Source organism: Caretta caretta, chromosome 3 (assembly GCF_965140235.1).
Source record: "Caretta caretta isolate rCarCar2 chromosome 3, rCarCar1.hap1, whole genome shotgun sequence".
Taxonomy (NCBI): domain Eukaryota; kingdom Metazoa; phylum Chordata; order Testudines; family Cheloniidae; genus Caretta; species Caretta caretta.
Window position 1 is genome coordinate 63,862,976 of NC_134208.1, and position 72,089 is coordinate 63,935,064.

Here is a 72,089-nt window from a genome sequence, read left to right on the forward strand (position 1 = left end):
CCCTGTCTTCCTGCTCCATAGCCCGCAGGTTCTCTGGTTCTCCGGGTGTAGTCAGCAGGCCAAGCTCCTTCCCCTCGTTGGCCTCTATGGACAGTCTGGTATTCACCTGGGTCTTGGTGGGCCGGACCTGGCCTCTGTGGCCTGGGGCTCTGACAGCTGCCAGGCAGGAGCTTGCAATGCATGTTCTCTCTTCTCCCTGGTCAGGGCAGACTGAGCTGAGCTGCTCCCTTTTATATGTAGTTCCAGTTAGAGCATGCCCAGCAGGGGCAAGGGGGTGTGTCTTCCTCAACCCACAGTATGGGGTTAACTCCTTCCCTTTTAGTTTTCTTCTGGTAACAGAGTTACTTTTAAAGCACTTTATTTGTAAGTAACCAAAATAATGACACAGTCATGTTATTTTGGTTACTTACAAATAAAGGATCATTATTTTGGTTACTTACAAATAAAGGACTTTCTTTTGCAACCTTTACTTGTGCAGATAGTCTCATTCACTTCAAGGAACATGACATGATAGGGACAAACTAACGTGGCTCCTTTTGAAAGAAAATAAGCTCTTCAGTCTGTTAAAATTCTTTTAGAATGTCATCAATGTATGCTGGCAAATAATGTTTCTGCTTACACAAGCTTTTGAATGCAGTACTGAGCAGTCGTTATACTAAACAATAATATTTTCCTCAGCTTGCCTTAGTGGACTTTTTTCCTATTACTATTATGTTGGAGACTCTGTGATGTAACTTCAGCTTTGTGGTGGAAAGTATGAACCAGAGCTTCTTAATTAAATATTATAGAAATGTTATAGAAGCACCATGCCAAAAAGTGTGTCTCTGTAACATGGTAAACTTCACTGCTTTCATATTTTTTGTGTTACTTTTGATTTGATTAGTGGTTTAGAGATTTTTTTTAAAAGTGCAGGCACATGTTCATTTCTTTCTGAAACATAATAAAATCTTTAAAAGTCATCTGTTCATTTCTATGGAAAATTGTGAGATCTCTTTGCTATACACAAAGCTGGGAAAATAAGAGGCTACTGCTACTTACTCAACTATTGTTTTTATCTGAGTGGCAATGCGATGAGCAACAATAACTGCCTACAAACATCCTTCGCTCTTTCTATACAATGCAGTAGGCAATATTTAATAGCAACAAAATGCACCAGCATCACAATGCTCATACCACAAAAATAAATTTTCAACTCTCTAGGAAACAAATTCTGAGGTAAAGTACAATACAAGCCAGACAGATAATTCTCTTCTCAATTAATATTCATCTTTTTGGTTTACTGAAAATACAATGGAACACTAAAACATTTCACGTTTTGGGGAGAGAGACAGGGACGGGAGAATAGCTAACTATAAGTGGAGACCATGGTAGACTATGGCACAGTAATACTGCAAAAAATTCTTATACACAAACTCTTCCCAGAAAACACCCCTGGTTGTGAATCAAAGCTGCTTCTGAGCAGCCATTGCTTGAACCAGTACTTTCTGACTCCTCATTCATTTCTTTACTTCCAGAAGAACTTAAAGGAAGTTTCCAAGCTATTGATGTATATTTGTGAATATAAAATTCCCCTTTAAAGTGTCAGTACACTAAAGTAACTGGTAATGCAGCCTTCTTCTGCATCAGAAATCAATCAGCTGGGATACAGCAGGCAAGTTACTTATCCTAATTCAGTTTAAGGTGAAATTTTAACTTTTTTTAGTTCAGAATAGTGAAGTGAGATGCTATCCCGACCTGAGTGAGAAGCCACTTAAGTACACAAACATAAACTGAAAAAAAAATCTGTTAAACAGAATAAAACTAAAAGTTATTACCTCAGACATTACTTCACCCACCTTGTATCCCTGTTAAACAGAAAGCTTTGCTCAGCTCTCTAGCACTCTTCATGTTTATGCCACTCTGTTGCTGTATGATTGAAATATGACCATTTATATCAACGATATTGCCATGGTTAGACAATTGCAACAAATCTTGTACAAAGTATATAATTTAAAGTGACAATGGAAATTAAGGATTTGCTAAATAAAATTATCCTGTTTAAATACACGTATTATCTCTGTGTCGGAAGTTATGAATGTTGGCTCTATATCTGTATCCCAAAACCCACCAAATAAAATCTACATTGAAGCTACTATTTTAATGACATTCTGAAAGAATTTCAACAGATTAAATGGCACTTTTAAAATAATTGGAAAGGGAAGATTCACATAGAAACCCTGCACTAGCTCCCAGCTTACAATTTTGGGTACAGAAAAAGCTGTTTTAGGTTATTTTATGTACTTCCATGATGCCTAAAAATCACTCAACAATGACTATGAAGCTGGTGTTCAGTGACTGCTGCTTAACATGCTGTCCATTATTGTTTCATTGTTACCTTCTGCTCCCCCATCTCTGTTATGTCCTCCTGCTGTCTTTAGTCTTATACTTGGATTGTAAGTAGACAGTCTTCAGGGCAGGTACTAGCTCTTTGTTTTTCGTTTGTATGGCCCCTAGTACAATGGAGCTGGGGCCTCTCCAGATGACCACAATACAAATATATAATGATAATAATGACTGTGTATGTAATGTGCTCTATTTGATTTGCTGGCTCTCTTTCATCTTACTTAATTGGAAGTTCCTTGAGGCAGGGATTGTCTGTTTTTCCTACAATGCTGGGAATGTTGTCAGCATTCAACATACAATGGGGCCAAGATTTTGCTTCCTAAGACTGCACATGGAAGGGAGCCTTCATATGCAGAACTTGCAGCTCCCTTAGGGCACTAGAATTTAGCTGCCATGCACGATTTTTACTACCACCACCCCACACCTGCAGCAATCTCTGTATATGATCTGCAGTGTATTCTGGGGAAGGACGTGGAGACTTGGCATCAGAGGGAGGATTTTGAGGGACTGGATGATTATAGTGGGAGGCACATTTCATGCCCCCATATAATTTCCCCTGTGAAAAACAGTTAAGAATAAAGTGGTACAGTCAGGGTGTCTTGGGCAATCATGTTTGTTGCCGGCACAGAGTGCCCAAGGCAAGCAACAGCTGGGTTCGTTGCCCGGTGTGCGTCGTGCCACAACGGGGTGGAGAAGCAGAGAGATTTATTTGGAGCTCCAAATAGGATGCAGGGAGACTGAGCTGTCTCAAATCCTGCAGCAGTGCAGCAGATTCCAGTATACATTTTATTTGCCTATTATTTGCCTTTGCCTATTTCACTACACAAGCTTATGCAACCAATTACCTGTTGCCCCGTACAATACCGTAGCCAATCAGCTAAAGCAGCCAGTTGTGTTTTTCCTCAGTAGCCTTGACCGAGCCTTGCCTTATTTGGTCCTATTTGTTCCTGGTTTTTGCTAAACATTTCTGCCTTATCTATCTGTTTCCCAGGACAAAGCTGGCCTTGGCTGGCGAGCCATGTGCAAACCTGTCTGTTTGTGTGCTAGCTTCCTCAGAGTTATGCAGGATCACAGAGGGTTCAAGAAGCAAAGGGGCCTTGGTTTATCCGGGCCTAGAGCAGGAGGGCTTCCTCGACACTCGTGGTCTTCCACCCTCCCGAGTTACCTAGTATAGTGCCCAGTGTCACCAACATGTTCAAATTGGGAATGTCTCTGGTACTGTTGCTCCAATGCTGGATGTGGGGATATGGGGAGGTAATAGTTACTGTATCGTGTGGATTATTTGCATTATAGTCTATTACTTAGGCAAAGATAAAAGTTGTTTAGGCTGCCTTAATGCTGCATTTTCAAAATGCCTGAGGGAGTTTTAAAATTTAACCTTGAATTTCCTGACTTTCTAAAAATCTACTGTACATCATTATTTTACAAGTTTTCCCTTAGGTTGTTACAATGTGCTCACAACCTTTACTCCAGCTTAAAAACTTATTTGTCTGGGAATTTATATCCAATTTTTTTACCACTAGTCTCTATTACATACATTGAAGCTTTCAGGCAAATGGTAAAATTGCATGTTAACCATGGCGAGGTAATTTGAAATAGGACATTACAGAGTTCAGACTGGAGCGTTTATGACAATATCCAAGCTTGTCCCTAACTTATTCAAAATTGGTGTTAATTGAGCTGCGTCAAACCTCTGCTCACACCCCACGTGGCAAGCTAAGTGCCACTGCCTTGTATAGTAAATCTGAATCTGTTCATTGGGTTCCTAGTGAAGAAGACACCTAAATTACACTGGCAATTGTGCCATTCCAGCAGTGAGACTGTCCTATTGTATTTGTAAGCAAAGCAGCTAGTGGTGCTGCTTAGATACCCAGTATAATTCATACCTATCATGGCTTCACTTTTGGTGCAACATTGTAGCATACAGTAAACTATAAAATCAAATAAGTCAGCACTTTACAATTAATAGGGGGACAACATGGACAAGGCTGGGAGAGGAAGCGTGAAAGCAGAGAGGGAAAGAAGGCGAAGGAAGAGTCAAGGGGGAGGAGGAAGGGAAAGGAAATCTGGATTGGCCATTAGGACCTTGGGTGTTCCCGAGTCAGATGTTTCTAAAAATGGAACCCAGATCTCTTCAAATCTGTGTAGTTTATCCTTGTGGCAGAAAGTGACCCTTTCTTTGACTGCTAAGTCAGAGACCTCAGAATAGCTTTATTCTGTGCAATTAATTTGGTAATGAATCCTGTTCACATACCACCAGAGGCATGTTGTGCAGACACTAAGAATTAGCTTTTTCAACTCTGTAAAATCATTTGCCTGTTGATTATAGTAGGAAGAGAGCCTGAGACATAAGCCCTTCTACTAGAGACCTGGTATGTGGCAGGACCTGCTCATAGAATCCATCAAGAACAGGAATAATATTGTAGAAATACATCTTTATACCCTGATACACATTCCTAAGAAGTGTATCTCAGAGGGGGGAATGAAAAGTCATTCACTGAGCTGTGTCCATTGTCTCGGGCATACATGTCTTAGTATCCTTGTAGAGTCTGTCAGGTGCTATTACTGTGCTTTGTCAACAATAAACCTGGCCTGGTGCTTTCATACCTTAATGGATCTTGTGGTCATTGGGTGATTCACTCAAGGTCTGCTGTGCCAGCTGTCTTTTGTGCAGAGCTGGGGCAGCACATAGGAAAAACTCACACACACAGCCGAACATCTAGCCACATTGATCATAGCTGCTCTCAGGAACCCTGAATTCTGTGCTAAAGAGAGACCAAACCCGACTTTTAAAGGCTCTTTTTATCCCCCAGAGATGATGGATTGATTAAGCCCTAGAAGTATTTGTTTCTGAAGACATTAAAAAACTATACAATACCAGAGCCTGCAGTCCCCTTACACACACAGCCCTCATTGGCTTCAGTGTCAGGACTGGGCCCTAGAGAAGAAAGAGTGAACAGTAAAATGTTTCAAAAAATGATTCCACAAGAATAGAGGAAACATTTTTCCCCTTTAGATTGAATCATGTGTTTTAAGCATGAACAAACATGTTAAGCTAAGTTTTGTATTTCTTCATTGGGTACAACTACAAACATGAGCATGATAAAGAAGCAAGATTCCCAGATAGATTTTTCTATACCAAAAAGAAGAAGTAAAAGCAACTGCAGGGTAAGCTTCATGATATTGTCCTGCAGCTTTCAGAGTAGCATCCATGTTAGTCTGTATCTGCAAAAAGAAAAGGAGGACTTGTGGCACCTTAGAGACTAACAAATTTATTTGAGCATAAGCTTTTGTGAGCTACAGCTCACTTCATCGGATGCATGCAGTGGAAAATACAGTGGGGAGATTTTATATACACAGAGAACATGAAACAATGGGTGTTACCATACACACTGTAATGAGAGTGATCAGGTAAGGTGAGCTATTACCAACAGGAGAGGAAAAACAAACAAAAACAAAACAAAAAAAAACTTTTTTAGTGATAATCAAGGTGGGCCATTTCCAGCAGTTGACAAGAACGTGTGAGGAATGGGTGGGGCGGGGGCGGGAGGGGAGGGGGAATAAACGTGGGGAAATAGTTTTGCTTTTTTGTAATGACACATCCACTCCCAGTCTTTATTCAAGCCTAACTTAATGGTGTCCAGTTTGGATATTAATTCCAATTCAGCAGTCTCTCGTGGGAGTCTGTTTTTTTGTTGAAGAATTGCCACTTTTAGGTCTGTAATCGAATGACCAAAGAGATTGAAGTGTTCTCTGACTGGTTTTTGAATGTTATAATTCTTGATGTCTGATTTGTGTCCATTTATTCTTTTACGTAGAGACTGTGCAGTTTGGCCAATGTACATGGCAGAGGGGCATTGCTGGCACATGCTGGCGTATATCATTGGTAGATGTGCAGGTGAACGAGCCTCTGATAGTGTGGCTGATGTGATTAGGCCCTATGATGGTGTCCCCCTGAATAGATATGTGGACACAGTTGGCAACGGGCTTTGTTGCAAGGATAGGTTCCTGGGTTAGTGGTTCTGTTGTGTGGTGGGTGGTTGCTGGTGAGTATTTGCTTCAGGTTGGGGGGCTGTCTGTAAGCAAGGACTGGCCTGCCTCCCAAGATCTGTGAGAGTGGTGGGTCATCCTTCAGGATAGGTTGTAGATCCTTGATGATGCGTTGGAGAGGTTTTAGTTGGGGGCTGAAGGTGATGGCTAGTGGTGTTCTGTTATTTTCTTTGTTGGACCTGTCCTGCAGCTGTATCTCATCACTGCTGACCAATGTTGTCTCATTGTTTCCTTGTGCTTCCCCATCTGTATCAGAGCTGGATGAAATGATCTGCACTAAACTTTTTTAGGTGAAAAATGCAGATTTGGAGACATTGGAACATTGTGAATTTGTGTAAATTTTGCCAAATTATAGTTGTTGGTAAAAAAAACCACCTAATTTTTTTTTAAAAAGTCAGGAAAAAATAAATATTTTGTTTTCATATTTTCAAAATAAAGTGTTTTGACATTTGATTAGAAATGACTTATTTCAAAATGTCCTTCAAGTATTGGCAAACCTTCTGTCTCATATTGGCAGTAGCAAGTAGGGCTGGGTTCAGGCCTCAGGGCATATTAAAAAAATAAAATATATTTAAAAATGGTCAACATCATAATGACATATTTTGATGTTGTCAAAACAAAATATTTTGTTCATTTTGAATGGATTTTTCTTCAACTTTTCAATTCTCCAAAAACTTTTAGAGTAATTTTTGGTTTGATCCAAAACAATTTTTTAAAGTTCTTTGGAATTGCCAGTGAACTGAAAATTCTGTTATTCACCTGACTGTAGTCTGGATCCTTAGATTCAGGCTGAACTTATTTTGTAAGTTCTTTAGGGTTGGGGCCATCTTTTTATTCTGTGTTTGTACAGCACCTAGCACAAGGAGGTCCTGATCATGGTTCCACAATGCAAATAATATTTATAATAACAATATTCAGAAAGCTGAATATTTGCAAAGAATAAACTATTTGACCATTGGGTATTTGTAAGCTTGCACTTCAGAACTAGAGTTAAAAATTAGAGGGAATTTACAAATATCACAGAGAATTCCAGTTAGTCAATCAGTGGCTAGATTTAAGCAATCTGCATTCAAGTCCCACCCAACAATTAATTTTACGTAGTGTCCATCAGTAGTAAGAAACAATAATAAGAATAATGAACATGACAATAATAATCAGGGATCCTAGATTTCCATAACAAAATACATCAAAATTCTGATAAACAAAACCCCATAAAAATCTGTGTTTTTCGGCACTTAAAATGAAACGCTGATCTTTGGTTTCTCTAGCCACTATATATAGATAGGTATCAGCTGAACACAATGTTTTATTGATATATTTATTTTAATCAAGTTCAAAGCTTACCAGTGCAATCAATCATTACAATAAAAGTAAATTAATAGAATGATCCAGTCAAAGTGCATTGTTTCTTTACTGTTGTCAATGACCCTGCTGCTTTAGCCTCTTGTTTTCATTTCTTTTCATTCAGTTTATGTTTAGAGCTTTCCATGTGTTCTACATTTATCTGCCTTCAAACATAATCTACAGCCTTGCTGCATACAGTACTGAAGAGCAGATTATCATCAACGTGAAATTTATCCTTGTAAACTCAGTGACACAGGCTTTAAAAATCACCCCTAAAGTTTTCAGCATCTTTTCATAACTTTAATTACTCACATCTGGAGGCTGAGGTGAAATTTGAGATGCATTAAAACATGAACCCTCTATATGCTGTTGAGTAACCTCTATATGCTGGAAGCAGTTTATTGGCTTATGTTTAGCTATGTAAATTTAATGTGCATTCAAAAAACCAACCACAAGAGTGGGGAGGTTATGCGCATTGAATAAGGGACACTGGTACTTTCAGTAAAATTTAGTAAATAATTAATGTTTTTATTTTTTCACACGGTAACCATGCCTCTGTGGGTCACAACTGGGAATACCAAATTCAGGACAAACTGCTGAGAAATAGGGTAGATACACCCCAAAACTGGAGGTTATTCTGCCATGAGATATACCAAACCAACAGCAAAAAAAAAACTTCTGTTTCACCACACTGGATAACAAGAAGTCATAAAAGCAGTTTCCTTAGGCATTCCAGTCCTTGTATCACCACAAAAAACACTAGAGGTAAAGATTAGTGGTTCTTTAAAACCAGTTTAATCAAACAAAGGATCTTCTGATCCCAAAGGACCAGCCACACACCCAGGTCAATATACAACTCAGATCTTACCCAAAAATCATGCTGTTGTGAATCCTTTAATATCTAAAAATCTAAAGGTTTATTTATAAAAAGAAAGGTAAAAGTTAAAATTGGTTAAAGGAATCAAATACATACAATAATTGCAAAGTTCTTGGTTCAGGCTTGTAGCAGTGATGGCTTACAATTGCTGATGGCTTACAACTGCTGCCTTAAGTCAAGTGTCTGGTTGCTTCCAAATCATTAGAAGGTCGTCAGTCCCTTGGTTAGAATGCTCCCATTAGTATAATTCCATACTCCAGAGGTTTGAGCATGAAAGAGGCAAAATGAAGGCATTTCCAGGGCCTTTTATAGCTTCTGCCATGTGGAGGGAAACCCATTGTTTCAAACAAAGCCCTCAGCACAGCTAGTGGAAAAGCACAGGTGACAAGATAGTGTTTGGAGTCACATGGGCAAGTCACATGTCCATGCATGATTCCGCTTAGACACAGTAGAAGCTATTACCTATACCTCAAACAGCACATTGACAGGAAAGTCCATTCAGTGTAGTTGGGCGTCTTCCATTGTGAGCTAAATGTTCCTTGATGAGTCACTTAATTTGACTAGTCCCTCCAAGATGTGCTGGCTAACTACCTTGTGGGTGTTACCACAGGAGCAAACATTTTGAAATACAGGTATAGAACCAACAGTCATAACTTCAAATAACAAAATGGTACAGGCATACAAATAGCATAATCATAATCAGCAAATCATACCCTTTCTATTGACACCTTACCTGACACACTTTGTACAAGATTCGTTGCAATTATATAACAGTGGTAGCAACAATGATTTGCATGATCATAGTTTAATCAGATAACATCACACACATTGTAAAAACTACAGATTCTCTGTAAAAACGCAAATTCTATATTTTTCCCACAGCAAATGAATTTTCAGATCCCTGATAATAATGTCAAGTGTTAAGATTTTTGAAGGTCATGCTTCTCTAGGCTTCTCAGCATATCCCTTTCTTAGCTGTATGTATTTTTCAGATTGAAAACTCTTCAAAGAAGGGTCTTCTTTCTGTCTTTCTTTCTCTTGTATTGCTTCATGCACATAGTTGGCACTCAAATAATTTGACCTGCACAATAGATATGCTAAAGAATTCTTCACGTGGGCCCCAATTAGCAGTGTATTTAAGCACATACTTAATTTAAGCATGTAAATATTCCCATTAACTTCAAAATTGGGCACATACCTTAGTATCTAGCTGAATTGGGGCCTTGGTTCGCATGATGAAGATGCTTGGGAGGAATTTGCTATCAGACAAAAATGTGCTGACAGACAAAATTGTCATTGTACGCACACTGTTGTCACTTTTCGACATTGAAATATGTATTTAAATAAGTCCCCTAAAGAATTAAATAGTCTTTTAGTTTTGACACATGAAGTGTTTGTTTGGGGAAGAGGCGAAAATGCAGGCATATTTATCTTCCTAGGTATATCTGTGAATCTAAGGATTTTATATAGCCACCGAAAGTGGTTCACAATATTATGATTATTTATACTGAGTTACTATCCAAAAGACACTTTCTAAACATATATGACGACAATTCCTGCTCTGAAGAGCTTGCAGCAGTGCAGCCTGAAAGAATACTCCCGTCCAAAATATTACATAAACAAAAAGAGAACAAAGAAGGGGGGAAAGTATTACAATATATAAAAACATAGTGGTCAGGCTACCTGCATTTATATAGGCATTCAATTTGGCCATCCAGCAATGTAAAATGGCTTGTGGATAGTACAAGTGATAGAGGACTGGATGGGTCAGTACTGGGACATAGAGACCTACACCTGTTGGTTGCTGGTTTTTAGGCTGTCAATATAGCACATGTCTAGAAAAATAAAATTCATTTTTTAAAACATAACATTACAACATAAGCATATTTTAAGTATACAAATAAAGTTTCTTGTTTGACAGAGATTGTTCTCTCTTTTACTAGACCTACTGAGGATCATCTCAGTCTTCATCAGAGTAATTTAGATTAACTCTCGACTGTTAGAGCACTACTTTCCCAGGAGAAATGTGTGTATCTAAACACAGCTGATTGTGTTTCAAATCAATGGATATTTTTTCCTGCAAAAAAACTCAACCTCCACTTATCTCTGAGCCAAAATTTTCTCCTGGGGTCTAGTGCTTGCTACTGCTGGCCCTGAGCTCTGCCAATAGAGCCAAAGATTATTTTGCAGCAGAAAGTAAATTAAATCTAAATTTTAAAATAAGTAAAGTTATTGATGTTTGCCTGCTGCAGTAAACACAGCACATTTGTTTCAAATAAGGAAGAAAATGTGGAAACTTCAATATGCTGCACATACGATGACATTTATATAGAATAATCATCTTTGACTCAGAGAAAGGAAGCAGAACTGTACAAACAAGAGAGTGTTTGATACTTAAAACCAACCCTGACGTCTACACAGCAAATACACCTGGAAATGCTGTTGATCTAGAGTACTGCAGGTAAATTTCTCTTAAGTTCCGAATGGGAGATCTTGATTCGAATATTCTGCCCTCCCTACATGAGCAGAATTCCTCAATCCAGCGATCTATACAGATTTTGAAAGGGCAGCATATTGAAGTCAAGATTTTCCAAGCATAGATGAAAGGAGAATTTCCCTCAAGTTGAAAAAAATAGCATGTCAATAATAATAATAATAAAATAATAATATTAAGAAAGAAAAATGATTCCTGATAGATATCTTAAATTAAGCAATACAAACTGGAAATAAAAAGTCCCCTCCCCCCCACAGTGTGTGTACTGTATTATAGGCAACATACATATTAATATGTATTGTTCTTTGCCTTACATTTTGTCAAATGTTAACATTTTGGGCTGAAATTTCCTATCCTTGGAGTCCTCAGTATGACTTTTTCCTCAAAATCTTCGGTTCAAGATAGCCAGACAATTACCAAAGTTAGCAAAAAACCAGGCAGTTGTATCAGCGTAAAGAAAATGTTTCCCCACCATTTTTTTTTTTTGGAACAGTTGGATAATTTGATACTAGCTATGAGCCAGGGAGAAACAAGAGACATCAGAAAGTGAAGTTGTTTCCTTATCGTTCTTGTCTATGATTGAACAAAAATGAAAATTGTTCAACTCCAAGCAGTTTAGTTTGCAAAATTTGTTTCCCTGTGAGGACAAAAAACCATAAGCAAATTGTATATTTTCTTCACTTACTAATGAATCAAAGTTAAAGAAAAAAAAGACAAACCCAGGTTTTGATTGCAAGTCAAACTTTCCCCACGGCTCTCATGAATATCAGATAAAAGATGTTTGGAGTAAATATATTTAAAGTAGGCTTTCAAAAGATTATTTGATTTGGCATGTGTTTGTTGTGATTTATATATGAGACTATTGTGATATGGCTTCTGGAGCTCGGTTTTATGTTAAGGAAATGATTAACAGACAATTTTACGTATTTTTTAAATTACCTCTACAATGCTTGATGTAAGATTTTTAAAAATATACTGCATAAAACTATTATGCACACTTAAAAACAGTCTTCATTTTGATTTTTTTCAATCACATAACAACCTAGCCACTACATGGTTGTACTTAAACTGTTTTGTCATTATCTTCTTATCCTATATACACCATGTAATCTTCAAAGACCTGAATTAGCATGGTTTTGCAGATCAGTGTAATAGAATTTCCATGAACTTGCATTGCTATTACTCTACTGCTGTCTTGTAATTTTAATATGGTTCAGCATCCATTGCATTACATTGTTATATTGTCAACATTTTGAAAATGCAGAATGATCTTCAAGGACACTCACTCAGTGATATTGTTTTAATCTTCCCTGATTGTATGGATTTTTTTTGCCATCGTATTAACGCGACTTATGAAAAGTAACTTCTGACCATGCTCAGACTTTTTTTTCAAAATGCTAAAAAATAAGAAAGACTATTTGAAGAGTTTCAGGTGCAGTATCACTAAAGAAGTAGGTTGGGCACTTTGACATCGAAACAGAACACTAATACAAAATCTCTGAGAGTGTCATTTCAAATGTACTGTGCAGCCCCGAAAGCAGAATTTTTGAAAATGATGTTAAGTGTTGAGGAGAGATGACTGGCCAGCAGTGTGACATTATTCCAGTAATAAACTGTTGCAGTTGTAGGACTGATGCAAAAAGTAATATTCCCTCTTTCTCCATAAACTTTCTGCAAATTGCCACCTAAGTCTAGAGTTACTGATACTTCTTCGCCCTATTGGTTTTGGGGAAATGGACCACAGAGAGATGTTAGGTTTCAGAGTAGCAGCCGTGTTAGTCTGTATTTGCAAAAAGAAAAGGAGGACCTGTGGCACCTTAGAGACTAACACATTTATTTGAGCATAAGCTTTTGTGAGCTACAGCTCACTTCATCAGATGCATGCAGTGGAAAATTATTAAGTTTTCCTCCAAATATTTTTACATTTCTTTTCAAAGCTGAATACTACTGTGACAACTAGAAGCAATGAAATTTATGTCTCTGCCTGTGTTTGTACATCCTGTGGGAGGCAAAATACCACAATTCAGTCATAATTTTTTCTGCTGCTAGTGAAAGAGCCAGGTCATGGTTTCCCCACTCATAAAAATAGTATTAATATTGTCTATATTCTCACTTTCAATGTCATTTCCGTGAGGACAACTTCAGGAGAAATTAATGAAACAATCCCAGCCAACTTTTAAATCCATTTATTTTTTATTAAAATAGCTGTTATGTAAACATGTTAAAAGTGAATACCCATTCAGACAAAATACATGCTACTGCTGATGCTGATCTTTAACTGTAACAACTATAAGTACTGTGCACTAGAGAAATATTTGGCAAGGTTCTGGTAATTCACAGTGCAAAGAATAAAAATAATTCAATTAAAGCATTGCAAAACAAATTAGAAGGCCAATCAAAATACTTCAGTGATGGCGGGAAGGTTGAATTACAGATGCTGCTGCAGTTTATGGTAGGGGCAGAATGATGAGTTCCTCAATGAAAAGAGAGATAAATAAAATCATAAATGAGCATCCATTTTTAGAGAAAAACGTGAAAGGGGATGCTGAATTCAGCTTACTTGACACAGTTGGGAAAAAAACACCCAGTCCATACAGCATGAAAGAGGCTGGTCCTCTGATGAAGACTAGATTACACAGGTCTTTCTGTGAATTTGAGGGAAGGTTTTGCAAAAACTTAATGGAAGTACTTTATATACAGGGGTCCCTTGTCACCAGGACACCATAGCACAGAATATGAAGAGACTGGGTGGATCAAATTCTGCTCTGAGTCATAGTGGTGTAAATCTTGCTTAACTCCACACATGTCAATGGGGTTACACCAATTTTATACTGGTATAAATAAGAGCACAATATGGGTACGTATCTTGACTAATATTTTGTAGATCAACAAGACAATTTGTGCATTAAATGCATGTGTGAATGTATGTGACTATGGGAAAAAAACCCTAGTCTTTAGTGACTTCTCAAGGGACTGACAGATTGGCTTCTTAATGCCATCTAACAAAAGTTACAAAATGATAATTTTCTTTACTAAAGACCAAAAAACAAAAAAACAAACCCCAAACCAAAAAAACCCATTATGTACATGCATACTCTATGAATATTTACAATAAGTTTTTTTTAAAGTTCTTTTTTGTCATAATGTTCCAATTGGCTCCACCTTTCCCCTCAATTACCATTAAAATATATTTCTATATAGGTATTTGTAGGATATCTCAAAATGGTATTTCCACAGTTCTTAGTGGCAGAGTTTCCAAAAGGGAGACAGAGATGATGAGGGGGAAGGAGGATTTTTGCTGCTGTTCTTAACATTTATTTTATAGTTAGCTGACTGTAGCCCCAATTCTTCAACATCTTGCACGTGGATAGATTGTTGTGCCTAGGTAATTGTCATTGACAGAGATGCTCCATACATGTATTACAGTCTGACTGCATGCAAGAAATCACAGGTTCAGATCCTGATTAGGTATAGTTTCCATATTTACCCTTTCTTCTGTATATCATCTCTTCACATGATGTGTGTGTTAATGCTTTGGCCCATTCTTTAATTCTCATTCTATGTGTTGATATTTTTGTAGCTATTTGGATACGTTATCTATTGTATTTAGTCCTGTTGTCCCCTGTCAGCAGTATTTCTCTCTGAAGTATTTCCATGTTTATTACGGTTTTCATTTTCTCAGTTGTTATTTGTTTTGTTTTGTTTTTTAAAGGCTCTGAAAGTAATCCTGAAACAGGAAACTATTTGTAACACATACCACCAAAAAAACAATACTTCAGAGATAAAAGTTCAGATTGTATCCAAAACTGCATAGGAATTCCCAATGACTAATCTATCATCTGTCAAGAAGGGACTAACTTTTTTGGTTTGATTTTGGATATTATTTACTGTGAATCTTAGTCTTGTTGCTAGCGGTGACATATATGATACCACGATGCATTACAAATGAGTAGGTAGACAGACAGCAACTCATTGGCATATGTTTCTTAGTTGCTCCTTTCTAGTGCAGTCTATTAAAATCAGAAAATAAAACAATAAAACTGAAGAGGCAACTGTGTTGCAACAGGGAAATTTCAGTACTCTTTAAACAGTGACTGATTTATCTATCTTCGGGTTATGCTGCACTTATTATACCACTGACAAACAGGAAACACTACATACTAACCACTCTGTAGTCAGATTTTGTGGGCATTATACAACCTCTTTTGTATAAGGGGCTAGGTCTAAAACGATAGATTAGATACAGATGTACACACAGGTGTTTTGGGGAACTTAGTCATGATTTATAACTGTCCTTGGAAAATATTTACACATACAAACCCTTCTATTACCGCATGACTGGGCCCTGGTTTTGTTCTTTGCTACTTCCGCACTAAACCGGACCATTAATATAAACATAAATCAAGAGAAGGAGTAGTCCACACCTACATGGAACGATCAATAACAGATGGAGAGTATAATAGAGAAGAACATTTGAAGTAAATAAAGCTGCCAATTCTGGAGGAGAACACACAGTCTGGCTCCTGGGGAAGGTATGAGAGCATTATAACATGGTTTTGATTCTATGGATACATTTCTAATCATAACTACGTATAAAGCTTTCATGATCTTTTAGGACTCAGTCCTGCAAGGTGCCATGCGTCTGCAGCCCACATGGAATTCAGGGTCTCAGTTTCTTACAGAGTTAGGCCATGTATGTACATGCCTGGTAACAATGATTATCTGAGAAGCCACCCCCCCCCCCCAAAAAAAAATCTATTCAGCCATTCTAACAAAGTCACAATCTGCTGGTTTTAAATGAACAAGATGGATCTGGTGAATTATACAACACATATAAAGTTATGAGATTTCTGGGAATTTTTCAAATAAACTCAGTTGTGATGTTGCTCTGAGAGTGACCAGTTTCTCTACTTTTATTCACATGGGCCCAAATCTTGCAACCTTTAGCGAGGCAAGACAACCATGAAGTCAGTGGGAGTTTTGCCTGAGTAAGCACTTCAATGATTGGCTCTAGTTTTTTTATAATATTAAAATTTAAAAAATAATATGCCTGGCTTTTAGTGGTCCTGTAACTTATTTTCACTTTGTGCCTGAGCAAAATTGTGCACACAATCACCTCTGCACGTCATTTTCTTTATTAATAATTATTATTATGGTGACCTATAGTGCCAGTCATGGAAAGGGTTTCCATTGTGCTCGTCTCTGCACACAATTCGAATGAACAGAATTCCTTTCTAAAAAAGCTTAGTGTTCACATATACCAAAAGACAAAAGCTGGGGAAGGATAAGGTAATGTTGACAGATTATGCTTGGTATAATAAGCAGCAGTGCCAGCAAACCAACTGTTGAGCCATTGTGGCGTGTTTTTTAAACGTGATCACACAAATGTTAGTGTTCAAAAAGTTTATGCACAGCTTATTTTGCACAAATTTCAAATTTTTTTATTTTGTCGTTCTGCAACTTTTCTAAAATTGAGGAAGTTTTGGAACGTTATACACTAGAAAAAAAAAGGAAATGAGAAAGTAAAAAGGGAAAAGTATTTCTTTCTATTGCATTCATTGGCTAAAAAAGGTGAAGATGAAAAACAAAAATCTGAAAGTTCAGAATTTCAACGTTTTGAGTATGTTTTGGTTTTCAAAAATTGAAGCAAACCAGAAAGGTTCCAGTTTATTTCACAATTTCCCATAGAAAAAAATAATTGAAGATGACATTTTTCTCAGGACAAATTTCATGTTTGACAAAACTTAATTTTTCAGTGAGAAAATATTTCAGTCAAAAAATTTCAGCTAGTCCCACCCAGTCAGAGTGACAGTTTTACTTCTTAAGTTAACCATCTATGTGAAAAGAATGAGGTGTACTTGTGGCACCATAGAGACTAACATATTTATTTGAGCATAAGCTTTTGTGGGCTAAAACCCACTTCATCGAATGCATGCAGTGGAAAATACAGTAGAAAGATATTTTATTATATGTATATACACACACACAGAGAACATGAAAAACATGGGTGTTGCCATATCCACTATAATGAGAGTGATCAGTTAAGGTGAGCTATTATCAGCAGGAGAAAAAAAAACCCTTTTGTAGCGATAATCAGGATGGCCCATTTCCAAAAGTTGACAAGAAGGTGTGAGGAACAGTAGGGGGGAAAATTAGCATGGGGAAATAGTTTTTACTTTGTGTAATGACCCATCCACTCCCAGTCATTATTCAAGCCTAAGTTAATTGTATCCAGTTTGCAAATTAATTCCAATTCAGCAGTCTTTCGTTGGAGTCTGTTTTTGAAATAATCGAGTGACCAAAGAGATTGAAGTGTTCTCTGACTGTTTTTTTTTAATGTTATAATTCTTGATGTCTGATTTTTGTCCATTTATTCTTTTATGTAGAGACTGTGCAGTTTGGCCAATGTACATGGCAGAGGGGCGTTGCTGGCACATGATGGCATATATCACGTTGGTGGATGTGCAGGTGAACGAGCCTCTGATAGTGTGGCTGATGTGATTAGGCCCTATGATGGTGTCCCCCTGAATAGATATGTGGACACAGTTGGCAACGGGCTTTGTTGCAAGGATAGGTTCCTGGGTTAGTGTTTTTGTTGTGTGGTGTGTGGTTGCTGGTGAGTATTTACTTCAGGTTCGGGGGCTGTCTGTAAGCAAGAACTGGCCTGTCTCCCAAGATCTGTGAGAGTGAGGGATCGTCCAGTCAGAGAACACGTCAATCTCCCTGGTCACTCGATTACAGACCTAAAAGTTGCAATACTACAACAAAAAAACTTCAAAAGCAGACTCCAGTCTGCTTTACTGCAGGGAGTGGACTAGATGAGCTCTCGAGGTCCATACACAGTAATTGAAAGATTGCAGTCCAATGACACAGAGATAAATTGGAAAGTAAGGAAATTCTGAACTGGAAAAGTACTAAAAAGAGCTGTGTAAATTGGCTTTTGCTAAGTATTTTTTTTTAAATGTATTGTTTATTATGATCGTGCCTAAGGTCCAACCAAGAATAGGGATCTCATCGTACTAGGCACTGTACAAACACAAAGTAGTAAACAGTCCCTGCCTCAAAGAATTTACAATTTAAATAGGCAAAGAAAGACAGTGTTGGGAAAGGGGATATGAGACACAAGTGGAATGATCAATATGATTTTGGGGAGGGACACTAAGGGGGTTTGCCAGGAGGGATATACTAAATGGAAAGAAGACCGAGAAGGGAGGGCGGTGAGGGAACATGGCAAGGGAGGAAAAAGAAGGGTATAAAGGGCAGGTGGAGTGAGTCTGAAATGAAGAGATGGAGGGAATGAATGTGTGAGAGAGGGTTGGAGCAAACAGCCAATCAGAACAAGGCAGAAAATGGTCACCCCTGCACAAATCTGGGTCCAGGGTAGTCCTGGGGAGAAAGGGGTGGTCCTGTCTGGGCCCCATCTTTCTCCTGCCCCAGTGCTGCAGTATCACACAGTCACATGTAGCAGTGATTTGGTTCAGATTTTAAAGAATCAAGGGATTAATTGGTAGATTTTTACATAAACTGGGTGCAGTTGTAAATAACTATACAAGGTGCAATGCAATGGAGAATCAGACCAATTGTCTATCGCAGGCCTGTTAGAAGGATATTAAGCAAAGTACCATTCAGCTCCTTGCTATTTTTGTAATTCAGTTAAATGCAGACTTTCAAAGCTGAGTTATACACCTTCCAAAAGAGGCATTAATAACGGCAATACTGACAAGCAGCCTTAAGTATAGCCATAGGAATAACACTATAATTCATTATTACAGATGACTGAAGACTGAATGCTCTTTGTATTGGATTTGACACAAACACTACAAATCTTGCCAGCCCAAGATTGTGATTTGTTTGTAACATTTTAATTTTGTATTTATATAGTAAGGTTTAAGAACTATTGAGATCAGCGTCTTTTGAAACAATTGTGTTTCATACAGAGGCATCTGCAGAAATTATAAAATTTAATTTCCACCCATGGAAAGTTAATTCTTTGTCTTTTGAGTCATGAGTTAAAGTGCATGAACTGTAGTATCAATGGCTGCTCTTTTGACACTGACTGCATTACAAAAAATGTTTCAGGTGCTCTGAAAAGTTGATAAACATAATAACTCAACAATGAGAGTAACGTAGCAATCCTTTCACACTGCAAAACTCTTGGGATCATTTTAATCATCATATTTAAAGTGTTAGTTTAATCTAATGGATACATCCTGGTGGCAGCAGGGCAAAAAAGCCAGACCCAAAGATCTGGCCCTACATCAGAGACTGCTGGCAAATATTCCTCCTCATGCTCTGGTAACATTTCCAAGGGCACTGAAGTTCCTAAGTCACTTAAGTGTCATTTTCAAATTGCACTTAGGAGCAAGATTCTCTACCGCTTTGCATTCCCTGCCAGTGGAATATAAAACACTATCCAATCAGCATGCTAGTGTTTAACATCTACTTTGAACGGGTGTAAATGGCTGCCAATGAGTCTAAATCTGATCTAAATTATTTTGGTGTAAATCAAGAGTAGCTCCTGAGAAGTTAGTTGATGGAGTCACACCAGTGTAAAATTGGTTTGAGATCAGAATCAGGACCTTTTAGCTCAGAAACGTCAGTGGAATTACGCTTGATTTTACACCAGTGTCACTTGGATCAGTCAGGTCTTGTGTATGCAAGTAGACTAGCCATTATCCAGTCAGTGGTACACACAACACATACCTTACACACAACCTCGAACATTACAATCTGTGGTTTGCATCTCTTGAAAGGAGCATTTGCCAGGATGCTGCAGTTATCCAGTAATTCAATGTTTACTATCTGTGATAACGGTTTCCCATATAAAGTTAAAGCCATCTAAGGGATGCCTTTTGACTAATAGTGCAGCACAATAGAGGGTTTTATGCATATTATAGAGAGGAAATGAATAGTTAATGGTAAAGCGATGCAGAGCCTTTCACTTCTAGCTCACTAATGCATCTACATCTATCTTTAACCGACAATTTCAGATCAGCAACCTGTCATCATATGGTTAAAGTCTAGGTTCTAGTGGACAGGTGTCTGGCTCATAAAAAGAAAAGGAGTACTTGTGGCACCTTAGAGACTAACAAATTTATTTGAGCATAAGCTTTCGTGAGATACAGCTCACTTCATCGGATGCCACAAGTACTTTTCTTTTTGTGGATACAGACTAACACGGCTGCTACTCTGAAACCTGGCTCATAAAAATTACTGATATAAATATCCATTCTTGCTGTAACCCCAGTAGAAAAGCTAACTGGCCTGATCTTATGGGTGCTGAACACCTCACAGATTCAGGTGAAAAATAGGCAGGGAAAATAGACAGATCTTTTCACTTGTAACGGCGATCCCTTTCCTCAGGGTTGGGGCACACTCAGAGGTTGGGCTGATGGAAGCTTACATTCCTGGCACCAATGTTTTAACTGGTTGTGGGTAAACTGAAGACTTCAGTCACCCCTGCCAAACTGGTAGAATTCTAAGGATCAACTGATTAAAAGAAATTTTAAATTTTAAAATTAAAAGAAATTTCATCCAACTGATTAAAATAAATATGCAAATTACTCAATCTGTTAAATACAGTACCTGTGAAACAAGTTTTATTTGCACTTGAAAAGACTCTAACCCCCTAGTTCTTAGTGGGGGTAACACAGCTGGGAAACATTTAGAGTTAGAGATTAGACAATAAAAATAAAAGGGCTTTAACGTTTTTTGGCAGTCAGACATTGGAAAAAATACTCATTAGGCCTACAGATAGAAATATAAAAAATACTGAAATGTATAATCTATCAGAGTTCAAGGCTTCCCTTGAGAAAATTGTTAGAAATCTGGATCAGATACTCCAGAGAAAAGACTTCAAATAAGGACAATTAATATCTGTAGAGAAGATTCATAAGGTGTCTGTGAGTTCAGCCTAAGGTAAAATGCCTAGTGAAGTTATATTTCCTGTGGAATTGTATTCAGTGTTCCAGGATAATATTTCACCATTTGTGTTGCAATCTATACTGTATGTGGAAATAAGAGTTTTTTCCCCACCTGCAGTTTAAAAAACATAGACATTACTTTTTTTTAAAGCATGAATCATCTTTATATTTAATTAGTTGCCAAACCAAAATGCTATTAAGAATTTTAGCCTTTAATGCAATAGGTATCTCTGATAATTCCCCTTACACAAATAAATGCAGTTAGAATGCTGCAGAACAGCCAGTTTTCATTCTGTAAGGGTTTTTGAGAAAGTTAGGGATTTTGCACAAACATATCCTATTCTATATTCTCTTTCCTAAAGTAAATACACATATAAATAGTAAAATAAAGTTAATGAGAAAACAGCTGCTGAAAATCTAAAGAAAACAAGAGCTGGGAAATTTGTGTTGTTGAATCAGAAAGAAATTCAAACTCGCCAGCTCAAGATTTACAAAGCTGCTGACAGAAATAGCAATGGGCAGAGCAAAATCAACATGAAGAAGACAGAATGGTATTGGTAACAGGATTCCTATCCTTTCACCTGTGGATCAGCAGTTCAAATCGAGTCCAGATAGGAGATGACCAAAGATAGGTGGCAATCAAGGGCTGATGACTAATGTAAAATAAATCGGTAATCTCACTCTAGCTCCTAGTTGAGAGATTTTCGCCACTACTATTGGTCCCTTTGCAACAGTCTCAAAGAAGGCATAAAATAAAAGGAAATTGAACTACTAATCCCTAGAGGTAGGGATTCCAGGTGAGAATTGAGGCACATTATCTAGGTGATATGGGAAAGTTTACCATGCCATTGGCCATACCGCATCTTTTCTGTGGATAACTAGAGAGTTAGGGAGTGTGGAGTGTGCACTGCATGTTTCCTTTTCCTTGGAGGTGATGGTAGTCACTACAAGTGCACAACATATGTCTGGGGCTCCATGCAATTTCAAGAGGTACCACCAACTGAGGGGACGAGCTAAGGATAAGATGATCTAGGATAAACAAGCTCCCCTGGAAAACCTGCATAGCTCCTCGAGGACATTTTAGGGGAGATAATGCTAATGAGAAGAAGATTAATTTCCAACTTGAGTCTTCTGCCTGGCTTGTGTTGGGAGGTAGTGTGCAACCAAGGATGAGAACAACCCACAGACCCTTCAGCTCCAGACAGTGAGAATCTGACATCCACTCTCCCTGTGCCAGGCAGGGGAGAATGAGTCAGGTTTTCTGCGCCATACAGCATTCCACACCAGCAAAATACTTTGTAACTTGGTGTTTTCCCCACAGAAAAGGAATGATTTGGTTCACAGAGATTGAAAAGAAAAGATTTATATTCCTGTTGCCTCCAGACAAAAAATGTTTCAGAGACACAGAGATAAGAGGGCAGCGAGGGGATGGTGACCTGAGGGATAAGATATTTTTCAAAGAAACCCAAAGCATAAACATTAAAAAAGAAGTTTGCTTTATTTAAGAAAGGGGAACATCCAAATTGTATTTTTAAATATGACTTCTCTATCAGTTCAACTAATTCCCCATTAGATCATGAGCCTGATTTACCAGGAAACTTCTGAGAAATAAATAGCGAAAGTACTTGATAAGCTGATTTCCCTCCAAGCTCAGCAAGCTAAAACAGTAAGTAATCAGTAAGCACTTTATGCACACCAACGGGATCTAGTTTCATTGAGACTAATGAGTTACTTCTTTGTCACTATGCAGAGCAGACCCCCAAAAGTTTTATACTGCACATTCATAGATTCTAAGGTCAGAAGGGACCACTGTGATCTTTAGCCTGACCTCCTCTATAGCACAGGCCATAAAACTTCCCCAAAATAATTCCTAGAGCATATATTTCAATGTTATAAAATCATGACTGGTTTGGAGAAAGTAAATAAGGAAGTGTTATTTACTCCTACTCACAAGAACTAGGGGTCACCAAATTAAATTAATAGGCAGCAGGTTTAAAACAAACAAAAGGAAGTATTTCTTCACACAACACACAGTCAACTTTTTGAACTCCTTGCCAAAGGATGTTGTAAAGGCCAAGACTATAACAGGGTTAAAAAAGAACTAGATAAACTCATGGAGGCTAGGTCCATCAATAGCTATTAGCCAGGATGGGCAGGGATGGTGTTCTAGCTTTGGTTTTACCTGAAGCTGGGAATGAGCAACTGGGGATGGATCAATGGATGATTACCTGTTTTGTTCATTCCCTCTGAAGCACCTACCATTGGCCACTGTTGGAAGACAGGATACTAGCCTAGATGGACCTTTGGTCTGACCCAGTTTGGCCATTTTTATGTTCTTAAAAACATCCAATCTGGATTTAAAAATTGTCAGGGATGGAGAATCTATCACGACCCTTGGTAAGTTGTTCCAATGGTTAATTACCTTCACCATTAAAAATTTACACCTTATTCTCATCTGAATTTGATTAGCTTCCACTTCCAGCCATTGGATCATGTTATGCCTTTCACTGCTTACACATCTTGTTCTCTGATTTACACTTAACATATATCTCAGCCAAATTGCAAATTGGTGCTTTGGACATCCAGACAAAATGATTTGAAGTCTACATTAATGTCTCTTACTCCATGGGCCAAAGCTCGATGGGTGGGCACTTTGTGGGGGCCTATTTCTGGTCACTCCTCTAAGCAGATTTCCTCTGGATGGTGTCCACTAATTCCTTAGACACCTTTGAGGAACAGTGGTTGCTATTGGGGGGTTCTTTGCTTAGTATTTCCTTCTGGTTCCTTGATTTTCAACCGTTGTCCTTCACTCCTGTCCCTGTTTTCTCATTTGTTGTCCCTTGTTCGCTTTCCATCTGAGTTCAGTGGCACTTCCCCCATGGTTCAGGATGTGGGTCTTTAGATTTGTGTAGGACTAGGCCTGCTCAGCCCAATACCTGCAATTGGTATCTCATGGAGCAATTTTCTTCCCATTACTAACAATTCAATGTGTTCATTAAGTCAATAACAAATGCAAAGCTCTAATTAGATCATTATCTGAAATGCTAACATAAAATATATGAAAGAGATTGGTATGAAGCAAAACCTATAATCCAAACTGTATTTGAATTAACCCCAGTTCAGCAAGATACTTAAGCAGGTACCTAACTGTAAGGTCATGCATGGTCATAAAGAAGTTATTAGGGGCTACACATGTTCTTAAAGTTATACACTTGCCTAAGCACCTTGCAGAATTGGGGCCTTTGGAAGTTAATACCATTGGTCTCACTACACCCAGAAGTAGAACTTACTTTTTTGCTACTGTGAAGTTAACAGATTGCTTGCCTTTTTTGCCACCATGTGTGTCTGTGACAGGGGCACTCACCTGTCATAAGAGCCTCCTGTTAGCTGGGTGTGGGGCTGCAATTTTCTTTTTCTCCTGCCACCCCATGTAGGTTGATGATTTCATCAGGTAGGTCTTCAGTGGCTCAGCCCTCCGGCTAAGTCACACGTTCAACAATGGATGAATGAACACCTTCCGGGTAACAAAGGTCCAACCATGCCTATTGCTGTGCCCTTGTTAGTGTCTTTAGCCCTGTCTCTGAGATCAGTTCTCAGCCCCTTCTGGGCTAGCTTTAAGTCCATCCCTGCTGTTTTTATTATACAGCACTGCCCAGGGGCTTTCTCCCTTGAGACTTTTTGTCTTCACCTGTTCTCGCTGCCCCAGCTCTGCAGCCAGGTCACTCCTTAAGTTCAGTCCCCTTCCAGGGTAGCTAAATTCAAGAAATGGTTGGTCCTCTCCAGCATCTTCAGCCCATTCTCTGGGCTTTTAGTAGAGTCTTATCCCCTTCTCGGGGCTTTGGACACTTCCCCAGTGACCAGTGAGGGGACGCACTACTCTGTGTCCCAGCTCAGGGACCCTATAAACAGCAGCCACGTACTTCTTTCTTCCTGGTTGCTGCTGCTGCATTGCCTGTGCTACTTTCCATTTGTCTCATCACCTTCCCCCATTACCTCAGGGTTACAGTTTTTGGGTTCTTTGTCTGAGCAAGGCCTCCCTGTCTCGAGAGTTTCACTGTCTTCCAACCCCAACCCCAACCCCAACCCCAACCTCCTGCCCCAGCCAGGTGAAAGTAAGTGAGGGTGGGGGAGAGCAAACAACAGAGGGAGAGGGGATGGAGTGAGTGCAGCAGGGCCTCAGAGAAGAGGTGGGGAATGGGGTGTGACAAGATTTGGGTTTGTGAGATTAGACAATTGGCAACCCTATAGGGCATTCAGCTGAAAGGTGGCCTGTTCATCAGTTCAAATACTTTGTCTCCCTCAGGCAAAGGGGGACTTGAATGGGGGCTTCCCATATCCCAGGTGAGTACCCTACCAGCTGAACCAAAAGTTATGAGGGAGGTTGCCCCCTGAACATCTTCTGCAAGCTTGCCTGCCTTATCCAATAGGTGAGGTCTGAGAACGCTTAGCAGATTGGGCCCTCCAGGTGAGTTACGCAGAGGATCACAGAGTCACACTGGGGCTTATGTATCTAGACTCCAGGCACGAGGCTCCCGTGCACAGGCAGAAACACAGGTGCCTAGGGACCTTTTACTGCAAACATTTAGATGCTGAACAAGTTTAGGTGCCTACAGCTTTCTGGTGCAACCGAGTGGGACTTTTGTGAATTCCAGTGAAGCCTCATTGTGGGATTTAGGCACCTAAAGTGGCATTTAGGCACTGAAGTCCTTTTGTGAATCTAGCCTTCACTCTATTTATGTTGTACAAATGCCCATTGATAATTGTAGTATTTATTGTAGAGTATTAAGGATAATATGGACCAAAACTGAATTCACAATGTGTGAAATTCTCATACGCACGGAGCCTCATTCACCTTTCACTTATACTGGTGTAAACCGTGACGAACTCCATTGAAGTTAATAGAGTCCCACTGGTGCTTCCAGGGTAGAGAAGAGAATGAAGCCCGGTGTAAAACAGGAAATAAAGACAATGAATTTGTCCCTTAGCCTAGGGTTATTTATTCTCCAAAATAGTCTCTTGATGGAGTCTTACCTAAAACTCGATGGAAATTCAACTAAATTATGTCCACTGGGTCACTTTTATTTAATATTTTATTAACATGCTGAAAAATAGAAAGAGATGAAGAGAAAATCTCCAATAAAAACTGGTGTGATGGCAGCAGTTAAAAGCCATAAGAATTTTGGGTTAGCTTCACTGAGGGAGGAATGGTAGCAGGGGATGTTTTATGGGACTGAAGGGACTGAGCAAGTAGTAAGAGTGCCAAATCTCACTGAAAACCCTTCAACACTGCATATTTATCTTGGAAAAAAAGAGTGACTGTAAAGACCTTAGTCATATAGTACTAGGTATAATACTTCCTTAACACAGCTCAGAATACTTACAGTATGTCCAAAAACAGAGGATATTTTTCAGAGTGGAGGAACTTGGGGCATAGTACATTTTCTGAGATGTGTGATATTGAGAGCCCAACTAAATTTGGGCTTCTTTTGCATTCCCATAGCTAGCCTTTCATGCCTGGATCTCAAAGCATAATACAAACATGAAGTAATCTTTTCAACTACTCTATGAAGATCAGTATTATTATACATATAGGAAAATACAGACCCAGAGAGGGAAGAGATCCAACGTCATACACCAAATCATTGGCAGAGTGGTAAATAGAAGACCAAATCTGATACTCTAAGCACAAGACACCTTCCGTACCTGTTTGCTGCTGGTAGTTTCAGCAGTATCAGTAAAGTATTTCAGATCAAACATTATTATGAAGTGGTTTGTTTAAAACAAAAATACAAATAGTGATTGAGGGCTCAAGGATGTCCACTCCAGCACAGGTGCAATATAGCAAGGATTTAGAGGAGGAAATCCTGTTGGCAGCCCTGTACACCCACGAAGGAAGCAGCCACCAGTCCTGCATTGCCCAAGGCACATAGATAGTGTTGATGATCAGTCCCAGAAATGGCATATCAAAGAAAGGGGATAAATGAAGGGGATAAATAACTGATTTCCATGATTGTTGCTTTAGGGGAGTGCATCAACACCTTCTAAAAGGTGTAGCAAGGGATCACTGCTCACTGTGCTTTCCCAATGTTGAGCAGCAATGGCCCAGATCCTCAAAAATATGTAGGCTCTTAACTTCCATTTAAATCAATGAGCATTAGGGGCCTAAATACCTTTGAGGACCTGGGCACCATTGCCCAGCAGTGCATCTCTTCCTGCTACCCATCAGGGGAAGCAATTTGGTGGAGCTGAGGGGTGAGGGGTGAAGACCAACCCCCTCCTCTGAGGTTTTTGCATTTGCTTAAAGTTCCATAGGCTGCAGAGCTGAGGGGCCATGGCCCAACCACTTTTAAGCAGTGGTGCTGTAAAAACTCAGTACAGCTGCCACCCGAGGAGCCTGGAACATTGCTCTGGCAGTGTGGTCACAACACCACTGAAATTTGAACTGGCCACCGCTCCCTATAGATGGAGGGGTGGCCAGGCCAAATTTCAGTGAGTCGTGCTGTGACCTGGGGTATAGGGAGTCTGTTGCTGTATAACGGAGCACAGGGACTCTGCTGTGAACTTGACTTCTGGCAGCAGCGCTCATGCACTGTGTAGGTAAGCACCTCCTGAAGTGTTACAATTGAAATGATTTACATGAAATATTTCTGCGTTTAAAGGTAAGTAGAAAATGAAATTAGAAAAAGTAGCTCTTTTTGTTTTTGTTGTAATTGTTTAAATACATACGTTTGTTTTAACACTTCATTGAATTTACAGATAAATCAGAAAGACAAAAAAGAGAAAAATTTGACAACACAATCAGGCATTAACACGCTGGGACCATATAGTCTGACAGTCTTTACTTATTCCAGTGTTCCCACTGAAATTAGAGGAACTACTAGTACGAGTAAGGCTTGGGAGGTTTAGGCTATATCGGGGTGGCCAACCTGAGCCTGAGAAGGAGCCAGAATTTACCAATGTACATTGCCAAAAAGCCACAGTAATACATCAGCAGCCCCCCATCAGCTCCGCTCCTTCCCCCGCTTCCAGCACCTCCCCCTCCCTCCCTGCACCTCCCGATCAGCTGTTTTGTGGCGTGCAGGAGGCTCTGGGGGCAGGGGGGAGGAGGAGCAATGGCATAGCAGGCTCAAGGGAGGGGATGGGAAGGGGTGGAGTGGGGGCAGGGCCCATGGCAGAGGCAGGGGTTGAGCAGTGAGCACCCCCGGCACATTGGAAAGTTGGCACCTGTAGCTCCAACCCCAGAGTCAGTGTCTATATAAGGAGTCACATTTTAACCTCTGAAGAGCCACATGTGGCTCCGGAGCCACAGGTTGGCCACCCCGGGCTATATAAAACCTATAAAACCATTTAGAACAGGCTGTGGGGTAACCAAATGATGAAGATGTCAAAGGAGCACTCAAGGAAAACAAGGCCATTGCAGAGATGCTAAGTGAATTCTTTCAATCGGTCCTCACTGCAGAGGATGTTAGGGAAATACCCACATCAGAGGTATTCTTTTTTGGTGACACATCTGAAGTATTGTCGCACAATAGAAGAAGTTTGAGAACAAACTGATAAATTACACAGTAACAAGTCACCAGGACCAGATGGTATTCACCCAACAGTTCTGAAGGAACTCAAAATATGAAGTTACAGAACTATTAACTGTAGCATGTAAACAATCACTGAAACAAGCCCCTGTACTAGTTAACTGGAAGGTAGCCAATGTAAAGCTGATTTTTAAAAAGGGCTTCAGAGATTATCTTGGTAATTACAAACCAGTAAGTCATACTTCAGAACCACACAAATTGGTTGAAACTGCAGTAAAGAACAGAATTATCAGACACACAGAATTTGTTAGGGAAGAGTCAACACAGCTTTTGTAAAGGAAAATTTTGCCTCATCAATCTATTAGAATTTTTGAGGGTGTCAACAAGCATGTGGATAAGGGCAATCCAGTCAATATACAGTACTCAGATTTTCAGAAAACCTTTGAAAAAGTCCCTTACCAAAGGCTCTTAAGGAAGATAAGTAGCCATGGGATAAAAGGGAAGATCCTCTCATGGATCAATAACTGGTTAAAAGATAGGAAACAATGGGTAAGAACAAAAAGTCATTTTTCACAAATGGAGAGAGGTGAACAGAGGACTCCCGCAAGGATCTGTGCTGGGACCTTTGCTGTTCAACTTATTCGTTAATGATCTGGAAAAGGGAGTGAACAGGGAAGTGGCAAAATTTGCAGATGATACAAAATTATTCAAGATAGTTAAGTCGAAAGCTGACTGAAGAATTACAGGGGATCCCACAAAACTGGATGACTGGGCAACAAAATGGCAGATGAAATTCAACATAGATAAGTGCAAAGTAGTGCACATTGGAAAAAATAATATCAACTACACATATATAATGATGTGTTCTAAATTAGCTGTTACCACACAAGAAAAAGATCTAGGAGTCATTGTGAATATTGCTCTGAAAACCTCAGCTCAATGTGCAGCAGCGGTCAAAAAGACTGTCAGAATGTTAGGAACTATTAGGAACGGGTTAGAAATAAGACAGAAAATATCATAATGACACTATATAAATCCATGGTGTACCCACACTTTGAATACTGTGTCCAGTTCGTGTTGCCCCATCTCAGAAAGGAGATAGTAGAACTGGAGAAGGTTCTGAGAAGGGCAATAAAGATGATCAAAGGTATGGCATGGTTTCCATATGAGGAAAGATTAAAAATGTTAGGGCTGTTCTGCTTAGAAAATAGATGAATAACGATGGACATGAAAGAGGTCTATAAAATTATGTATAGTGTGTAAAATTGAATAGAGAAGTGTTATTTATGCTTTCCCACAATACAAAAACCAGTGGCCACCCAATGAAATTAATAGGTAACAGGTTTAATACAAAGAGGGAGTACTTTTTCATACAATGCACAGCTAATTTGTGGAACTCATCACCATGGGTTGTTGTGATGACTAAAAGTATAACTGCATTCAGAAAACAACTACATAACTTCATGCACGATACATCCATCAATGGTTATTAACAAAAATGGTCAGGAACGCAGCCCCATGCTTGGTGTGACCCTAAACCTCTAACTGCCAAGAGCTGAGAGGGGAAGATATCTCCAAAATTTCAATGTTTTGTACACTCCTCCTGGAACTCTGGTACTGGCCACTGTAGGACACAGGATACTGGGCTAGATAGACCATTGTTCTGAACCAGAATGGCAGTCCTTATGTTCTTATAACAATATCTTTAAAAGATTTGTCTGCTTGAAAAAATAATCTTCCTCTAACAGAACTGGGCACCTGTCTTTGTGAAGAGATTGGTATTAGATCAAAGTGTGAACAAATATAGATGAAGGACATTTTGAAGGCACAGCATAGAACAGGAGTAAAGGGAGTTGAGTTCTAATCCCGGGTGTTATTGACCCAGCTGGGTGATCTTAGGCAACTCACTTTCCCCATCTTGAAAATGGGAATACTACTACTTATCTATCTACCTACCTTTCAGAAATGTGTTGAAAGGACAGTGTGTAAATTTGTTCCTCAGTTTTCTGTTGAAGATTCTACTCATACAAAAGTTGAATTCTTCTTTTGTTTTAAACTTCTGCCTGTGAGAAGCCATTTCCTTTGCATTCTACATCAGACACAAGAGTTCTTTTGTGGCAGCTCATTGGTGAGTGTGGGGCAGCCACCTCCCACTGTGGGCTGGCCAAATCCTTGCATTTCCGTTATAAAGACACACAGAGATCTGGAAAGTTATGGTTTGACAATGTGCCTTATTGAGACAATTAACTGTGTAAAGTGATTCCTACTCTGCCTCTTTGGGTAAATGCAATAATTAAAAACATACTGTAGATCTATTATAGCTGTCAGAGCAGAAACTCATGCAAAGCTATTTAATAGTCTTCCTAAAGACTGCACAGGAAAATAATTCCATAAAGATGGTGCATATGGAAATGATTTATAGTTCCTAAAAAATGTTGGATTGTTAACCTTTAGAACAACTGTATCATAACATGTCAGTAAATGTGCTTAAAGACTTTGCCTTGAAGTCAGAGCCAGATATTATGGAACGTTGACTTGAATATCATTACCCATAAAAGCCTGTAGCTGGGGAGAAGAAGGGAGCCTACAGTTTAGGCTCAATTAGTTTAATTCACAAGAAAATATAAAATAAATGTTTTATAAATGGAAATGTCAGGAATGCAAGGGACAAGGTTAAAGAAAATCTTCCAGAATACACCATAGTATGAATATATAGGTTATCATAAAAGTTACCATGAGAATTCAGTGGAAAGCTTATGTGAACTTCATTTTACTCCACAGAAAAAAGCACTGTTGTTGGAACATGGTAGTTTCTGCATTTTACAATTGCATACATCATATAGCCTTTAACGCGCAGCACATTTTGTATCACTAGCCTTAGCTGACTCTCTTGTTTCAAACACCTCTCATTTGTCCACAAGAAAATAACTTTCAACAACTCTGACCCAAAGGAGATTTCTGGCTGGTTATGTGGGAAATTCCCATTACCGCTCAAAGTTATATATGTAAATCCCATGGTCAGATTGAAAAATCAATCCAAAAAGGTCAATGAAAGGTCAAGATAAAGAACAAGATATGCATGAGACTAAAGGATTTCCAACTTATCATTGCTGGATACAATACGCATGTTGGAGTCATGGACTCTTGGGACAGATCCCAAAAGCATCAAGTTGCTTTTCTGAGACATTCAAAACAAGACTGTTCTTCATTTAAGAACTTACTTGACCTCCACAAAATCACTTGATATTATTTATGACTACTTTTTTTCTCTGTCATTCAGATAATTAGGAAAACAAAGTGAGCCAAAGGATCAAGAACCAAACTTTTAAAATTAGTTTAAGAAAACTCCTTACAGCAATATTACGGTGCAATAATGATTACTAACCCAGGATCAGTCACATACTCACCTTAATGAGGCAATGGCCCAAAGCCCATTGAAACCAATAGGAAACTTTCCTGATTTCATTCTGCTTCACTAATGTTTAACAAGAGGTCAGGCTGCAGAAAGCTGGTCATGATGACTTTCAAAGCACTGTTTGGTATACTCACACACATTTTAAAGTTAACGTAGGAATAAGTGAAAAAGGCAAGCTAACAACTGAATGGATACCGTGTAGAATCTCCCACTGACTCTCATTCCTGCACCAATTCCAAAAATAAAATTAAGTAAATACATGGGAACAAGCACAGTTCATGAGTTACACAAACAAATAGCCTTATGGCCTTACACTGTGTATTCTCTAACCTTCCCTCCTGCACCCTCCTTCCCTTAACTGACATCCTCTCTTCCTATGCAATGTTTAAATTAGATCTTTGGAGGAGGGAGCCATCATGTTTTTTTATTAATCTGTAATGTGCCAGGCACAACATGTAGTGCTGAATAATAAATAATCATTGGATCTGTTTTTTCAATGAGCTTGTGGGGCAGAGAGATTCAGGCCCTGATTCTATTAACCAATCACACTTTTGACTATCCGTTTTATTTAAGTGGATGAAGCCAGAATCAAACTCCTATACTCTATAATTCTAACCCAGTATGCGACATTGTCTTTGCAGTTACAATCCAGTATCTTTTTAGCCGTATTTATTACAGCTGAGGGAATAATACAAAAAATTGTTCACAGTCAACTGAGTTTTAAAATGAATTCACCTCAGCTATATTCATACTCCATTTTTTGTTCATTTTCCATAAACTTTTGTGTGGCAAATAACGTTAGAAGAAAGTGAATTTAAAAGTTAAATTATGTAATGCAAACAGATGTAATACACTAAACCCTACTTTAAGCAGTCATTGCTCCACAATTGATGGATCCATCTCACACACACATTATGGGTGTTCTAAGAATTCCAAATACTCAATGGCAAAACCCCTGTAGCCTTTACCTATCAAATGTTGGTTGGCTTATAAATAGAGTGGGGATGCTCATTATCACACATGAAGGACTTTGGTGAAAGGGTGCACTAAGAAGCAAAAATATAGATTCCTCAGGAGCCATTCAGTCACCTTGTGTACATGTGAGATCATGGAGGCTGCTCTAAGTTAACTGCTTTTGTCTGTTGACCATTTTGCTTCTTTACTCCTAGCTAGGGAAGGGATCCAAGTGTTCTGAGAAAGGCAGGCTCAGATTTTTCTGCCTCTCTCCTTTCTTTCTGCTTTGGAATCTTGTCTCTGACCTCGAGTTTTCTCTGGGATCCTTGCTGGGAAACGCCACTGGGACTGGAGCTTTCAGAGGACGGTTTGCTTGCTTCACAGAGTCCTCCATTTCCCTTTGACTCTCCTGAACTCCAGTATTGGACCTCTTCAGCCATTAACTCCCGTCTCTCTTGTGGAAAACTCCCTGGATTTTGGTGAGACTAAAAGATATGGTGGCATTTGAAGCCTAATCCAGAGCTCCTATTAGAAGACTTTGGGAGTAGCATCAGCCCTGGAGCCACCGTTGCTGTTAGTAGTATGAACCTCCTTTCCTACCCTTTAAAGGGAAAGGCTGACAGGTCCCACAAACACATCCACAGGGTCTATATCCAAAATCCCCTCAGTTTCTCAACTCCTCAACATATACCCGCCACTCCACCTCTACTTCTGACCAATAGGCTACCTTAAATCTCACCCGTTAACCTGAGCCACCACCACAGCCCCTCCTCACGTCAGCCCCAAATACCACCCTCTTCTTGCCCTCCCTCGAGTCCCCTCTACTTGTTGGTGCTAAACAGTGCATTTCTCTCATTAGCCAGAGGAAGAGGTAGAGAGCAACACAGAAAGAAACTCTGAGTAGTGCTGATGGGAGGAAGGTCAGTATAAGGTAGGAGTTAACCCAATGACTGACATCTATGCAGCCATGGCTGCTGGTTATTTCTTCTTTGAGGGCAATCAGCTATCCCCTTAACACACCTAATGAGAAGATGGTAAGGAACAGAGCTGGGGGCCTGTCCCGGTTGTCACAGAAAAGAAAGCTATCACAGCTACTTTGAATCTGCCTTGTGGCTGCATTGAGTCCAGACGTGGGAATACAATGCAGGCTCTTGGGAACCTGTGCTCCAGCTCCTTTTGCTTTAAATCAATGGATTCTACTGGGAATTTAGTACTTACAGGCAAGGAGTAGTGATGCAATTTTAACGCATGATTGGTTATTGCTAGTACAGTTGAATAGGGAAGATGAATTATACTGATAGAACTATGAATAAAAATGGTAATTTGATGTTGATTAGTAACCAAGAATGTGGCGTTGGAGACACTAGAAGCTTGGGTACATTCAGATTACAAATACCTCTGCATAATGGGGACATTTACTATTTCGCTTCCCTACATCACCTAACCAGCAGGAGATGAGCCAATACTTTTTGCAAAAAGTAGTTTCATTGTGTCAGAAACCCGCAGGTAGATGCCAATAGCGAGTATTTGATATCTGTGCACTGCCTGTGTCAACATTGACAAAATGCAAAGAAATATATATTTCAACTTTTTAAGAACCCACAGTAAAGAAAACACAAATACCTGAATCTAGTCCAGTTTATTCCTGCCATGCTTGGTAAATATTCCACTATGAACCATTTACTGTGAAAGTTCATCCTCAGAGTATTCTATATAAATAAGTGAAAGTTTACATATGTTACATAAACATTCAACCAGTATCATCTGTGTCGTACATCCATCAACATTTGCATCTGTATCGAAGTCAGGTCCTGAGAAGTAGCTGGTGCCCAATGGAAAGCAGTAAAAACTTTTTTTTTAAAATGAATGATGTTGTTGGAGTGAAAAGGAGTTCTGATGAATGTGTTAGAACATGGACACTGCTTAACATCTCCATGGCCCGATTTATTAAATAACTTAAATATTTTAATATATTATTTCAATGGGTTATTTAAAAAACAGCACATACAGACAGGGTGGTAAAGCCTTGTTTGTGCCCTCGGGGCTTGTCTACATGGCGAGTTAGTGCATGACAAATCAGGATGTGAATCTAAAGTGCACTAGTCTGCCTTGCACTAACTTGCCATGTGGACCCTGTTACCCCACACTAAGGATATGTCTACACTGCAATCTACACTGCAATTAAAACCCTGTGTCTCACCCAGGCCAGCTGGTTCGGGCTTGTGGGGCTTGGGCTAAGGGGCTTTTAATTGCAGTGTAGATGTTCAGGCCTGGGCTGGAGTCCGGGCTTTAGAATCCTCTGAGGTGGATGGTCCCAGAGCTCAGGCTTCAGCTAGAGCCCAAATGTCTGCACAGCAATTAAACAGGCCCTTAGCCCGGGCTTTGAGTCAGTTGTCATAGGCCAGCTTGAGTCAGTTGTCATAGGCCAGCTGCAGGTGTCTAACTGCAGTTTAGACATACCCTAACTCACCATGTAGACAAGCCCTAAAGAACATCTAATGTCAAGGGAGGGATTTGGATTCAGATTTTCATTTACTGATTCACACAGACAAGTCCAAGGAAATGTGTTTTACTGTAAATAGATTGCCTATAAATCCGAGCCATTATCTATTTTGTTTTTAAAAAAAGAAACTTTGAGGGAGGATCCATGCTCATTTACCAGTATCTTCAGCCTGCCCGTTAAATATTCACTGAGTTAGCCTGAGTACTTTCAGGCCAAAATACACTAACCACTTTCTTGATATAACATTCAGTTTTTTTTGTCTCAGGTCTCAGTAAGAGAGACCAATAAAATTTACACTACTCAAAACAGACAAAATATAAACAGAAGATCCAATTTATGCTTGTTTAAGAACATGTGTCTCAAACGTCTGAGGAAAGGGAAATACTGTGTGAGCAATATTACAAATCTAAAAGAATTTCCTGGCTACTGTTTACTCAACAAATATTAAAAAATTAGGTCACATTTTAAACCAGCAAACTATGAGACAACCCAACATATGGTGATGAAGTTAAAACCTGGATCCATAATCCCAGAATTATGGAAGGAAATCCCCAAAACTGGCATTTCTTTTTTTTATTCTTCCAGCTCCAATAATTTACTTGTAAAGCTCATGTAGTCCAGTGATTTTCAGCATGAGAAGAAGTCTCCAAGGACCTAATATTCCAGGCTGTAGTCTTGCTCTGGAAATTTGCAACATCTCATCCCAATGTGGCTTCATTATCAAGAATTCATTTTGATGTGAGCAGCTGTAAATTCCTAACAAATTTTGAGTTGGGATGTGTGTGCTACTCACATTGAATTGGGGAAATCCCAATGTTACCTGCTATCTTGCTATACTATATCCTTAAGGGGGAGCCATCAGCTCAGATAATTTCCCCTGTATTCCTTGAGCACATGGTAAAGTTGAAAGGCGTCTGTAGGGCCGGTGGGGAAGTTTGTGACTGGGGGGTGCTTTTGTGGAAGATGAATGGAGACAGGGCAGTGAAAATAGAGATATTTTAGAAATGCAAATATTTTCTGACCAGTGGTGACGTTAGTAGATTGCAAAAGAAATTACAAAGACCTACGTTCACAGATTCATGTATTTTTAGGCCAGTAGGGGCCATAATGATTGTCTATTTTGACCTCCTGCATAACACAGGCCATAGAATTTCCCCCAGTAATTCCTGCACAAAGCCCATAACTTTTGCTGAGCTAGAGCATATCCTTTAGAAAGACATCCAGTCATGATTTAAAGACTTTAAGTGATGCAATCCACCACATCTCAGGGCATAAGTTGTTCCAATGGTTAATTACCCCCACTGTTAAAAACGTGCACCGTATTAGTAGCTTGAATTTGTCTAGATTCAGTTTGGATCTTGTTGTGCCTATTTTTACTAGATTAAAAAACCATCTACTATCAGAAGTCTTTTCCCCATGTAGGTACTGGTAGACTGTGACCAAGTCACCTCTTAATCTTCTCTTTAATAAACTAAATAGATTGATCTTCTTAATTCTCTCATTGTAAGGTATGTTTTCAAATCATTCTTATATCTCTTATATCTCTTATATTCTTATTTCATTCTCAAATCATTCTTATAGCTCCCTTCTGAACCCTTTCCAATTTTTCAACATCCTTTTTGAAATATGCAGTCTAGAACTGGACATAGTATTCCAGTAATGGTCTCACTAATGCCATATACAGAGGTAATATCACCTCCCTATTCCTACTTGATCTTCCCCTGCTTATACAGCTAATGATCATGTTCACACAGTTACCTACAACATTGCACTGGGAGCTCAAGTTCAATTAGTCATCTACCAAGACACCTAAATCCTTTTAAGAGTCACTGCTTTCCAGGATACAGTCTCCCATCTCAGAAATGAGACTGAGCAACAAAATGGTTGATGAAATTCAAAGTGTTGACAAATGCAAAGTAATGCATATTGGAAAAAATAATCCCAACTATACATACAAAATAATGGGGTCTAAATTCGCTGTTAGCACTCAAGAAAGAGACTGTGGAGTCATTATGGATAGTTCTCTGAAAACATCCAACAACATGCAATGACAGTCAAAAAAGAATGTTAGGAACCATTAAGAAAAGGATAGCTAAGAAGACAGTAAATATAATAACATTATATAATCCCTGGTATGCCCACACCTTGAATACTGCATGCAGTCCTGGTTCCCCCATTTCAAAAAAGATATATTAGAAATGGAAATGGTACAGAGAAGGGCAACAAAATTGATTAAGGTTATGGAACAGCTTCCATATAAGGAGAGATTAAAAAGACTGGGACCATTCAGCTTGGAAAAGGTACGACTAAGGGGGGATATGATAGAGGTCTATAAAATCATGAATGGTGTGGAGAAAGTGAATAGAGAAGTATTGTTTACCCCTTCACATAACATAAGAAGATGGGGTCACCAAATGAAATTAATAGGCAGCAGGTTTAAAACAAACATAAGGAAGTATATCTTCACACAATACATAGTTAACCTGAGGAACTCATTGCCAGGGGATAGTGTGAGGCCAAAAGTATAACTGGATTAAAAAAAGAATTAGATAAGTTCATGAAGAATAGGTCCATCAATGGTTATTAGCGAAGATGATCAGGGAACTCAACCCCATGCTCTGGGTGTCCCTAAGCCTCGGACTCGCAGATGCTGGGACTGGATGACAGGGGATGGTTCACTACATGACTGCCTTGTTTTGTTCATTCCCTTTGAAATGTCTGGCTTTGGCTAGATTGACCATTGTTCTGACCCAGTATGTACATTCTTATGTTCTAGTTACCAACTTTATAGTGTAAGGGACTAGGGCATAGACGGTCTGGCCTAGCGGTCACAGCTGTGCTGAGGTCTGCCCACCAGGGATGGTAGTCACCAAGAAAGAGCCAAGTTCCATAAGCAAGAGTCAGGGACACAGACTGGTGATCAGGGATCAAGCAAAGTCTGGCATTACAGCAGACCAAAGAATGTATGACAACTTCCAGGGGCAACTCCTGGGGTTAAATAGGGCATTGGGCCAATCAGAGGCCTGCAGGGTACCATGAGTCTTTTGAGTGGTACGTCTTGTGTCGCCTACTCTCCACTGTGCTCCCTGGCTGTGTCTCTGCATAGACTCTTGGGAGTACTGGGGGAATACCAACTGTCCCAGGCTCTACAGACACAGGTTCTAGTCCCTGGATCCTTACAGAAAGTAAGATATGAATCCTTACAGATATCACTGTAAGAGATATGTACATCATTCTGCTTCTTTCTGAATGTAAATATTTTTGTATACTTTTCTCTTTTCTGCATCATGAGTGATAATTTCACTACCCTTGTCTATTATAAGACTTATACCATTGCTAGGATTTTCTTTGTGCTTGATATAGCAAATATTTCCTTCTTATTATCTGTAACCCTACTGGACATAAATTTTTCATTGATACCTTTAGCTTCCCTTACCAATTGTCTGTCTTTCCTAAATGCTGATTTGTACTTATAGCTATCAGTTTTCCCATTTTTACATTTATCATATTTTTAAAAATTTTTATTGCATTCTTTACCTCCCCTTTTAACAAGGATTTTTTTAAACCAAAGAAGGCTTCTTTTTTTATGACTGCAGAATTGTTGTTTTATGGGTATCTAATAAAGCATTCTTAAACTATTCATAATTTTCATACATATATTTTGTTTTAAATATTTCTTTCCACTAAACTTTCCTCATAATTGTTTTGAGTTTTGGGAAACTGGCCTTTTTAATACATCAAGTATATGCAAAATTATTAGTGGGCTAGACAGAACCTCTGATTTTGGGATGGGTTTTCTGAAAGCAGTCTACACAGCCCTCTTCTGGCCACTTGAGTCTCTTTGTTCCTTTCATTTTCAGTGTTTTACTTGGCAAATGGTATCTTTACCATTCTGAGATTCAAAATGCATCACTTCATATTTGCTTATGTTAAAATATACCAGCTATTTCATGAACTACCTCCTAACGTATCTAAGTCTTTCTGATGACAATATATATTATACAAGGTATTAAAAATACTTTCAATTCTGGGGTTACTTGGGAGGTTTGCTACTCTGCAAGTAAAAAATCTGTTTCTAAGAATTAATAAACAAATTGAAAAACACTATTTAGTGGTTTCAGAGGAACAGCCGTGTTAGTCTGTATTCGCAAAAAGAAAAGGAGTACTTGTGGCACCTTAAAAGCTCATGCTCAAATAAATTGGTTAGTCTCTAAGGTGCCACAAGTACTCCTTTTCTTTTTACTATTTAGTGGGTTAGTCTCTATCCTGCTCTGCACAACAAAACAGAACGCTAAGGAAAAGGAACATTCCAATCCAAGATAAAACCACCCAACAAGAATTGTAAGAAGATAAATAAAATTGTAGCCAATATCCCATTTAGTAATAGAATAAAGGCAAAACTTTGAAAATTATTTCAGGTTTCTATATTCAAATGGGGAATAAACAGAAGGTGCATATAACATCTTTAGAAAGAAAGGCTATGAAAATATCCTCTGTAATTAAGGGCTCAGTCCTGCAAATACTTACATATATTTAATTTCAAGCACCACTGAGTTCAATAGGATGGAGAATTAGTGAAAGTAAGAGTAGCAAATGTAGAATGTATATAAACAGACAGAATTCTTTCTAAATATGTATTTCAAAGATATTTGTTTCTTGCTCTTTTGGAGGAAATAAGAGGTGACAGTACACAAGTTTTTGAAATACTATGAAGGATCTTCTAAAACCATACCCAGCTTATTCTCTCCCTGCAGCTCTAGAGATAGGCTTGATGTTCATGTATGTAAGGTTTGTCTTAAAGACTGTGGTTTACCTTCTTCACCTGTAAATGAGTGGCTACTCCCAAGATACAAGTGTGGCCTAGTGGCCAGCCTGGCAGCTGCGAGTTAAGAGACCTCACTTCTGCTTTCAAACCTGCTTTGAATTATTCATATCCTCAACTGTAAAAGGGGGATGACAATGCTCACCAACCCTGTAAAGCACGTTTAGAGCTATGGGGGGGAAAACAGTGAGTATTATTATTGTCATTTTTGTTTCTATTCTCTGTTTGGGAGCCATCATCCTTGAAGTTATCACTTCCTGCCAAAAGTAATAATTTTAGGCATGACAGTATAAGGATTGCATAGCTATTAGATTTGCGCAGGTTCCTCTGAATACTTTTCAGACTTCAATACATGAACTCTGCTTTGCATTTTAAGGACACACAACCTCCCTCTCCCAAACCCAGGAGAAACTGAAGTGGAAGTGCCAAGATTTACAAGATTTCAGGCTATCATTGAGCAAAACTATAAATAAGTTCAGTTTTCCTGATGAGTTGGTGAAACTCAGTGACCATTTCAGAGAACTGACCTAATGAATGCCAAAGCTCGGAGAGTGCTGCCTGGTGTTGACTTTTATTATCACAGTTGTTTCCATAGCAATAGAAATATGAAGGCTTTTAGAAATATTATATCTTTCTCAAAAACAATTGTTTTTCTCACAGGTAAGTGGAGATCAGTCAGGAAGACACAGTTACATTTCATGGCAGGAAGATATATAAATAAGTCTCACTACCATTCTGATGTTATACAGCGAGGCTGGATCCATTGGTGATGCTATTTCACTTTGCTCTGTTTCTCATTCCATAGTTCAGACAACTCAGCTGCCGCTTCCGCTGCTCTTTCCTCTTGTAGGAAGCCAAACTAACCAGAGGGAAAAAATTCTAAACAATAAAATGTGAATGTTGAGCATTGGGAAAGTTTAGCATAAGAGAACATGAATTCAACTGGGATAAAACAGACATGCATTATTAGTTGGTTGCAATTATCACCTGCAGCTCTAAAGGCAATCATCTGCTCTGGAGGTCAGAAAGTGTAGAGTGCTTATGAAAGAGGAAGAGCAAACAGGGAATTGCTCCGGAAAGGAAGGGATGGAGTTTATACATGCTTTAGCAATTCAGCCCTAAGAAAAAATACCTGTTGATTTGTAAAGTGACTAGTCTCAGTTTGAGATTTGTATATTGAGAGATTGTACTGCATTGAGAGAATTTGCCTTTATCCTTCATGCACACATGCTGGTAAATGCAACCTTTGCAGTATGAAAGCAATTCTCCCTCATTATTTTGGTTATACCACGATTCAGTTAGTTTTCCTCTTTTTCTCTCTTGAGATTGTGGGAGTTTCTGAGAGTGAGGCTGTATTTGGTGTGTGCTGTGTGCACTAGCTGTGTTTTTGATACTTTGTTTTTGTATTGTTACTTGCTGTTTCTTTGTTTTAGGTCTCTCCGCCCCCCCTCCCCACCCCCCATAGACACTTTTCCCTGGTGGTAGGTGGGTGCATTTTCACAATAGGGCCCACTTCAGATGGGTTTAGTGGTTTGACACATAAGCCTGGGGCTGGGTGAGTGCCTGCTGTGTCCTGGACTGTGGAGGATGTGTTTCTGAGGGCTTGTCTTCACTACTGGGGTAAGTCGACCTAAGTTACGCTACTCCAGCTACATGAATAGCTGGAGTCGACATAGCTTAGGTCGACTTATCCCGGTGTCTTCACTGCACTGCATTGATGGGAACGCTCTCCGGACAACTTCCCTTACTCTTCTCGGGAAGCTAGGGTACTGGGGTTGACCGGAGACCTGCTAAATCAACCCCTGCTGCATCCATTGTAGTGAAGACCAGCCCTGAGTGTAGGTAAGGTTAGTGGCTGTGCTCATATAAAATCTGCCTCTCTAATGAGTAAACCTATAGTGATTTTCTGGGCCCAGGAGCAGTTTGTGAATCCTTTGGTGCAGGAGGGACTCTGGGTCAAGGAATCTTTTGTTCGAGTTTTTCCATTGTTTACTCCTGCTACTAGTTTTTTATCCAATGTCCCCCCATTCCTTCACAATGAGACGTTAGTGTCTGCTGTCTCCTGTTATGGGAAGGAAGTTTCTGCTGTCAGGGTAATTCCATTAGGCTGCAAGAACTCAGATGTGAGGCATGTCATATCATTCTAGAGCCAGGTTTATTTAGTTCTAAATAACCCTGAACAGTCCTTGAACCTGGTTTTAAAGCACTACATAGATGGGGTGGATTATAAAGTGTTTGCTACCTCTGAAAATATGAAATATTTCCTGTGTGGTGACCCTAGTAATTTGAGGGGTCCCTTCCCAAACACCGCTGGCTCAGGGGACAGTTGGGACACAGGGCAGTGGCTGGGACATCACGGGACCAGCAAGAACAAATCCTGTATCTCTCCCCTCACCATATGTGACCTTCTGTTGTCCAGGGAGCAGCCCCAGCCCAGGAACCCTGTGTTGTGATCCCATCATTTGTGCTTCCTCCGGGTGCTTTAATACCAAATTATTACAGGACTTCAATTTCACCCAGACCTTTGCTGTGATTTTGGAGCACTGGTGGCAGCATAAGCCCCTGAATGAATCCCTGAGATATTGTTGGGATGTCAGAAAGAATCATAGAATCATAGAATATCAGGGTTGGAAGGGACCTCAGGAGGTCATCTAGTCCAACCCCCTGCTCAAAGCAGGACCAATCCCAATTAAATCATCCCAGCCAGGGCTTTGTCAAGCCTGACCTTAAAAACTTCTAAGGAAGGAGATTCTACCATCTCCCTAGGTAACGCATTCCAGTGTTTCACCACCCTCCTAGTGAACAAGTTTTTCATAATATCCAACCTAAACCTCCCCCACTGCAACTTGAGACCATTACTCCTTGTCCTGTCCTCTTCTACCACTGAGAATAGTCTAGAACAACCCTCTTTGGAACCACCTCTCAGGTAGTTGAAAGCAGCTATCAAATCCCCCCTCATTCTTCTCTTCCACAGACTAAACAATCCCAGTTCCCTCAGCCTCTCCTCATAAGTCATGTGTTCCAGACCACTAATCATTTTTGTTGCCCTTCGCTGGACTCTCTCCAATTTTTCCACATCCTTCTTGTAGTGTGGGGCCTGAAACTGGACACAGTACTCCAGATGAGGCCTCACCAATGTCGAATAGAGGGGAACGATCACGTCCCTCGATCTGCTGGCTATGCCCCTACTTATACATCCCAAAATGCCATTGGCCTTCTTGGCAACAAGGGCACACTGTTGACTCATATCCAGCTTCTTGTCCACTGTCACCCCTAGGTCCTTTTCCGCAGAACTGCTGCCTAGCCATTCGGTCCCTAGTCTGTAGCGGTGCATTGGATTCTTCCGTCCTAAGTGCAGGACCCTGCACTTATCCTTGTTGAACCTCATCAGATTTCTTTTGGCCCAATCCTCCAATATGTCTAGGTCCCTCTGTATCCTATCCCTACCTGCCACCGTATATACCACTCCTCCTAGTTTAGTATCATCCGCAAATTTGCTGAGAGTGCAATCCACACCATCCTCCAGATCATTTACGAAGATATTGAACAAAACCGGCCCCAGGACCGACCCTTGGGGCACTCCACTTGATACCAGCTGCCATCTAGACCCAACTGTTTTGCCAGCAGTATATCCAGCCTGCCATGTGGACCTTGCATCAGGCTATGAGTGCCCTGAAATGAGACATCTTAGGCCTTCCTGGCCACCTTGATATGAGATTCACCAAACCTTACCTGAGAAGTACCAGTTCTGAGAGGCTTGTTGGAAGAGAAGGTACAAGGAGCCCTGGTTTGGGTCCCTTTTATTCTGATGCATGAAACACCCTTCCACAGGGTTTTTTTCCACATTTTTTGTCTCTGACTGCCAAATGGTTGTTAGTATGTTGTTCAGAGGTATTTTGGAAATATTCCTTGAGACGGAGACGTCGAAAATAGGATTCTAGGTCACCACAGAACTGTATCATGTTCGTGGGGGTGGAGGGGCAGAAGGAGAGGCCCCGAGATAGAACAGCTGCTTCTGCTGGGCTGAGAGTATAGTTGGATAGGTTAACAATATTGCTAGGTGGGGTGAGGGAACCATTGCTGTGGCCCCTTGTAGCATGTAGTAGTTTTATTTCCAAAATACCTCTGAACAACATACTAATCCACAGAGGTCTCCCTGCCAACACTACAGAAAGAGGGATTCTAGATGGACTCCTCCTGAAGGTCGAAACAGCAGACTGGACTTCTACATAGAGTGCTTCCGCTGACGTGCACGGGCTGAAATTGTGGAAAAGCAGCATCACTTGCCCCATAACCTCAGCCATGCGGAACGCAATGCCATCCACAGCCTCAGAAACAACTCTGACATCATAATCAAAAAGGCTGACAAAGGAGGTGCTGTTGTCATCATGAATAGGTCGGAATATGAACAAGAGGCTGCTTGGCAGCTCTCCAACACGAGTTTCTACAAGCCATTACCCTATGATCCCACTGAGAGTTACCAAAAGCAACTACAGCATTTGCTCAAGAAACTTCCTGAAAAAGCACAAGATCAAATCCGCACAGACACACCCCTGGAGCCCCGACCTGGGATATTCTATCTACTACCCAAGATCCATAAACCTGGAAATCCTGGGCGCCCCATCATCTCAGGCATTGGCACCCTGACAGCAGGATTGTCTGGCTATGTAGACTCCCTCCTCAGGCCCTACGCTACCAGCACTCCCAGCTACCTTCGAGACACCACTGACTTCCTGAGGAAACTTCAATCCATCGGTGATCTTCCTGATAACACCATCCTGGCTACTATGGATGTAGAAGCCCTCTACACCAACATTCCACACAAAGATGGACTACAAGCCGTCAAGAACACTATCCCCGATAATGTCACGGCTAACCTGGTGACTGAACTTTGTGACTTTGTCCTTACCCATAACTATTTCACATTTGGGGACAATGTATACCTTCAGATCAGCGGCACTGCTATGGGTACCCGCATGGCCCCACAGTATGCCAACATTTTTATGGCTGATTTAGAACAACGCTTCCTCAGCTCTCGTCCCCTAAAGCCCCTACTCTACTTGCGCTATATTGATGACATCTTCATCTTCTGGACCCATGGAAAAGAAGCCCTTGAGGAATTCCACCATGATTTCAACAATTTCCATCCCACCACCAACCTCAGCCTGGTCCAGTCCACACAAGAGATCCATTTCCTGGACACTACAGTGCTAATAAACAATGGCCACATAAACACCACCCTATACCGGAAACCTACTGACCGCTATTCCTACCTGCATGCCTCCAGCTTTCACCCTGACCACACCACACGATCCATCGTCTACAGCCAAGCTCTGCGATACAACCGCATTTGCTCCAACCCCTCAGACAGAGACAAACACCTACAAGATCTCTGTCAAGCTTTCTTACAACTACAATACCCACCTGCAGAAGTAAAGAAACAGATTGATAGAGCCAGAAGAGTTCCCAGAAGTTACCTACTACAGGACAGGCCTAACAAAGAAAATAACAGAACGCCACTAGCCATCACCTTCAGCCCCCAACTAAAACCCCTCCAACGCATTATTAAGGATCTACAACCTATCCTAAAGGATGACCCAACACTCTCACAAGTCTTGGGAGACAGGCCAGTCCTTGCCTACAGACAGCCCCGCAACCTGAAGCAAATACTCACCAACAACCACATACCACACAACAGAACCACTAACCCAGGAACTTATCCTTGCAACAAAGCCCGTTGCCAATTGTGCCCACATATCTATTCAGGGGACACCATCACAGGGCCTAATAACATCAGCCACACTATCAGAGGCTCGTTCACCTGCACATCCACCAATGTGATATATGCCATCATGTGCCAGCAATGCCCCTCTGCCATGTACATTGGTCAAACTGGACAGTCTCTACGTAAAAGAATAAATGGACACAAATCAGATGTCAAGAATTATAACATTCATAATCCAGTCGGAGAACACTTCAATCTCTCTGGTCACGCAATCACAGACATGAAGGTCGCTATCTTAAAACAAAAAAACTTCAAATCCAGACTCCAGCGAGAAACTGCTGAATTGGAATTCATTTGCAAATTGGATACTATTAATTTAGGCTTAAATAGAGACTGGGGGTGGCTAAGTCATTATGCAAGGTAGCCTGTTTCCTCTTGTTTTTTCCTACTCCCCCCCCCCCCCCGATGTTCTGGTTTAACTTGGATTTAAACTTGGAGAGTGGTCAGTTTAGATGAGCTATTACCAGCAGGAGAGTGAGTTTGTGTGTGTATGGGGGTGGGGGGGATGTGAGAAAACCTGGATCTATGCAGGAAATAGCCCGACTTGATTATGTAAAGAGTTGTCACTTTGGATGGGCTAGCACCAGCAGGAGAGTGAATTTGTGTGGGGGGGTGGAGGGTGAGAAAACCTGGATTTGTGCTGGAAATGGCCCACCTGTTGATCACTTTAGATAAGCTATTACCAGCAGGACAGTGGGGTGGGAGGAGGTATTGTTTCATATTCTCTGTGTGTATATAAAGTCTGCTGCAGTTTCCACGGTATACATCTGATGAAGTGAGCTGTAGCTCACGAAAGCTCATGCTCAAATAAATTGGTTAGTCTCTAAGGTGCCACAAGTACTCCTTTTCTTTCTTGTGACAGTACTCTGTACTCACCTGAAGTCTGTGATGTGCTGGCAATGGAGGAGCTGCACCAGGGGTTACGCCACCTGACTGGTGAGGAGCAGCGGTGCCTGGACACCTCTCTGTCAGTGCAGGAACTCTATGTTGCAGCCTAGCAGCTCTCTTCAGGCAAGGCCCCAGGTATTGATGGGCTGCCATCTGAATTAGACAAGTACTTCTGGCATCTTATCAGTTCTGACTTTTTTCTAGTGGCGCAGGAGTGTACCCGGGGAGAAAGAGCTGACCCTCAGTTGCCACAGGGCAATGATCATCCTGCTGCACAACAAAGGGGCTGGGAAGTTTACTGAAGAATGTATATTTTCTAGACCATCCCCCATTATTCAAAGCATCTGCCCTAATGTCGTTGTATTGATTCATAATCCTGGAGTCCTTGTGGAGTTCTCATTGCTAGTGGATGCCCAAAGAGCAATGGCAGCTAAAAACCCACACGTTTCTGATCTACAGTTTGCTAGAAGATTTTGCCTCCATTCTATTGGAACCAGATCTAGCAACAGTAAACAATAGATTTATGATGTCCTGGCTTGATTATTGCATCTCGTCATTACTGTTTGTTATCATATTTATTACAGTAAAGCCCTAAGGTCCCACTCAGGAACAAGACCTAATTGTGTGCGGTGCTGCACAAATGCATTCTAGGACATTAAGTTCAGTAATTCCACTTTATTTACTTTTATTTGATTTTTAACAATATTGGTCCTGTTGAGCCTGGGAGAAAGAATCCTAGGCTGGAATTTTACATTTTGCTTCATAATAATCATCACTATAGATTATATTTATATGTGTTTTGTATTGCCGTAGCTTCTAGATTCTCCAATTGTGGATCATGACCTCATAGTGCTTACACACATGCAATAAAAAAAGCAATACCTACCCCAAAGAGTTTATAATCTAAGCATGTGACAAGAAGAAACAGGTGAAGAGAAACAAGCAAATGGGAGAGGGAAAAAGATAATACTGAAATGAATGAATTTGGTTTAATGAGTAGAAGTCACAGCACATCAGCTGCCTGGCACACCAATTGCCTAGCCAAAGGCCTGATCCTACAAATGTTTATCTTATGAAAGAGCCCAGTGCAGAGTCAGGCTCCATTGCTTTTTTTTTGTTATGGCTGTCTTGGGAGCTATGAATTTCATGGTTTTCATGTATTTTAGCAAATTTCCACAAATTTCAACACGTTAGGATGTTTGTGCATGGCTGGATATTAAGGTAATCAGATGAGCTAACTTCTCTGAGAACCTCGAATGCTGCCAAGTTAAACTCTGGTCTTCATAGAAAGTTGATAGAGAGAAAGAACTCAGCAAAAGATTTCTGATAAAATTATTAATATTTTAGTGATATACTTTTCTAAGGAAGTCATCACCCATGTTTTTGGGTGCCAGCAAGGACTACACCAATTAACTTTCCATCAAAGGAAAAAAAAAAGATTGAAAAAAAAAAAAGGGAGAGTTAAGTTGGAGTTCCAAAAACCTTTTCTGATAGAACAACTATCATATTTAAATGTGTTCACTCTTATTACAGCACAAGAACAAATAGATATTTGTGTTAAAATAGGAAAATAATTTATTTTTGGTACAAAATCATGTTAGTGTCACTCGATTATTTATTTACAATATTGCCGTTGCTTTTGTCAGTTTCATCATATCCATCTACAAATCATCCTAAAGCCTGGCATGCTAATACACTCCACAATGTCTTTCGTTCTTTGCTCTGTGGCTGGTTGAATGACTTAGATACGATGTTAGTCTGAGACCATGAACTCATTTAACATAGGGCTGCAATGGCCATTGGGGAGCAAAATTTGTTCTCTTTTGACCCAGATCAGATTCAAACTGGTGACCAAGGCAACATAGTTAAATCACTAAAGGCCCAGCCCTACAAAGTGCTCAGCATATTTTGTGATTTACTGAGTGTTCTCAATTCCCAAAGAAATCAATGGCAAATGAGGACATTTAGCACCTCAAAGTATGTGTTTAGCACTTCACCAGGACAACAAGCAAAAATTCCTTAACCCGATTATTTTTTTTTGTATTTATTAATTCCACATATCTAATGGCATTAATAAAAAACTGCTGGTGGAATCACAAATACCAAAAATAAATTCTCCTAAAGTGTACATAATCTCAGAGCCATGAAGCAGTTATCAAATTAACCACGTTAAATTAGTTGTGTAACTTTCAGATTTGGCAGATCAGTGATGCTGTCCAGGAGGAATTGTTAAAAGGTGGTTTAACAGTACTCCCATTATCAGTGATGATGTGCAAGGGGAAAAAAAGGATCCAGTTTTATTTTCAGAGACCACAGTAAATTTGCAGAGCTGGCAGGAAGAAAAAATAACCTACTTTTACTTTTAAACTGAGCACATTTGATATGGAAATTATTGAGAGACAGTAAATATGATCGAGGGAGAGAGGAAGGGACGGGGAGTGAGTGTGGAAAATATTTTAAAAATGTACACAGTAATATAACAATATATTAAAAATAGCAGAGAAAAGGTGATTAAAGCCTATCCTTATAGTCTCTCTCATCCTTCTAATAATAATATTACCAATACTTTAAGAGCACCACATCATTAAACAAAAAATAAATAATGGATGGATACATACATAACGTACATAGCTAACAGTACATAATTCACTTTAAAAAAAAAGAATGCACTAATTTCTAATTAAAGTCTCATGCTGTAATAGCTAGAGACAACGCCAGGACATACCTGAGGGAATTCATACGGCACTTCTTGCTGGCCTTCAACCGCACAATGTACAGAAGATGTGCACCAATAGCTTACTAATCCACACCTTGCTATGGTTTACTGGTATCCTCCAATACTTCAGCCTCGGACTTAAGAACATACTTAGTGACAAACAAAACAAGTGAGTCAGCCTACTCCATATTGCAGGTCCACTTTGTAAACATCTTTTTTTTTTTTTTCTGACACAATAAAGTGTCAGAGACAGACACAGACTTTGGAAAGGGAAATATGATGGTGGCAATATAAATGAAACAGTGAGAAGGCCTTCTGTAGTCACAAAGTAAGGTGGACTGAACCTTGGCTCTGATATCATCAGCTTTTTCCGGCAAGAGGATTTGTGCTAAGGCAAAACTTTGTGTGGCAGTTTATGGTTTAGCATCATGTCTGTGGTGCAGGAGTGGGAAAAACCTTGGGAAATCTCTAAAGCAAACTGCAACCATACCTGATCCCTGTCCAGTCAGCCAGCTACACATGATAAATTTGTGGAACATTTTTATTGGAGAATAAAACAATTTATGCTTTTGCTGCCACTAGGGTTAATGGTCACATCCCTTTGAATCCTGAGAAGTGCGTTTCCATCTTCACAGATAAAAGGATAAAAAACATTTACAGGGTCAAACACTATTTATTGACCTTCTAAAAGTATATAAAAATAAAAAAGGCACATGGAAACAGGCTTGAAGCAACAAATTGCAACAGTAACAGAAACATTTTAAAAAATTGCCCTTAAATAAAATTACAGGAGCACAAAAATAAATGTAGGCTGAATTATAAGGTAACGACTTCCTTGTCTAAGATCTTAATCCGTGGGTTACCTTAACCCTTGCTCTTTCTAAAGGCTTTATATTGTCAACTCTCAGTAATCCACAGTCAAATGTACCTCTTGAACTTTCCACCACTCTCTGAGAGGATCAACAGCACCTGTTTTGGGTAGGTATTCTGCCAGGCAGTCCACTTGCCAGAGAACCGGAGATTCTGCTTTCACACTCAAAGCATGCAAAGGGGTTTGTCTACACCTGTTTGTTTACTGTGTGCCCTCCACCGCTCTCAGGTCTTATAGACTGGATGACATCTCCTCTTTCAAAAGCTTGTGCAAAGCCAGGCATACTTCATTAGCCCCTGGAGTTGCATACCTCAACATTCCAGCAGCACTATTCCAGCAGCACTATCCAATGCCTTGTGCAGCCACTTGGATCCACACAGAGGTCATTGTTCTCCCTGCCATCTGTGCATATGTGAAGGTACAGGCAGCCTTTCCCACAAAACACCAGGATAAAAGGAGTTGCACATATCCATCTCTAAACAGATGGCCAAAAGGGTCACAGGTGGAACCTTCTTCAGTGCCACAACATTAGCAAAGAAAACCAGACCTCGGGCAGTGCTTCTGTGACCTATCCATACCACGAGGAAATGGACAGGATTTCTTCCTGTGGTGCCTCCCCCACACCCTGGGTAGTGGTGGACAGCATAGGAGGCACGGAGGATATTGTGCATGCAGACAATGAGGAAGAGATCATTCCAGAAAGCCAAGAACTCTGTCCCACACAAGAGCCTGAAGACATCTACATGCACCTCCTGCTGGACACCTTGCCAGAGACTCAGCCTGACAAACTACTGAAGAGGGTTTCAGCAAGTAAGTATATTTCTTGTTGTGCATTAAATCACACTTTATTACTGAAGCATTGTCTTAGAATCTGCTAAGTACAGTTGGGGTTTGTTTTGTTCTGGGTGCCCAATGGCCACAGCCATTTTTGGCAGATTTGAGCTAGGGCCTTTCTGAGCTTTAAGTCTCCAGCCTCCCTCTCTCCCTCTCCCTTCCTTCCCCCTCACCCTCCCAATATGAATGCTCAGAATGGTGACCGCACTGCAGGACTTCATTTCAAAAGCAGACTGTTAGCCATAAAACTGAATGCCAGGCTAACACACCACCAAACCTTTCTTTCCCCCTTTCCCGATCGCATCCCTCCCACTCACCAATGTGACCTACCCCCACCTTCCACGGTAAGGCAGACCTATCATTCATGCCAGCCTAGGTCACGACTCCCTTCAATTCCTGCAGCACTACCGGGGGTGGACAATCCTCGTGAATAACTTCATTGCATATCTTTCTTCTGTACACTTGGCCTTTTAAAGACAAGCCCCTTCTCTGATTCCTAGTCTCCTGTGTCAGCATAATGACATTCAAAGTGAAGACTGCCTAAAGAGGCAAGTATTAACTGATCCCCTGAATCTCCCCCAGGGCCCTCTGCTGCCAGCCCCCCCCCCACTCCCAGGCCCCTGCTCACCATCCCCCTCCCTGCAAGACCACCTGCCCATGGCCACAGTGCTATGCAAAGCCATGACACACACCTCCAGACCCAAACCAAAGTGGCCACCCACCTCTCCAAACATTCAATGAGAGAAACAGAGTTCATTTCAATTAGGCACAAGGGGAGTAAGGGAGATATGATAGACATCAATAAAATTATGAATGGTGTGGGAAAGTGAGTAGCAAAGTGTTTTTTACACCTTTCCATAACACAAGAAGCAGGGGTCACCCACTGAAATTAATAGGTGACTAGTTTAAAACAAACATAAGATTTAAAACAAACATAGAAGAAAGGATATGTCAGGGAAGAGTCAACACAGCTTTGTAAAGGGAAATCATGCCTCACCAATCTATTCAAATTCTCTGAGGGGGATCAAACAAACATGTGGATTAGGGGGATCCAGTGGGGGGAGGGATAGCTCAGTGGTTTGAGCATTGGCCTGCTAAACCCAGGGTTGTGAGTTCAATTCTTGAGGGGCCCTTTAGGGATTTGGGGCAAACATTGGGGATTGGTCCTGCTTTGAGCAGAGGGTTGGACTAGATGACCTCCTGAGGTCCTTTTCAACCCTGATATTCCATGATTCTATGATACTTGGACTTTCAGAAGGCCTTTGGCAAGGTCCCCTACCAAAGGTTCTTAAGCAAAGTAGGTACTCATTGGATAAGAGGGAAGGTTCTCTCATGGATCTGTTGAAACTGCTCATGGTTAAAAGATTGGAAACACGGGGTAGGAATAAATGGTCAGTTTTCACAGTGGAGAGAGGTAAAGAGTGCTGTTCCCCAGGGATCTGTATGGGGACCAATGCTGATCAACCTCTTCATAAATGATCAGGAAAAATGGGTAAACTGTGAAGTGGCAAAGTTTGCAGATGATGCAAAATGACTCAGGATAGTTAAGTCCAAAGAGGACTACAAAAAGATACTAGTCATCTACTTTTGTGAGCTCCCTTTGTCAAGAAAATGGCAGATGAAATATAATGTTGATAAATGTAAAGTAATGCACATTGGAAAACTTAATCTCATCTATACATACAGAATGATGGGTTCTAAGTTAGCTGTTACAGCACACAAAAAAACCCCATCTTGGAGTCATCGTGAATAGTTCTCTGAAAACATCTGCTCAGTGTGCAGTGCCAGTGAAAAAAAAAGCTAACAATGTTTGGAACCATTAAGAAGGGGATAGATAATATAACAGAAAATATAATACCACTATATAAATCCAGGGTATACCCACACCTTGAATACCACATGGAGTTCTGGTCACCCCATCACAAAAATGGTATATTAGAATTAGAAAAGGTACAGAGAAGGACAATAAAAATGATTAGGGGTCTGGAACAACTTCCATATGAGGAGACATTAAAGAGACTGGGGCTGTTCAGTTTAGAAAAAAAGAGACTAAGTGGGGGGTTATGATACAGGTCTATAAAATCATAAATGATTTGGAGAAAGGGAATAGGGAAATTTTATTGACCTCTTCACATAAGACAAGAACCAGGGATCACACAATGAAATTAGCAGGTAGCACGTTAAAGCAAATAAAAAATTACTTCTTCATACAGTGCACAGATAACCTGTGGAACTCAATTGCCAGGGATGTTGTGAAGGCCAAAAATATAACTGAGTTTAAAAAAAAAAGTTTATGGAGAATAGGACCATCAATGGCTATTAGCCAAGAGGTCAGGTATACAACCCTATGCTCTGGGTATCCCTAAAACTCTGACTGCCAGAAGTTGGGACTGGACAACAGGGGATGGATCATTTGATAAATTCTGCTGTGCTGTTCATTCCCTCTGAAACATCTGGCAGCAGACACTGTCAGAAGACAGAATCCTAGGCTAGGTGGAACCATTGGTCTGACCCAGTGTGGCCACTCTTATTATGTTTTTATGTTCTAAGACTGACGTGGACTTAACATCTCTGATGTCTCCCAAGACTGAGACAGCATGGATTCACCAAGGGAAGGTCATGCCTGACTAATCTAATCGCCTTCTATGATGAGATTACTGGTTCTGTGGATGAAGGGAAAGCAGTGGATGTATTGTTTCTTGACTTTAGCAAAGCTTTTGACACGGTCTCCCACAGTATTCTTGTCAGCAAGTTAAGGAAGTATGGGCTGGATGAATGCACTACAAGGTGGGTAGAAAGCTGGCTAGATTGTCGGGCTCAACGGGTAGTGATCAATGGCTCCATGTCTAGTTGGCAGCCGGTATCAAGTGGAGTGCCCCAAGGGTCGGTCCTGGGGCCGGTTTTGTTCAATATCTTCATAAATGATCTGGAGGATGGTGTGGATTGCACTCTCAGCAAATTTGCGGATGATACTAAACTGGGAGGAGTGGTAGTTACGCTGGAGGGGAGGGATAGGATACAGAAGGACCTAGACAAATTGGAGGATTGGGCCAAAAGAAATCTGATGAGGTTCAATAAGGATAAGTGCAGGGTCCTGCACTTAGGACGGAAGAACCCAATGCACAGCTACAGACTAGGGACCGAATGGCTAGGCAGCAGTTCTGCGGAAAAGGACCTAGGGGTGACAGTGGACGAGAAGCTGGATATGAGTCAGCAGTGTGCCCTTGTTGCCAAGAAGGCCAATGGCATTTTGGGATGTATAAGTAGGGGCATAGCGAGCAGATCGAGGGACGTGATCGTTCCCCTCTATTCGACATTGGTGAGGCCTCATCTGGAGTACTGTGTCCAGTTTTGGGCCCCACACTTCAAGAAGGATGTGGATAAATTGGAGAGAGTCCAGCGAAGGGCAACAAAAATGATTAGGGGTCTGGAACACATGAGTTATAAGGAGAGGCTGAGGGAGCTGGGATTGTTTAGCCTGCAGAAGAGAAGAATGAGGGGGGATTTGATAGCTGCTTTCAACTACCTGAAAGGGGGTTCCAAAGAGGATGGCTCTAGACTGTTCTCAATGGTATCAGATGACAGAACGAGGAGTAATGGTCTCAAGCTGCAGTGGGGGAGGTTTAGATTGGATATTAGGAAAAACTTTTTCACTAAGAGGGTGGTGAAACACTGGAATGCGTTACCTAGGGAGGTGGTAGAATCTCCTTCCTTAGAGGTTTTTAAGGTCAGGCTTGACAAAGCCCTGGCTGGGATGATTTAACTGGGAATTGGTCCTGCTTCGAGCAGGGGGTTGGACTAGATGACCTTCTGGGGTCCCTTCCAACCCTTATATTCTATGATTCTATGATTCTATGATAACTCAGGGAAGGTGATTGCAAAATAGTAATTTTTTTTAAATCTTTGCTGCTATGGAAACTGAAGTAATAAGAACAATAAACCACTTGTGATTTTTTTCTGAGCTGCCCTAGGTTCTGCACCTGAAGTGGTGCAAAGCTCAAGGCCATGACTCTATCAGTGTCTGAAACAGCTGGCCAACCTTTGGGGGCAGAAAAGAAGGACAAAAGAAGAAACCTTTGCTAATCTCCTGACAGCCTCTCAAAAAACATGGAAACCCACAGAGGATTGGAGGAGTGATTTATTGGTGGAGGAGAAAGAGAGGCAGCTGATAAGAGACACATCCCAGTGGAGTGTCACAATGACCAAGAACCTGACCCAGGACGCTACTGAAAAGCACAGGGATGTGCAGAGGTAGGTCCTGGAAGTGATGGCCAAAAAATAATGTTCTGCTGGAGAGGATGCTGCTGCAGGGCTACCACAGAGTTCAGCAGGCTCAAGCAGTACAGCATGCCAGCCATATATTGAAACCCATGGACAACAATGGTTACTGGAACTTTCGGCGGATCCCTGCACAGCCTTCTAACCAGAGGCTGTTCCCGCCCCAGATCACTTCATAGGGTGGTGAGAACAGCAGGGTGTGGGAGCCCACCACTTTGGACTCTCAAATGTAGGCCAGGGCTTTCCCCCATGGCACTCCAGGCCCTACATCAAAGTGGTCATGAAGAAATCAAAGACCTACAGAACTCTGTGAAATGTGTGTGCACGTTACACTTTTTAGGTTTTTTGCCTTCTCGTGTTTTTTATGGTAAGTTTGTAATTTGTCACACTTGTTTTTTGAAGTATATTATTTGCAAAATTTGTAAAACAAAGTGCATTTTTCTTGAAAGGTGATTAAAGAGTCTTCACAGCATTTTCCATACATATATAACTCTTCTGCCAGTTGGTGTTGGCAGCAACCAAGGCCAAGTTCCTCCAAAAAAATTACAAAACAAAACCAGCTCATCCCCCAACACCCAGAAATCTGGGAAACTAAAAAACCCCTTGGGTATATCTAATAGGCAATACTTCCCCATCTGCAAGCACTGAGGCTGTGTATAACAAAAACAAAAAAGGGGAAAGGGAACACAGCATTAATGTGGGAAAACATAGCTACAAATGACTCAGACACAAAGTAAAACACTCTCCCCACCGTATTTTGGGCAGTATCCTTTGCCTGAGTTTCCCGTCTTGTGATGTGATAGTCCAGTGGACAAATGCCCCTTTAACACACTACTCCCCTTTTCAATCCACTGCACCCCACTTACAGTTTGTGGTCCAAAGTCAGTGAAGTCCCAGAGTCCAGGGGTGCATTCAGGTGACTTCACCTCCAGCCCTGAGAGAGGGGGACAAGTGATGCCTCTGTTGCTACCAGCTCTGCCACTTCTCCCCATTGTTGCTGCTGCCTCTGCCACTGCTCTCTGCCATCTCTGCTGTGTTCATTGTCCAGTCTGGTTCTACAGCACACAACCACCTAGCCCAACTATCACAATGATAGGATGATTTAATTGGGGATGGGTCCTGCTTTTGAGCAGGGGGTTGGACTAGATGACCTCCTGAGGTCCCTTCCGACCCTGATATTCTATGATTCTATGCTCAAGAGGAGCACCTCCCATGCTGCTGCTGCATCTCTTACCATGCTGCCTTTAACTGTGATGCTCTGTTCAGAAGTGCCACCGTCTAGCCGAGCTATCAGTGATTCCAGCTCTTAGTGATTTCACTGGGTAACTGGAAACCTCTATGCTGCTGCACCCACCACACTGTCTTTTACCCCACCACTATCCCCCCACTAGCTCTAAGACTCAGCCCCCCAGATGAGTTTATCAGTGATCCCAGCACTCCCTAGAGCCAAAAAGAAACAAACTCTCAATTGAGTCTAATCAGCTTTGTCCTTAAAAATTAGAGCAGGAAGATCAAATATAATCTAGGTAATTTTAAACAGATATACCACCTGGTAGGAACACTTGCCCCTACATCCTTCTTTTTCTTTTACTTGGATTTTCCTCACTACCTCACTTTGGGTAAGAGAGGTTAACATTATGGTGACCCCTCAATTACAGCAAATTAAATACAGTTCTGCTACCTTTTAGTTGTACAATAAGGATGATAACATTTCACTACCTCTGCATCAAAGATTTTAGTGAATTTTCATCTAAAAACAGCAAATGGACCACCTTGACAAAGTAGGTGTGTCTATGCAAATAAGGTCATCTCATGAGGTCTTTTCCTCCAATGTATCAGTAGTTGCAGGAGAGAATTGATTCAGACCACTGGTTTACGCATAGAACAATGCCTTTAAAATGGATTTAAGAAACCCCAACATTGCAAATCCCCAAACTCAAATTGAAAGCACAGCAAAACATGTACTGCTCCTAGCCTTAAAGTAATAGCATAAGGCATCCTTGATAAAAGATTATAATGGCAATTGCCATTTTGTAGCAGAAACTTCTTTGGCTGTTCTTAGCATTCTGAAAATCTGTGCATCCCTCTCTCCCATCCATCATTGTGGATCTCTCCCTTTCACTTACAGATATTGTGCAAAATGCAACAAACAGTTATAAAGCGAGGGAGATATTGCTCAGCCACCTCCAATGTTGTCATCAGATAGTGCCATCTACCCTTCAATCTATACACTCCAGTGTCATCCTTCAACTACTCATGTGACAGTTAAACAGTTCCTTTCTGCTGTCCTATCCCCTGTAAATGGCTTCAACAGCCAGGGAAGCAGGAGAAAAACTGGTGGAATGACTGGTGGAATCTCACCACCATTAATGTCCATAGCAGTCCTGGGAGCAAATTTTCCATTTTTCATTAGTGAAAACAGGCATGAGCTCCTAAAGATCCTTGCAGCATGGACTTTTCCTGACCACCCCATATGAAAGTTCTCACTCAGCCATTGTAGCACTATGGAGAAATAACCCTTACTCCTTGGGAATGCTATGGCCTTGTTCTGGGGGCAAACAATAGGCATGAATCCCATCCATTGCCCGAATACTATTCGGGAACCCCAAGTGCAAAGGCATCATTAATCTCCTGATCACTGTCATGCTTTATGACCTGCACCATCAATACCTTCCGTATATGAGCGCACATCTTCATCACAACAAGCCCAACACCCATCTGCCCACCCCAAATAAGCTACCATTGGGGGTGGCAGGCTTCCAGATCATGATCACCACATGCTTCTGAATGCTCAGCAGAGCTCTCATGTTGCGGAGCTCAGTGCAGTTCTCCAGGAAAATGCCCTCTGTCATTCTAAAATTCTGCAGCCTCTGCTGGTCGTCCCAGGTCTGCATAATGGTCCTTCCCAACCACTCACTGCTGGTTTCCTGAGCCCAGAAATGGCCCTGCACAGTGTGTAGCTGCTTCAAGAAAAGTTCATCCACAAACAGCTTCTCGATATCCTCCTCTTCCTCCACTTCCTCTTCCGCCTGCTGCAGTTGCTGCCGGTACAGTTGCTGTTGCAGCTGCCAAAACTGCTTAGCAGTGTGGCAGCTGCCATACAAAGCTAAAGCCACCTGGAGCCAAAGTCTCAAATAAATCTCCACCAGCCTCTGTGTTGTCAGCATTGTGGTATGGAGCATTTTTCCATCCATGCTGGATAACAGCAGTTTGCAAATAGTATTAGCTGTCAAAATGCTGCTTGCTTGCCAAAGAGAGAAATCATGGGTGAGGAATCGTGGAATTTTAAATTTTGAGCCCAAGTTCCAGAATTCCAGTAGCTTCCATTATGTATCCCTCAATGTACAGCACATGGTCATCTGTCCTAACGTGGCCTGTTGTTGATAAGTTTACCGAGGGGAGATTTACAGTAGAGCAGTGGTTCTCAAAGTCAGTCCGCCGCTTGTTCAGAGAAAGCCCCTGGCGTGCCGGACCGGTTTGTTTACCTGCTGCATCCGCAGGTTCAGCTGATTACGGCTCCCACTGGCCGTGGTTTGCCACGCTAGGCCAATGGGGGCTGCGGGAAGGGCGGCCAACACGTCCCTTGGCCTGCGCCGCTTCCCGCAGTCCCCATTGATCTGGAGCAGCGAACCACGGCCAGTGGGAGCCATGATCGACTGAACCTGAGGACACAGCAGGTAAACAAACCGGTCTGGCACGGCAGGGGCTTTCCCTGAACAAGTGGCGGACAGGCTTTGAGAACCACTGCAGTAGAGGATACATGGTGAGCTGCGTGGTCCACAAAGTGACAAATAATTATCTTGTCTCACACCCACTGAATGTCAATCTGGGTCTGATTTACCACAAAGGGAATAGAGCCTTCTGAACCGTTTTCGTACTGAACCGTATTTGTGCTGCAGTGGAATTTTGGTGGCGTTTTAGAGCCAGTCCACTATGTCAGTTTGGGCAGCCACAAACCATGCTACATATTGTTGAGGACTGTAGAATGACTCAACTTCCTGGTGGTCTTTGTGCCTTGAACATTGTTGATAAGACAGCTATGGCTTGGCTTGACTGGTTGCATATGCCAAATAATAAATAGTGTGCAGCAAAAAATGTCCCAGAATGCATAGAGGCCAGCTGAGAGGCAATATCTGTCCAGAATACTATGTGCTTACTCAGCACAAAGTCACCGTCATGTAAATACGATATGGATTGAAACAGGAAACAGCTGAACATGGGTACAGAATTATTGTGGACTATCTAATATGTACCATTACATGTGTAAAAACTCAGTGTGAATTAAACACCTTGTTTAGATAAGGGGTAAGCGTTTTGCCTCTAGCACCTGCCTGCAGCCAAAGTTTCTTTGGTATTAGTATGTTATCAGCATAATATGTCCTGGCACCTGTACATTTCACATAGGGCACCAAGTGATTTAGATGGGTTTACTCACATTTCCTGAGTGGGTTAGCCTCCCTGATTGCTTAGGTGTGAACCTGCAAGTTTCTCCTCATGGTAAAAAGAAAGTTTTGAAAGACAGTGAAAGATGAGAAGTGGAACAATACCTAGCAGAGAAAGCAGGAAGGAAATGGTGGTATAAGGATGAGCCTGAGGGAGAAACTGCTCCTAAAATATTGTGTAAATCCAGTTTTTCCATAGGTTGAAGCATTGAAATTGAAGTCCACAATATGGGATTTACTGATGTAAATTATTTGTGCAACTGATGTTTAGGCCAAATGAGTCTAACTAGTTTGGAGATGTCTCTTCATTGTAAATACAGGAAGAATTAATACTTTTGGAACTGAGCTGGAGTCAGATATATATTGTTTTGAATGGAATATATCTAATCTATTTGGCCAATCTGGCCTACATATTGAACTAGTTACACCCCCGTGAATTTTATATTTTCTGTAGGAAATATGGAAGACACAAAAAACATAACAGGCATTGTTCTGCTTTCAATCTTCAATTAACATGTTGTCCTTACATAAATCTCTAGAGAGGTGATGCTTGGAAGGATTTTTAATCTGTTCAAGAGAGTTCTGGTGTTTTCAAATTGTCATCATCCCTTCATTTCTCCTTTACATTATCCAGGATTTTAGGTTGTATGATCTTGAGGTTTGTGTTTCTTCAGATTTTCTTTCACATATAGAATTTTATTTTTGTCCAGGGCAGACATATATTGTTATAAGAACTGTATATAATAAGCATTGGTCCTTTTGCCCCAGAATATATTCCTTTTGGGAGAGGAGGTTGGACTTCTTGGCAGCTATATTCCTAGGGATTACTTCTTGACCATATACTCTGTTTAGCATTTTTATATACGTCCTCAAAGAAAACAAAAAATCATCACTGATAAAGTTTGCAGATGACACAAAGTTGAGGAAGTGGTAAATAATAAGGAGGACAGGTCATTGACACAAAGTGATCTGGATCGCTTGGTAAGCTTGGCACAACCAAACAAAATGCATTTTAATATGTGTAAAGGGGCTAAGCCGGGGCTTGACCCTCTCTGGGGTGGCGGGGAGCCACACCAGCTCGCTACACACAGTTAACTTTGGGGAATTTGTCCAGCCACCGGAGTCTCCCTCAGCAGCCCTTGCAGTAACTGGACTGAGCACCGTAGGTCCGGGCCATGAGTCAGGGCGGGGCACCAAATAATCAGTAGCCCAGGCCCTCAGGCAGGGGCTGAGCAAATAGCCCAATGTTAGCAGGCCAGGCCCTGGGTCAGGATGGGGGAACAGTCAATAGCTCAGGCCCTCAGGTGGGGGCTGAGCAACACAGCATATGTGAATTAGCCCAGGCCTCCAAGGACCTGGAAGAGGGGGAGACTGCCACCCAGGAGTTGGGTGGCAGGGGGGACACAGGCCCACCCACTCCACTGCATCCCAGCCCAGGGCCCTAGCAGCGGCAAACGACCCCCTGCTGGGTCAGTGGGGATCCTGACTGCAACACACTGACATGGTTTTGGCAGAGTTACAGCCAGACTAGGGTCGGATGTCCGCGGGCTAATTCCTAACTCCCCTCCTTCTGGGACCTGGGTCCCAGCGGTGTTCCCCGGGGGGTCCAGCACCATGGGTCCCTCGGGGCAGTAGACAAGCAGCAGGCCTGGTAACTCCTCTGGATAGCTGGCGCAGGGCAGGTCCAGTAACTCCCCTGGATAGCCGGCGCAGGGCAGGTCCAGCCAGTCTTGGCATTGACCTGGGGCCGCGGGGTTTTCCCAGTCGTGGGCTAGGCTGCTTACGTCTGGCCTCCCCGGCGGCTGGTCCTCTAGTGAGCTCTGAGGGCCTGCCTTTATACTTCCAGGTCGCCGCCTGTCCCTCTGAGCGGCGGGCTCAGAGCTTCCAGGCTCCATCCACTCTGGTGTCTGGAGGGGCTCGACCCTCTCCGGGGCAGCGGGGAGCCACACCACCTCGCTACATATGGCTAAATGTAAACCTATACATCTAGGAAAAAAGAATATAGCCCATTCTTACAGGATGGGAGACTAACCTGGGAAGCAGTGAGTCTTAAAAAGATTTGGGGTTCATGGTGGGTAATCAGCTGAACGTGCACTCCCAGTGTGATGCCAAAAGTGCTAATGCAATCCCTGGATGCATAAACAAGGGAATCTGAAGTAAGAGTAAAGAGGTTATTTTACCTCTGTATTTCACACTGGTGTGACTGCTGCTGGAATACCATGTCTGGTTCTGGTGTCCGCAATTCAAGAGGATGTTGATAAATTGGAGAGAGTACAGATAAGAGCTAAGAATGACTAAAGGATTAGAAAACATACCACATAGTGATAGACTCAAGGAGCTCAATCTATTTAGCTTAACAAAGCAAAGGTTAAGGGGTGACTTGATTACAGTCTATAAGTACCTAGATGGAGAACAAATATTTAATAATGAGCTCTTCAGTCTAGCAAAGAAAGGTATAACATCCAATGTCATCAAATGGCTAGAAGTTGAAGCTGGACAAATTGAGACTGGAAATAAGATATAAACTTTTAATGGTTTTATTAACCACTGGAAAAATTTACCAAGGGTTGAGGTGGATTCTCCATCACTGACAAATTTTTAAATCTAGATTGGATGTTTTTCTAAAAGCTGTGCTCTTGGAATTATTTTAGGGAAGTTCTGTGGCCTGTGTTATATAGGATGTCAGACTAGATGATCACAATTTTCCCTTCTAGCCTTGGAATCTATTAATCTAACTACTGTGATATCAGAGCCCGTGAGAAAGCTCACTTTTGTCTAAACTGAGTCTAGCACACTCACTGGCAGCTACTGCTCCTTAACTGTAGAGGTGAGGTTGCAAAGAATTTATAGATTTCATTGGACAAAAGGTAATACAATATTATTATTATTATTATTATTAATATTCTTTTAACAAACTGAATGGCAGACATGACAAATGTCATTAGTGGATTTAGGACACTTTGTAGGAGATGAAGAGGATTTAGATGTGGATCCCAATTTGTAACAGAATTTTGAAATGTGAAGACATGCCAAATGGCAAACTCTTAGTCCCAGTGTATGACTAGTGGACAGCATTGTTTACGCTACCTAGAGAAAAGAGGCAGATTCTCAGCTGCTGTAAGTTAGCATAACTTGATTTGACAAGGTCCCTCACCAAAGGCTCTTAAGCAAAATAAGCAGTTATGGGATAAGAGGGAAGATTCTCTCATGGATTGGTAACTGGTTTAAAAATAGGAAACAAAGGGTAGGAATAAATGGTCCATTTTCAGAATGGAGAGAGGTAAATAGTGGTGTCCCCCAGGGATCTGTACTGGGCCCAGTCCTATTCAACATATTCATAAATGATCTGGAAAAAGGGGTAAACAGGGAGGTGGCAAAATTTGCAGATGATACAAAACTACTCCAGATAGTTAAGTCCCAGGCAGACTGCAAAGAGCTACAGAAGGATCTCACAAAACTGAGTGACTGGGCAACAAAATGGCAGATGAAATTTAATGTTGATAAACACAAAGTAATGCACATTGGAAAACATAATCCTAACTATTGTGGATAGTTCTCTGAAATCATTCACTCAATGTGCAGTGGCTGTCAAAATAAACAGAAGGTTGGGAATCATCAAGAAAGGGATAGATAATAAGACAGAAAATATCATATTGCCTCTATTTAAATCCATGGCACACCCACACCTTGAATACTACATGCAGATGTGGTCACCCCATCTCAAAAAAGAAATATTGGAATTGGAAAAGGTTCAGAAAAGGGCAACAAAAATGATTAGGGGTATAGAATGGCTTCCGTATGAGGAGAGATCAATAAGACGGGGACTTTTCAGCTTGGAAAAGAGGCGACTAAAGGGGGATATGATAGAGGTCTACAAAATCATGAGTGGTATAGAGAAGTAAATAAGGAAGTGTTATTTATTCCTTCTCATAATGCAAGAACAAGGGGTCACCAAATGAAATTAGTAGGTAGCAGGTTTAAAACAAACACAAGAAAGTATTTTTATACGCAACACACTGTCAACCTCTGGAACTCCTTGCCAGAAGGTGTGGTGAAGGCCAATACTATAACAGGGCTCAAAAGGGAGCTAGATAGATTCATAGAAGATAGGTCCATCAATGGTTATTAGCCAGGATGGGCAGGAATGGTGTCCCTAGCCTCTGTTTGCCAGAAGCTGGGATTGCATGACAGCGCATGGATCACTTGATTATAACCTGTCTGTTCATTCCCTTTGGGGCAGCTGCCATTGGCCACTGTCAGAGGACAGGACACTGGGCTTGATGGACCTTTGGTCTGACCCAGTATGGCCGTTCTTATATTCTTATGATTAACAATTTACATCAGCTGAGGATCTAACAAAAATTAGTAATTTCCTCTACTTCCAAACTACTGAATAGCTATTTGGCATCTGATTGTCTTAGATATAAAGATGTCTCAATAGATTTTAAGCCCAGTGGAGCAGGGACTTGTCTGAAAGTATTATTGATATATCAGCATAAGAAATTAATAATAATAGTAAATAATAAGTCTTAGTTATATAAGAGCTAAGTATTATTCCCATTAATTGTTTTTTTAAAGTGCCATGTACATTTGTGGTGATATAAAAATAATGACACAGTAAAGTGCCTCTCAGGGGGTCTGCTCACCACTAGTGCGCTTCCTCCTGTCACCTGGGGGACTGGCTGATTCCAGCTCCAGCACCTTCTTTCCACCTCTCACTGCATGCCCTGCTTTCTCTTCCTGGCTCTCTGAGGCAAGATGCTCTGTGTTTGTGGCTCAGCCCTTTGGCTAAGTCACATGCGTCTTCCCCTTCCTGGGGTATCAAAGTCTCCTTTTTACAAATGGACTCTGGAAGTCTTCCCACTCACTGTCCCCCTTCAGGGTGGGGTGGGCAAATGTTTTGGCCCGAGATCCACATCTGGATGGGGAAACTGTATGCAGGGCCATGAATGTAGGGCTGGGGCAGGGGGTTGGGGTGCGGGAGGGAGTGAGGGCTGTGGGAGGGGGTGTAGTGTGCAGGAAGGAGCTCACGGGAAGGGGTTGGCATGCAGGAAGGGTGTGGGGTGGAGGAGGGGGCTCAGGGCAGGGGATTGGGGTGCAGGAAGAGTGCAGGGTGCAGCAGGGGGCTCAGGGCAGGGGGTTGGGGTGCAGGAGGGGTGAGGAGTGTGGGAGGGGGCTCAGGGAAGGGGGTTGGTGCAGGAGGGGTGTGGCAGGGGACTCAGGGCAGGGGGTCGGGGTGCAGGAGGGGTGAGGAGTGTGGGAGGGGGCTCAGGGAAGGGGGTTGGTGCAGGAGGGGTGTGGCAGGGGACTCAGGGCAGGGGGTTGGGGTGCAGGAGGGGTGAGGAGTGCGGGAGGGGGCTCAGGGAAGGGGGTTGGTGCAGGAGGGGTGTGGCAGGGGACTCAGGGCAGGGGGTTGGGGTGTAGGAGGGGGCATGGGAGGGGGCTCATTACGGGGGTTGGGGTGCAGCAGGGGGATCAAGGTAGGGGGCTGGAGTGTAGGAGGCATTTGGGGTGTGGGCTCCAGCGGTGCTGGCATGGCAGCAGCACACATTAGGACTAAGGCAGGCTCCCTGCCTGCCCTGGCCCCACGCCGCTCCTGTTAGTGGCCAGCATGTCCGGCAGTGGCTCCTGGGGGTGGGGTGGGGCGGGGCAGCCGGCTCTGCCACATGCTGCCCTCTCCTGTGGGTACCACCCCCAAAACTCCCATTAGCTGCAATTCCCCATTCCCGGCCCATGGGAGCTGCGGGAGGCAGAGCCTGCAGATGAGGGCAGCGCACAGAGCCCTCTACCCCCCTGGAGCCGCAGGGATGTGGTGCGAGCTGCTTCCAGGAGTGGCGCGGGGCCAGGGCAGGCAGGATCCCCGCAGTGGCAGGAGCCCTGGGCCCTTTAAAGCACCGCCCGAGCCCTGCCATCGCTACCCCAGGGCTCCAGCAGCCAGGCTCGGGCACTGATTTAAAGGGCCCGGAGCTCCACTGTGGTAGCGGTGGCTGGAGCCCCGTGCCCTTTAAATCGCCCCAGGACTCTCAGCCGCCTCTGCAGCTGGGAGCTCTGGGGATGATTTAAAGGACCTGGGGCTCCCAGCGGCAACCAGAGCCCTGGGGTCTTTAAATCTTTAAAAATCCCTCCTCTTCTGGTTGAAGCCACGCCCCCGCTCAGGACTCCAGCGTACTGGTAAGTCCTTTAAGTTACTTTCACCCCTGTCTGAATGAGATCTGACACCTAGTGATGAGGGGGTGGAAAAGAATTCAGGAGTTGACCATGTTTGCATAGACATGCCTACTCTGCCTAGATGTGCAGCACACTATCCTGCTTTGCCAAAATGATCGGTTTTGGCCTGTTTGGGTTACAAATCACTCTAGCAGTGATTACCGCCGAGCAGGTCTACGGGCTAAGCCCTAGACCTTGTGCGGGGAATGTGTTACAGCAAAAGACAACACAGAAACTATACTGGCTGTGAGGTTCCCCTGCTGAAATCACTAAGAGTGGGGTTAAGTACTGGAACCTCAGAACGTGAAAGGGCAGAGAAACAGCAGCAGAAAGATAAAGGTGGGCAGTGGCCAGTGGTGGCAGTGAGGCACCTGCAGTGGTAGTCAGCAGCAGGGGCATTGCTCAGTGACCCTCCCCACAGCCATGGGAAGTGAACTCCTGTCAACACAACGCTGAACTCTGTGTCTTTGCTAACCAAGAATCGCCAACTGTGAATGGGGTGCAGTGGAGGGGAGGGGAATGGTGCGCTCAGAGACTTTTGTCTATCCGACTTTCACACCACAAGGCAAGAAACTGAGGTAAAGGACACTGCCCAACGCACTGTGGCATGGGTGTTTGCCTACAGTCACATGTTTTGGAATTGTGGTTGTTGTGTTTTCCCAAATCAATGCTTTACCTCCTCCCCCCATTTTAATAAAAGTTACATTTTGTTACACACGAACTCAGTGCTTGTGAGTGGGGAAATACTGCTGCTTAGAAGTGCCCGGCGTGGTATTTAATTTTCCCAGATTACTCTATTCTATTTTGTGTTGTTAAGAGAAACCTGACACCTAGTGATGAGGGTGCTACCAACTCCATCTGGCAGAGGGGTTACTTTATTTCAGTGCTTCCTTCTTAATTTGTTATTGTTCCCCTTCCCTTACCTCATACACTCCAACCACCCTTTTTACTGAGACTCATGACCTCTGGATTTACATGCTACTTACTAAAAGCAAATAGGTGGTTTCCTAGCACTAACGAGCAGTTGGATGGATAAATCAGTATCTCAGTGATATTTCATATGGCCAATATACTATTTTTTCTTTTATAACACTACAGAATCCAGTGTATTCACATCACTGTAACTGTTACGTATCTAGCAGACACCATTAATGGCTGTGAGGCAGTTTAATTTAAATTAATTAACTTCTCAAACTGAAAAAATGTACGAATTCCAGGCTCTAGTATTCATGTCTCTAATGCCAGGGGAAAGGGATTTGGCGAGCACTTTGCAATGTGTTGCTTTATGAAACAACACATAGATTGTCAAGCTTCGCAAATGACTTTAATCAGAGTTAACTGTGCTCTTCTCAAAAAAAGAAGCATACAGATTTTGACTATAGCTTCAGGGAGGTCTATGTGGCTGGCTGACAGGATCAAATGATACTGCTACTGTAGGTGATATCATATATCAATGCATAGCAGCTTCCAGAATAATGTCATATTCTAGTTGAAAGGTCAATTTCCTAGTAATGCACAATTTCCTGCGTAAAAGGATCTTTTTTAAGCTCAAAAATGTGTCTCCTTCACCAACAGAAGTTGGTCCAATAAAAGATATTACCTCACCAACCTTGTCTCTCTAATCTCCTAGGACTGACAGAGATACAACAACACTGCATACAAAACTGTTTTCAAATACTCAAACACAATTTCTCCAGTAGTGCTGCCTCTCCATACACAGTTTATTAGACTGGGCATAAGAATATATAATATTGTGGCATAAGGTTTCATAGGCATGAGTTTGGGCTGACTGCATTACCCAGAAGTGATAAATATGTGAGTAACCTCATATATTCTATGTATGCCACAAAGAAACAATTTTAGAGTTTGTTTTTTACAGTTTTTTATTAATTTTCAGGTCTATTTTTCATGTCCTGTAAAGTCAGGTGTCTTAGTTACCAAGAGTCCAATTATACAGGGCTGAAACTAAAATTATAGTCCCTGATTTGGCAAGGTACTTAGCCTCATGAGATACTTTAATCCCATAAGTAGTCACATGGAACTCAAAGGCACTATTACTGGGCTTAAAATAACTTGTGAGTTTAAAGATTACCTGAATCAAGGACTTAAGATCCAAAAATTGCTCGGGTATGCATAACAATGTCAAAAGGTAAAAGTCCATTGCATCAGGTCCTTCCAGGGCTAACCCCTGCCCCCCCCCCCACACACACTGTAGTGATATGAAGTTGTTTATGCCTTCGCTTATTCCTGTACAGGAAGGGAAATAAGTATACCTATATAAGGACTTTTATACCAGTGTAACTGTGTCTACACTAGCGGTTTTATGGTATAACTATTTTGGTAAAAAGTCACACCTCTAAGCCCTGGTCTACATGACAAGTTTAGGTCAAATTTAGCAGCGTTAGATTGATTTAACCCTGCACCCGTCCACACGACCAAACCTGTTTTGTAGACTTAAAGGGCTCTTAAAATCAATTTCTGTACTCCTCCCCAGTGAGGGGTTTAGCGCTAAAATCGACTTCGCTGGGTTGAATTTGGGATAGTGTGGATGCAATTCGACGGTATTGGCCTCTGGGACCTATCCCACAGTGCTCCATTGTGACCGCTCTGGACAACACTCTCAACTCAGATGCACTGGCCAGGTAGACAGGAAAAGCCATGGGAACTTTTGAATTTCATTTCCTGTTTGGCCAGCATGGGGAGCTGATCAGCACAGGTGACCACAGAGTCCCAGAATTGCAAAAGAGCTCCAGCATGGACCAAACGGGAGGTACGGGATCTGATCGCTGTATGGGGAGACGAATTCATGCTATCAGAACTCCGTTCCAAAAGATGAAATGCCAGTATATTTGCGAAAATCTCCAAGGGCATGATGGACAGATGCTACAACAGAGACACGCAACAGTGCTGCATGAAAGTTAAGGAGCTGAGGCAAGCCTACCAAAACACAAAGGATGCAAATGGTCGCTGCAGGTCAGAGCCCCATACATACCACTTCTATGATGAGCTGCATGTAATTCTAGGGGGAGCCCCTACCACTTCCCCACCACTGTCCGTGGACACCTGCAAGGGGGGAGTCTCACGCAACAGGATGAGGATTTTGGGGACGAGGAAGATGATGATGAGGAGGAGGTTGAGGATAGCGCACAACAAGCAAGTGGAGAATCCCTTCTCCCTGGCAGCCAGGTGTTCATCACCCTGGAGCCAATACCCTCCCAACCCTCACAAGGCAGGCTCCTGGACCATGAAGCCGGAGAAGGCACCTCTGGTGAGTGTACCTTTGTAAATATAATACATGGTTTAAAAGCAAGCGTCTTTAATGATTAATTGCCCTGAAGACTTGGGATGCATTCATGGCCAGTATAGCTACTGGAAAAGTCTGTTAATGTGTCTGGGGATGGAGCGGAAATCCTCCAGGGACATCTCCATGGAGCTCTCCTGGAGGTACTCTCTGTGTTTGCCTCAGGAGAGTGATATCATTCATGGTCACCTGGTTGAAATACAGGAAATTTGTTTAAGGGGACATTCAGAGGTGCCTGTTCCTGCTGGGCTGTTTGCCTTTGACTGAAAAGAAATCATCCCTGCTGTTAGCCACGTGGTGGGGGGAGGCCCCTTCATGCTGAGCTGTTTGCGTTTGGCTGACATGGATCTTCCCTGATACTAGCCACGTGGTGGGTGGGGGTATGTGTTTTGGTTGTGCTGCACATTCACCCTAAAACCACAGCCCCTCCTTTTAAATGGCCAACCCAACTGGCTTTGCTTGGTATGGGAAAGGAGGGGGCTGCCGTTTGAAACTATTCCCGCACGTTATGAAGGTTGAAGAAGCCGAAACCCTTTGCCTTACCCTGGCTGCCTGCAAGCCGAATTCTGTTGCCCAGTTGAGTGTGTGTGATGTCTCACACCAAACCAGCAGGCACTCAATATAAGAGGCAAAATGCGACCTTGTACCAAAAGCACATGTGCTATGTAATGTGAATCACTTGATTCAGTGTGAAATAGTCTTTCCTTTGTTCTCTGAAATGTATCTTTTAAAATACTCCTCTCCCTTTTTTTTCCTCCAGCAGCTGAAAATGTTTCTACGCTCCCCCTATCATCTCCGTCCCAGAGGCTAGCGCAGATTAGAAGGCAAAAAAAACCGCACTCGCGATGAAATGTTCCCGGAGCTCATGCAGTCCTCCTGCACTGAAAGAGCTCAGCCGAATCCCTGGAGGCAAAGTGTTAAATGAACATGATGAAAGGAGGGAGGAGTGCGATGCTGAGGCTAATGGGGGAGCAAAGTGACATACTCAGGTATACTCAGCTCAGGTGGAGCTGCAGGAAAGGCAGCAGGAGCACATACCGCCGCTGCAGCCCCTGTATAACCACCTGTCCTCCTTCCCAAGTTCCATATCCTCCTCACCCAGATGCCCAAGAATGTGGGGGAGGCTACGGGCACCCAGCCACTTCACCCCAGAGGATTGCCCAAGCAATAAGTTTTGAACTGTAGTGTGGCCTTGTCCTTCCTACCTCCCCTCATCCACCACCTGACCCGGTGCTTCCCTCCTCACCCACCCCTCCCGGGCTACCTTGCGAGTTTTCCCCCTATTTGTGTGATGAATTAATAAAGAATGCATGATTTTGAAACAATAATGACTTTATTGCCTCTAAAAGCAGTGATCGAAGGAGGGAAGTCGGGGGAAAGGGGGGAAGTAGAGTCAACCAAGGGGGCAGGTTTTCATCAAGGAGAAACAAACAGAACTGTCACACCGTAGCCTGGCCAGTCATGAAACTAGTTTTCAAAGCTTCTCTGTGCTCTTCTAATCGCCCTGCGTGTAATTGGCCGGCAGGTGAATTGCCTCAACCTCCCACCCCACCATAAACATCTCCCCCTTACTCTCACAGATATTGTGGAGCATACAGCAAGCAACAATAACAATGGGAATATTGGTTTTGCTGAGGTCTAACCTAGTCAGTAAACTGCGCCAGCAAGCTTTTAAACATCCAAATGCACATTCTACCACCATTATGCACTTGCTCAGCCTATAGTTGAACTGCTCCTTACTACTGTCCAGGGTGCCTGTGTATGGCTTCATGAGCCATGGCATTAAGGAGTAGGCTGGGTCCCCAAGGATAACTATAGGCATTTCAACATCCCCAACGGTAATTTTCTGGTCTGGGAAGTAAGTTCCTTCCTGCAGCTGTTCAAACGGACCAGAGTTCCTGGAGATGTGAGCATCATGCACCTTTCCCGCCATCCCACGTTGATGTCTGTGAAACATCCCTTGTGATCCAGCAGTGCTTGCAGCATCATTGAAAAGTACCCCTTGTGGTTTACATACTGGCTGCCAAGGTGGTCCGTCCCAAGATAGGGATATGCCTTCCGTCTATTGCCCCACCACAGTTAGGGAACCCCATTGCAGCAAAGCCATCCACTATGACCTGCACATTTCCCAGAGTCACTACCTTTGATATCAGCAGCTCAGTGATTGCGTTGGCTACTTGGATCACAGCAACCCCCACAGTAGATTTACCCACTCCAAATTGATTCCTGACTTACCAGTAGCTGTCTGGCATTGCAAGCTTCCAGAGGGTTATCGCCACTCGCTTGTGAACTGTGAGGGCTGCTCTCATCTTGGTATTCTTGTGCTTCAGGGCAGGGGAAAGCAAGTCACAAAGTTCCATGAAAGTGCCCTTACGCATATGAAAATTTCACAGCCACTAGGAATCATCCAAGACCAGCAACACTATGCGGTCCCACCAGTCTGTGCTTGTTTCCTAGGCCCAGAATCAGTGTTC